At 37.0% G+C, this 60948-nt stretch overlaps 1 long non-coding RNA gene and 1 pseudogene across 2 annotated transcripts; both read right to left on the bottom strand.

Moving 5' to 3' along the window:
- Positions 1 to 4838: 4838 nt before the first annotated feature.
- On the bottom strand, positions 4839 to 22100 carry LOC127105695 (carotenoid 9,10(9',10')-cleavage dioxygenase 1-like; annotated as a pseudogene).
- A 10058-nt stretch (positions 22101 to 32158) lies between these two features.
- Positions 32159 to 35793, bottom strand: LOC127106708 (uncharacterized). Of its 2 annotated transcripts, XR_007795466.1 has the most exons (3): positions 34505 to 35741; positions 33991 to 34230; positions 32159 to 32495 (listed from the first exon to the last, which is right to left on the bottom strand). It is a non-coding gene; the product is annotated as an uncharacterized LOC127106708 (long non-coding RNA). The 2 variants fall into 2 exon arrangements; XR_007795465.1 differs by having other exon boundaries at positions 33991 to 35793.
- Between the last annotated feature and the right edge of the window lie 25155 nt (positions 35794 to 60948).

The raw sequence follows: 60948 nt of genomic DNA, 5'->3' as shown, positions 1-60948 counted from the left end.
AAAAACGTCCGTTGAATCACATTCTATGACAATATCAAATAAACATCAGTTAACACTCTAGGATAAGCCATGAAACTAAATGAAGAACTAGGCTAACCATGAAGTAAGGCTCTTGCCTAATATATGATTAGGGGTAAAGCCGTTTACTGAACAGAGCTCAATTTAGCATAGGAGATTCTTATAAAAATCACATACAGTAATACCTCCTTATGAAATCATGTCACAACAAGCTATCCAAAATCTTTCATCCTGAATAAACATAAATCCCATATATTCTGCTAATAGCATTGTAAGTAAGCACAAAGAGAAACCATGGTGAACAAACATGTGCATGATAACATTAGTTAACAAAGGCAGTTCCAAATTCTCCAAACCAAATGACAGGTCGCAGGAATAAAGTGATTTCACCAAGATATTCCAAATTACTACATCTACAGAAAATCATGCTCATTATGCTGAAAAAATAGAACAGTAGCCATTTGCATCATTATGAAATACAACAGTAGCCATTTGCGGATTATGTGTTATATGCAAGAAAGAAATCTCATGTTTTATCACAAAGCAGAATGCAAAGTATGTGAACCTATTATGCCTACCATGGGTTTCTAAGCTAACCTACATTTCTAGGCTATCACCGCTGTAACATCCAACAGCTGAAAACTCAAATGATCTGCCAAAAGTAGAGGCTAAGTATCAAATCAAACAAAGATGATGCACCACAACCTACAAAAAGATGATGATTCATTGGAACAAATTTCCCATCCAATTTGCAATGACATGTACTCATATGAAATGACACAGCTTCGGTCTCCTCTAAATATAAAGGAGTCCTTTGGCCGGCAAACTGTAACGAAGAGGATAACTTCTTATGAGGAGTATCATAATCATAAATAATAAATAAACACAACAGCAAAAAGAAAAATATAGAAAAACAGACACATCTTGTCAAGAAAGAGATGGACATGTCCTACATAACCACAAATACTGAAGCCCTCCATCTGCAAAACACAAAAATTAACATTTCTTCAATACACTTGCATAGGACGCCTATATTCCAAATCAAGTGTATATTTAACAAAAAAAATTGACCTGTTAAATGCAAAGGTTCAAATTCCACGAAATTCATAGCCTTTCTCCAATGAATCAAGCAAAATGTCCAAGACATTCATCTAAGCGGTTCCCACAGTACATATTCCATGTGACGCCTACCTGAAGCTCACCAAGAAATCGTGAAAACAAGATCTTAATATATACAAGTAAACATGAAGAATCGATAGTCATAGTAGAGATCACCAGATGAAAATCATGTTCTAGCTCCAGTTGCAGACTCTATGAGGGATACCCATTTGGGAGAGATGATTTTTAGTTTCATAGCTTCTCTCCCATGAAACATCCAGTAGAATGTCCGCGACAATCATCTAAGCAGTTTTCACAATACATATTCCATGTGACGCCTACAGGGAACTCACGAAGATAGCGAGAAAATAAGATCTTAATATATACAAAGAAACATGAAGAATTAATAGTCATAGTAGAGATCACTAAATAAAAGTACAACAACAACAAAAACCAATTGCAGCCTCTTGTGCTCAATTAGGCTCCACTTATGCCAGGTTCTTGCACCAATTGCAGATTCTGTGAGGGACACCTATATGGAAGAAAAATTCAGTTTTAGCCTTATATATCAGATATGCAAGAATAAAAATGAATAAGAAAAAAAGAAATTGTAACGAAGAAGGTGGAAAATCAACAAAACAAAAAGATGCAAAAAACCTGCAGAATTCCTTATCCTCGAGATAGAAATGTATTCTAGAATATGGTATGGTTTCTTGTATGCCTTCAACTAAAACAAGACACGCCATTAGAGGACCTCTCTGCCTGCAGCTAGAATGTAAACCTACGCCTGCCACAAGTGTCAACATCCAGATAAAAGACTAAGGATCTTACAAAAGGAGATGTTGAGTATCAAAGTTAAATTAAGATTGAAATGTGAATAGTATTAGTAGAGATGACCAAAATAGGGCATAGCAACAAAGGATGAACATTGCCAACAAAAGATGAGGATTCATTGGAACAAATTTCCATCCAACTCGAGAGACCATGTAATGATAATTTTGGTTTCATCCTAATACAAAAGAGTCTTTGGGCAACTGCAATGTATCATAATCATCATTAATCACAAATAAAAACATCATAATAGAAGAATGCAGCACAAAAGTTAATTTCTCCCCAACCAACCAATCACCATAACAAACTCGTATCTTGTAATGAAATCCTCAACTTGGGAAAAAAAAAAAGTAATTCCATAATCTTGTATTCTAATTCAGACTATAACCTAAGTTCCTTGTGTATAGACATGTACAAAAGCTTCATTACGTGAACAAATACAAAAATCAACATCATCTTGTAAGAAAAAAAAGATAACCCCAAAATGAATGAGAGAGTGTGAAAATCTAAGCACAAACTTGCATAATAGAAGAATTAGAAGGTATGGTGTAGAAATGTTCAAATCTATGTTTAGATCACCAAATTAAGGATAGCAGCCAAATATTCAGCCAGCCAAACATGATGCCTTGTTAATTAGTTCACACCGCAGGGGCACTCATCTCCATATTCAGACCGTAAACTAAACACATGCACTACTTTACTTGTACTCATACCAAATGATACATGTATAGATATATTTACTGTGACAAATACTAAAGATAAAGACTTAATGAAGAATTTTGATTTATCTATCCTGGAGTTGTTCTCTGTTCATGTCAATTGTATAAGACTCATGGAAGAAATTTGATTCGTCAATCGGGAGACTCTAATAATCAAGACCACTAAACTAACTGCAAAACGGATTGGATGTGTCGCAATCGTCAAAATAATTATGTAAAAATTCTCACAGATCTTTAAAGAAGATTAAAGAGAGGAGATTATTTGAAGTTCTTGATGTCTACACTTTGAGAAAAGCAGACACGTCTCAATTTAGCCAAGAAAGAGGTGCAGATGTACTACATAAGCATAAATACTAAAGCTCTCCTAATACCTGTATTTCTTCTGCAAAATACAAAAAAACAGCATTACCTCATTACTCTCTCCCATGAATCATAAAATGTACAAAATAAAATCATCTAATTAGTTTTCACAGTAAATATTCCATATGACGTCCAGAAGGAACTGGCATAGAAATGAGAAAACAAGACCTTGTGTGAAGCTCTTGATGTCTACACTTTGAGAAAAGCACACACGTCTTGATTTAGCCAAGAAAGAGGTGCAGATGTACTACAATAGCATAAATACTGAAGCTCTCCTAATACTTGTATTCCTTCTGCAAAATACAAAAAACAGCATTACCTCATTACTCTCTCCCATGAATCATCAAATGCACAAAATGCAAAATACAAAAGACAAGAGTCTTTGGGCCAATGAAACAGAGAGGATATCCTTTTAGGAGTATGAATCATAATCATAATCATCATAAATCACAAATAAAAACATCTTAACAAAAGATTATAGAAAACCTATCCAAACAAAGTTAAGTTCTCCCAACCAGCCAATCATCATAACAAGCAGCACATATCTTGTAAAAAACTCCTCAGCTTGGGAAGGGAAAAAAGTAATTCCATAATCTTGTATTGTATGCTACGTCAGACTATAACATCAGGTTCCTCGTGTAGACACACACAAAAGCTTGACGTATAGACACGCACAAAAGCTTCATTACCTGAAGAAACACTAGCATGCATAGAAGAATCAGAAGGAATGATGCAAAAATATTCAAATCTAAGTTTAGATCACCAAAGTAAGCACAGCAACAGAATATACAACCCAGCCACAGAAAATGCAACCCAGCCAGCCAAACGTGATAATTCAGGTCTCATACCAAATGAAACATGTACATTACATATATATTTTACCGTGACAAATACTAGAAAAATAAAACAAAGAAGAATGTCGGATCTATCCTGGAGTTGTTCTCTGTCCATAACCCACAAAGATGGAAGGAAGTAAGAAACTAATATCTATGATTCAAGTATGTATGTTTTGTTATCATTACAAAATTTGAACACTGAAATTAATGTCAAATAAAGATGGAAGAATGGATAACATCTCAATGTTACCACCAGAGTGGTTGCCAAAGCTCCCAAGAATATAAATGTACATCTTCTCTTTTCTTAAGAAATATTTCTTATAGCCAATGCTCTTCTCTTTTAGTACGTTTGTCTTCGTCATCTTCAACGAACATCTTGTTCACCCGTGCAAGAAAGTCTCTGATAGTTGGGATGCCTACTTCTTGATCTTGAATTTTAGCCTTAACTTTCCGGTGTACTTCAAAAAACTCTAGACGCAGCTTCAACTTCAAAGGCTCCATCTCTTTAAAAAAAATCAAAAACAAATCACAATGGTGTGTATAACCACATAATAGAAGACGAGAACTAGGAAAAACAGCAGTTTAATCGAATCTCACTTTTTACCGGCAATTAATACTCCACTAAAACATAAAAATAAATGAAATGATATAATATAGACCTTTTCCCTTACCAATGGCATTTTGAAGACAGGCGATTGCTGTTGAATCACATTATATGACATTACCAAATAAGTATCAGTTAACCCTCTAGGAACTAAATGAAGAACTAAGTCAACCATGACGAAAGGCTCGTCACGCCGTTTACTAAACAGAGCTCAATTTAGCAGATGAGATTCTTACAAAAATCACACACAGTAATAGCTCCTGGTGAAATCATGTCGCAGAGAGATATCCAAAAAATTTCATCTTGAATAGAGATTGCTTATATAAATCCCAAAGCTTCCAAAGACCATATATCCTGCTAATGGCACTGTAAGTAAGCACAAAGAGAAACCACAGTGAACAAACATGTGCACGATAACATGGGTTAACAAAGGCAATTTTAGCTACAGAGCAAGTACCAAGCTCGATGCATTGCATTTAGGAACGAAGATAGAAATCCCTCACTCAAAGAGAGATATTCTAAAACCTTGGTTGTTCTTATAGATACTGCATGACACTACATTTACAACTTCCAAGAGAGAAAAATACAAAGAATTAGCCGAAGCACAAAGGATAAATAACTAGGTAGAAATCACCGTCATGCCGGAGTTTGTCAAGCACTAAGAAATATGTGGTGTTCTATGCAACACTAAGAAATATAAAGCTTTTCCTTGACAGCCCCGCTGGCCATGTCCAAATTTATATTCTCCATGCGGCACGTGATCAAAACAATTTCATCATCCTCTTCCCAAGCATTGGCTAGGGGGAATATGAGTCAAATAAAAGATGAAAATGGACACATTCGTCAGAATTAAATAATTTACAGCATAAATTGAAGCTTTTTTTTACTAACTTTAAATTGTGATACATTGCTGCTATTCTATTTTGAAGTGATTTGCATGTTACTGAAAGGTGTTTTCAAATTTGACATTACTATGAATCGAAAATCAAATGAATGAGGAAATATATCGGCCTCGCTTTTTTTTTTTAAATCATCAGGAACTTCAATTTCACAATCATTGGATTTTACAAATGATCATTATAGAATATCAATCAACATATTATATTAAGGAGAAACAAAGCAAGCAAACATACCATTGTGGAAAATGAAGCAATTTGGTAGTTCAAACCATCTGATATTGCTTCTCATCCTTAGCATACCGAGGTAAGACACCAAAACGAGCTTTCTTGGTTGAATCAAATGAGAATATCAAGGTCTTATTCTTCACCATTTCCTGAAAAAATACATTTCAATCAACAATTCAAGATTCATTTAATTTCCATCAAGTGATATTACTAACAAACTAATCTTTAGCCAGATCATATGAACTACCTTTGGCCTAAAGTACAGAGGAAGGTCCGTAAATATTGAATAATTCTCTGATGGCAAAGTCATGCATCAAAACGGGGTCTGATATTGTTATTGGAACAGGATCTTGCATAAAACCATCCTTTGATATTACCCTGTATGCGACATATGGTGCTGTATGTGAATATCCAAGTGTAAACATCTCCCCTGCATATAGGAAAGTTATTTGTTGGAAATTGGAATTACTTTTCCATTAAATCTTTCAGCTTCATCGCTTATTTGAATATTGCTTCACCAGTAAATGGGTCAACTTTTGGATGGGCAGTGAAGTTATGGCCTAATCTCTTGTCATAATCTAGCATGCCAAGTGTCTGCAAATCACCGTCTTCTAAAATTTTAATAGCATCTGCAAAATTTAAAATGAGACTACTTCAGTGCCGTAGTAGAATAAGTAAATACAATTATCGCTAGTCAAAGACTGTGATACAACTATGAGAGTGCTAGAAGCAGAAAGGAAAAGTACTCACAAGGTTTGTCTCCTTCGGAGAGTGCTAGAAGCTTCTGATGGTGATATACAAGAGCTGTATTAGCTGGTAAACATGAGAGTATGAGCACAAGTTAGATTCATATCTTCACATCCATATACTAGACCTAACTTTTCCAATTTCCAAGTTAAAAACAAAGGTTTCGTAACACAGATTACCTGTTCCGTGTCCATAAGAAACGTCGAATATTTTCAATTTAGCTCTTAACATTTGCATGTTAACCATCAACAGTCCAAATAGACCTTTGAGATCTCCAATCTGAAAATAGCAAACAAGAAAAAACATTTATCTTGTGCAACTGTAAAACAAGCATTCAATCATTCACTAGTATACTCTTCGCCAAGCTTCTATACTTTTACTTTTTTTATATACCTTCATAAATTTAGAGCCATTAAAGTATTCTTCTTGTTTAAAACGAGAAGTTTTCACGAAGCGGGAAACATATGAAGCTTTTCCATCTTTGATACGCAAACCATGGATCATTCTGCAAGTAATTGATACATAGATTTGCGTTTTGTCGAGCATCGCTCCCTTATCAACGTTCACATATAAAAGCCTTTAACAACAATCTAACTTAGCATGTTGACATAACAGAGAATATTTTTCTAACCAATAACCAGCAATGTAATCTCAACTTACACATCTACCATAAACATTTTCATTCAAGCCAAAATAACGTACGCATATCAATGACGACATCAAGAAGCCCAACCTGCATCACATTAGGTAGAATAATTAGCATGGATAGCAAACATAACAGCAACCAATTCAATTCTTACTAACCACAAAGTATGTTCAGTCTACTATCATAGTTTCCATTTGTTTTCTACTAGCTAACACAGTGTGATAACAGTTCTAGCACTTCATTTTGATGACTAAGTTTAGAATTTTTTCTAACAACCAATTTTCCAAAAAATCACATACATTAAAGTTTACTCCAGTTTGGCCCGTCCAGCTTCTGTCCAGTTTACTGCAGTTCGGCATCAAACCAGCTGCTAGCTACTATTAATCGTCAATGCGGCATTCGACTCAGTCACCATAGTGCATCATAGAAGTAATTGTTGGTAGATATCCACCCTACAAGTTTTAACATAGGAATGGATTTCACTTTCACACATCAATACAAAGTTAACAAGGAAAATAATTCAACAGAATGCAACAGGGCTCATTTGGTTTTCTGAACATAACTAACTCCCCAACATTTTATTAACTTTTCACTAACAACTTACTTTTAAACCATAACAAAAGTCTCTAACTGAATCAACTAATCTTCTAACAGAAAATAACAGCCAACTAACTTAACAAACATAACACTTCCCTAACCACCAATACATGACAGTGACTAACATTGAAGTCCTAACCGCATTTTAACCGATTTCTAACAAACTCTAACAAACAAAAATTACTTCATGAAAGAAATTTCTAAACAGTTTTCAGGGAGTGAAGGTTATAAAAGCTCACCTTCTGTTAGCAGTAGGGGGGATTTTCATTTGTTTCAACCTTCAACCTTCTCATCCTTCACCTTCACTCTCTAATTCCATTCTTCATCACCTTCAATCGAGTCCTCAACCTTCAACCGACTCTCAACCGAAACCCTGCAATTCTTCCATCTTCTTCACCACAACCTACTTCTGCAAGAACTTCAACACCTCCATAACCAAACAAAATCTTCACCGCCCAAAGCTTCATCATCATCACTAACAGAAGTATGCAAGTCTTGTACGTACCAAATGCTAAGCAATGGATTCAAAATCCAACCTGCAAGAAGAATGGAAGGAACCAGAATCAAAAGGAGAACCAACTTTGGTAATTGAATCCTCAACCAATTCCCCATTCTGAAAACGAACAAAAGCACAAGAACACAACTGAATTGGCGGCAGAAGAAGAAGAAGCAGAGACTTAAATTAGAAGCAGAAAGAGAACGGAGGAAGGAAGTCATTACCTTTGTGCATCGGAGCTCCGACACCGGTTAGTTTTTCGGCTTCATTGTGAACCCGTTCCACACGCGCAGAGAACCGAAGTCCGATCGAAAGTGGAATATCGGATGCCGAATCCTTTACGTCTTTGTGGGTTCAGTCTTTCGGTTCATATCAACTACCGCAACGCACAAACTTCAACAAATGCTTCATCGCGCGGCTACGACTGAATCTGCGTCACGAATGAGGGTCTTCTGCGTAACCAAATTGATTATGTAAAACTCTCACGGATCCTTAAGAGAAGATTAAAGAGTGGTGTGATTGTGTGAAGTTCTTGAAGTCTACACTTTGAGAAAAGCAGACACGTCTCAATTTAGCCAAGAAAGAGGTGCAGATGTACTACATAAGCATAAAAACTGAAGCTCTCCTAGTACTTGTAATCCTTCTGCAAAATACGAAAAACAGCATTAAATGCAAAGTACTTGTAATCCCATGAATCATCAAATGTACAAAATGCAAAATTCAAACGTACATTCAAGGAAAAAATGACCATTTAAATGCAAAGGTTCCAATTCCACTATACATTCATAGCATCTCTCCCATGAATCATCTAGCAAAGTGTCCACAACAATCATCTAATCAATTTTCACAATAATATGACCTCTACAAGGAACTCACAAAGAAATGAGATAAAAAGACCTTAGAAGAGATCATCAGATTAAAGTACAACAACCAACTGCAGTCTCTTGTACTCAATTAGACTCCCCTTTTTGCCAAGTTCTTGCATCTGTTGCAGATTATAGTTTTATAGTCTCTCTTCTATGAAACATCAAGCAAAATGTCCTCCATAAATATCTAAGAAGTTTTCATTGTACATATTCCGTGTGACACGTTCAGGGAACTCGCAAAGAAATCAAGAAAAAAAGAGTGTAATATATACAAGGAAACACGAAGAATTAATAGTAGAGTAGAGATCACCATATGAAAGTACAACAACACAACCAATTGCAATCTCTTCTGCTCAATTAGGCTCCCCTGATAGTAGAGTAGAGATCACCAGTTGCAGATTCACCGAGGGATACCCATATAGGAGAGGATTTTTAGTTTTAGTACAAATGCAAATGCAAAGAATAAAAATGTAAAAAGATAAAATAAATTACAACAAAGAAAGTGGCAAATCAACAAAACAAAAAATATGGAGAAAAAAAAAACTGCAGAATTCCTTATCCTTGGGATAGAGATGTTCTCTAGAATTAGGTAAGATTTCTTGTATGTGCTTCCAACTAAAACATTACACACCATTAGAGGACAATTATTCCAAATACCAAAATAAATGTACATCTTCTCTACGTTACTTCTTTTCATCTAAAAGATGGTCATTGAATAAACCAAACAAATGTATTAGTCCTTATTTAACTTTTATAAACATTTTTTTATCTATTAACAGACAAGCAAATATGAAAATGTATATCACAAAATTAAACTTACCTCCAATTTGATGCACTAGTCTCAGACAGCTGGGATGGCGACTTCTTGATCTTGAATTTTAGCCTTATCTCCAATTTGATGCACTAGGCCTTCGACAACTCTTAAAACTTAAAATTTGATGCACAAGTATTAACTCTTAATATAACCTTAAAACCTACTTGTAAAATGAAAACTATCCAAATTTTATAAATTCTACTTAGGCTATAACTCTAAGCAATATGGTTGTATTTAATTAAGTGTTTATAGCATAAGTTGAAGTTATTTAATAGCATTATATCTAATGTTCTTTATTGGCTGTATTTAATTAATGAAAGCATATAGGAATTCATTGTTCATATCAACATCTATGGAAATGGAAAAAAAATAATACAAAAATTGAAAAGTACCGTAACAGCGCCAGCAGTGACACCAAACCATGAGTAGACAAGAGTAGCACCAGCTAACTCAACCTCACCGAAGTGACCAACAATCATTAAACAAACCATAGTGATTGAGTAGTATAATAATTTTGTAAGAATCATTGGTAGTGAAAACATGAGTTGATGTTTTGCCTCCTCGATGTCCAAGATTTTATTCCACCATTTATGTTGCATGCAAATTAGGTGTTGATGTGCCATCTGGAATGCTACTTGTTGCCATGTGAACTATCTTACTCTTATCATCTCTTCATTTGTTCTATATGATAATGTACTTATCTAATAACAGACAAACAAATATGAAAATGTATGCCACAAAATTTAACCTTACCTGTACAAATCTCAGATAGCTGGGATGCCTACTTCTTGATCTTGAATTTTAGCCTTATCTCCAATTTGATGCACAAGTATAGGCCTTCGACAACTCTTAAAACTTCCGCATACTTCACAAAACTCCAAACGCCTTGCTCCATCTCTTTAAAAAAAATTCAAAAACAAATCACAGTGGTGTGTATAACCACATCGAGAACTCAGTCAAAAAAGCAATTGAATAGATGACGGAGATCTAGTAAAAAACGCAGCTTAACCGAATCCCTTTTTTTACCAGCACTTAGTACTCCAAGACATAAAAATATATGAAATGAGATAATATAGAAATGAGATAATTTAACGCCGCTTTGGCCTTCCCTTACCAGTGGCATTTTAAAAACGTCCGTTGAATCACATTCTATGACAATATCAAATAAACATCAGTTAACACTCTAGGATAAGCCATGAAACTAAATGAAGAACTAGGCCAACCATGAAGTAAGGCTCTTGCCTAATATATGATTAGGGGTAAAGCCGTTTACTGAACAGAGCTCAATTTAGCATAGGAGATTCTTATAAAAATCACATACAGTAATACCTCCTTATGAAATCATGTCACAACAAGCTATCCAAAATCTTTCATCCTGAATAAACATAAATCCCATATATTCTGCTAATAGCATTGTAAGTAAGCACAAAGAGAAACCATGGTGAACAAACATGTGCATGATAACATTAGTTAACAAAGGCAGTTCCAAATTCTCCAAACCAAATGACAGGTCGCAGGAATAAAGTGATTTCACCAAGCTATTCCAAATTACTAAATCTACAGAAAATCATGCTCATTATGCTGAGAAAATAGAACAGTAGCCATTTGCATCATTATGAAATACAACAGTAGCCATTTGCGGATTATGTGTTATATGCAAGAAAGAAATCTCATGTTTTATCACAAAGCAGAATGCAAAGTATGTGAACCTATTATGCCTACCATGGGTTTCAAAGCTAACCTACATTTCTAGGCTATCACCGCTGTAACATCCACAGCTGAAAACTCAAATGATCTGCCAAAAGTAGAGGCTAAGTATCAAATCAAACAAAGATGATGCACCACAACCTACAAAAAGATGATGATTCATTGGAACAAATTTCCCATCCAATTTGCAATGACATGTACTCATATGAAATGACACAGCTTCGGTCTCCTCTAAATATAGAGGAGTCCTTTGGCCGGCCAACTGTAACGAAGAGGATAACTTCTTATGAGGAGTATCATAATCATAAATAATAAATAAACACAACAGAAAAAAGAAAAATATAGAAAAACAGACACATCTTAGTCAAGAAAGAGATGGACATGTACTACATAACCACAAATACTGAAGCCCTCCTTCTGCAAAACACAAAAATTAACATTTCTTCAATACACTTGCATAGGACGCCTATATTCCAAATCAAGTGTATATTTAACAAAAAAAATTGACCTGTTAAATGCAAAGGTTCAAATTCCACGAAATTCAAAGCCTTTCTCCAATGAATCAAGCAAAATGTCCAAGACATTCATCTAAGCGGTTCCCACAATACATATTCCATGTGACGCCTACCTGAAGCTCACCAAGAAATCGTGAAAACAAGATCTTAATATATACAAGTAAACATGAAGAATCGATAGTCATAGTAGAGATCACCAGATGAAAGTCATGTTCTTGCTCCAGTTGCAGACTCTATGAGGGATACCCATATGGGAGAGATGATTTTTAGTTTCATAGCTTCTCTCCCATGAAACATCCAGTAGAATGTCCGCGACAATCATCTAAGCAGTTTTCACAATACATATTCCATGTGACGCCTACAGGGAACTCACGAAGATAGCGAGAAAATAAGATCTTAATATATACAAAGAAACATGAAGAATTAATAGTCATAGTAGAGATCACTAAATAAAAGTACAACAACAACAACAAAAACCAATTGCAGCCTCTTGTGCTCAATTAGGCTCCACTTATGCCAGGTTCTTGCACCAATTGCAGATTCTGTGAGGGACACCCATATGGAAGAAAAATTCAGCTTTAGCCTTATATATCAGATATGCAAGAATAAATTTGAACACTGAAATTAATGTCAAATAAAGATGGAAGAATGGATAACATCTCAATGTTACCACCAGAGTGGTTGCCAAAGCTCCCAGGAATATAAATGTACATCTTCTCTTTTCTTAAGAAATATTTCTTATAGCCAATGCTCTTCTCTTTTAGTACGTTTGTCTTCGTCATCGTCAACGAACATCTTGTTCACCCGTGCAAGAAAGTCTCTGATAGTTGGGATGCCTACTTCTTGATCTTGAATTTTAGCCTTAAGTTTCCGGTGTACTTCAAAAAACTCTAGACGCAACTTCAACTTCAAAGGCTCCATCTCTTTAAAAAAAATCAAAGACAAATCACAATGGTGTGTATAACCACATAATAGAAGACGAGAACTAGGAAAAAAAGCAGTTTAATCGAATCTCACTTTTTACCGGCAATTAATACTCCACTAAAACATAAAAATATATGAAATGATATAATATAGACCTTTTCCCTTACCAATGGCATTTTGAAGACAGCCGATTGCTGTTGAATCACATTATATGACATTACCAAATAAGTATCAGTTAACCCTCTAGGAACTAAATGAAGAACTAAGTCAACCATGACGAAAGGCTCGTCACGCCGTTTACTAAACAGAGCTCAATTTAGCAGATGAGATTCTTACAAAAATCACACACAGTAATAGCTCCTGGTGAAATCATGTCGCAAAGAGATATCCAAAAAATTTCATCTTGAATAGAGATTGCTTATATAAATCCCAAAGCTTCCAAAGACCATATATCCTGCTAATGGCACTGTAAGTAAGCACAAAGAGAAACCACAGTGAACAAACATGTGCACGATAACATGGGTTAACAAAGGCAATTTTAGCTACAGAGCAAGTACCAAGCTCGATGCATTGCATTTAGGAACGAAGATAGAAATCCCTCACTCAAAGAGAGATATTCTAAAACCTTGGTTGTTCTTATAGATACTGCATGACACTACATTTACAACTTCCAAGAGAGAAAAATACAAAGAATTAGCCGAAGCACAAAGGATAAATAACCAGGTAGAAATCACCGTCATGCCGGAGTTTGTCAAGCACTAAGAAATATGTGGTGTTCTATGCAACACTAAGAAATATAAAGCTTTTCCTTGACAGCCCCGCTGGCCATGTCCAAATTTATATTCTCCATGCGGCACGTGATCAAAACAATTTCATCATCCTCTTCCCAAGCATTGGCCAGGGGGAATATGAGTCAAATAAAAGATGAAAATGGACACATTCGTCAGAATTAAATAATTTACAGCATAAATTGAAGCTTTTTTTTACTAACTTTAAATTGTGATACATTGCTGCTATTCTATTTTGAAGTGATTTGCATGTTACTGAAAGGTGTTTTCAAATTTGACATTACTATGAATCGAAAATCAAATGAATGAGGAAATATATCGGCCTCGCTTTTTTTTTTTAAATCATCAGGAACTTCAATTTCACAATCATTGGATTTTACAAATGATCATTATAGAATATCAATCAACATATTATATTAAGGAGAAACAAAGCAAGCAAACATACCATTGTGGAAAATGAAGCAATTTGGTAGTTCAAACCATCTGATATTGCTTCTCATCCTTAGCATACCAAGGTAAGACACCAAAACGAGCTTTCTTGGTTGAATCAAATGAGAATATCAAGGTCTTATTCTTCACCATTTCCTGAAAAAATACATTTCAATCAACAATTCAAGATTCATTTAATTTCCATCAAGTGATATTACTAACAAACTAATCTTTAGCCAGATCATATGAACTACCTTTGGCCTAAAGTACAGAGGAAGGTCCGTAAATATTGAATAATTCTCTGATGGCAAAGTCATGCATCAAAACGGGGTCTGATATTGTTATTGGAACAGGATCTTGCATAAAACCATCCTTTGATATTACCCTGTATGTGACATATGGTGCTGTATGTGAATATCCAAGTGTAAACATCTCCCCTGCATATAGGAAAGTTATTTGTTGGAAATTGGAATTACTTTTCCATTAAATCTTTCAGCTTCATCGCTTATTTCAATATTGCTTCACCAGTAAATGGGTCAACTTTTGGATGGGCAGTGAAGTTATGGCCTAATCTCTTGTCATAATCTAGCATGCCAAGTGTCTGCAAATCACCGTCTTCTAAAATTTTAATAGCATCTGCAAAATTTAAAATGAGACTACTTCAGTGCCGTAGTAGAATAAGTAAATACAATTATCGCTAGTCAAAGACTGTGATACAACTATGAGAGTGCTAGAAGCAGAAAGGAAAAGTACTCACAAGGTTTGTCTCCTTCGGAGAGTGCTAGAAGCTTCTGATGGTGATATACAAGAGCTGTATTAGCTGGTAAACATGAGAGTCTGAGCACAAGTTAGATTCATATCTTCACATCCATATACTAGACCTAACTTTTCCAATTTCCAAGTTAAAAACAAAGGTTTCGTAACACAGATTACCTGTTCCGTGTCCATAAGAAACGTCGAATATTTTCAATTTAGCTCTTAACATTTGCATGTTAACCATCAACAGTCCAAATAGACCTTTGAGATCTCCAATCTGAAAATAGCAAACAAGAAAAAACATTTATCTTGTGCAACTGCAAAACAAGCATTCAATCATTCACTAGTATACTCTTCGCCAAGCTTCTATACTTTTACTTTTTTTATATACCTTCATAAATTTAGAGCCATTAAAGTATTCTTCTTGTTTAAAACGAGAAGTTTTCACGAAGCGGGAAACATATGAAGCTTTTCCATCTTTGATACGCAAACCATGGATCATTCTGCAAGTAATTGATACATAGATTTGCGTTTTGTCGAGCATCGCTCCCTTATCAACGTTCACATATAAAAGCCTTTAACAACAATCTAACTTAGCATGTTGACATAACAGAGAATATTTTTCTAACCAATAACCAGCAATGTAATCTCAACTTACACATCTACCATAAACATTTTCATTCAAGCCAAAATAACGTACGCATATCAATGACGACATCAAGAAGCCCAACCTGCATCACATTAGGGAGAATAATTAGCATGGATAGCAAACATAACAGCAACCAATTCAATTCTTACTAACCACAAAGTATGTTCAGTCTACTATCATAGTTTCCATTTGTTTTCTACTAGCTAACACAGTGTGATAACAGTTCTAGCACTTCATTTTGATGACTAAGTTTAGAATTTTTTCTAACAACCAATTTTCCAAAAAATCACATACATTAAAGTTTACTCCAGTTTGGCCCGTCCAGCTTCTGTCCAGTTTACTGCAGTTCGGCATCAAACCAGCTGCTAGCTACTATTCATCGTCAATGCGGCATTCGACTCAGTCACCATAGTGCATCATAGAAGTAATTGTTGGTAGATATCCACCCTACAAGTTTTAACATAGGAATGGATTTCACTTTCACACATCAATACAAAGTTAACAAGGAAAATAATTCAACACAATGCAACAGGGCTCATTTGGTTTTCTAAACATAACTAACTCCCCAACATTTTATTAACTTTTCACTAACAACTTACTTTTAAACCATAACAAAAGTCTCTAACTGAATCAACTAATCTTCTAACAGAAAATAACAGCCAACTAACTTAACAAACATAACACTTCCCTAACCACCAATACATGACAGTGACTAACATTGAAGTCCTAACCGCATTTTAACCGATTTCTAACAAACTCTAACAAACAAAAATTACTTCATGAAAGAAATTTCTAAACCGTTTTCAGGGAGTGAAGGTTATAAAAGCTCAACTTCTGTTAGCAGTAGGGGGGATTTTCATTTGTTTCAACCTTCAACCTTCTCATCCTTCACCTTCACTCTCTAATTCCATTCTTTATCACCTTCAATCGAGTCCTCAACCTTCAACCGACTCTCAACCAAAACCCTGCAATTCTTCCATCTTCTTCACCATAACCTACTTCTGCAAGAACTTCAACACCTCCATAACCAAACAAAATCTTCACCGCCCAAAGCTTCATCATCATCACTAACAGAAGTCTGCAAGTCTTGTACGTACCAAATGCTAAGCAATGGATTCAAAATCCAACCTGCAAGAAGAATGGAAGGAACCAGAATCAAAAGGAGAACCAACTTTGGTAATTGAATCCTCAACCAATTCCCCATTCTGAAAACGAACAAAAGCACAAGAACACAACTGAATTGGCGGCAGAAGAAGAAGAAGCAGAGACTTAAATTAGAAGCAGAAAGAGAACGGAGGAAGGAAGTCATTACCTTTGTGCATCGGAGCTCCGACACCGGTTAGTTTTTCGGCTTCATTGTGAACCCGTTCCGACACCGGTTAGTTTTTCGGCTTCATTGTGAGTAGACAAGAGTAGCACCAGCTAACTCAACCTCACCGAAGTGACCAACAATCATGAAAGAAACCATAGTGATTGAGTAGTATAATAATTTTGTAAGAATCATTGGTAGTGAAAACATGAGTTGATGTTTTGCCTCCTCGATGTCCAAGATTTTATTCCACCATTTATGTTGCATGCAAATTAGGTGTTGATGTGCCATCTGGAATGCTACTTGTTGCCATGTGAACTATCTTACTCTTATCATCTCTTCATTTATTCTATATGATAATGTATTTATCTAATAACAGACAAACAAATATGAAAATGTATACCACAAAATTTAACCTTACCTGCACAAATCTCAGATAGCTGGGATGCCTACTTCTTGATCTTGAATTTTAGCCTTATCTCCAATTTGATGCACAAGTATAGGCCTTCGACAACTCTTAAAACTTCCGCATACTTCACAAAACTCCAAACGCCTTGCTCCATCTCTTTAAAAAAAATTCAAAAACAAATCACAGTGGTGTGTATAACCACATCGAGAACTCAGTCAAAAAAGCAATTGAATAGATGACGGAGATCTAGTAAAAAACGCAGCTTAACCGAATCCCTTTTTTTACCAGCACTTAGTACTCCAAGACATAAAAATATATGAAATGAGATAATATAGAAATGAGATAATTTAACGCCGCTTTGGCCTTCCCTTACCAGTGCCATTTTAAAAACGTCCGTTGAATCACATTCTATGACAATATCAAATAAACATCAGTTAACACTCTAGGATAAGCCATGAAACTAAATGAAGAACTAGGCCAACCATGAAGAAGGCTCTTGCCTAATATATGATTAGGGGTAAAGCCGTTTACTGAACAGAGCTCAATTTAGCATAGGAGATTCTTATAAAAATCACATACAGTAATACCTCCTTATGAAATCATGTCACAACAAGCTATCCAAAATCTTTCATCCTGAATAAACATAAATCCCATATATTCTGCTAATAGCATTGTAAGTAAGCACAAAGAGAAACCATGGTGAACAAACATGTGCATGATAACATTAGTTAACAAAGGCAGTTCCAAATTCTCCAAACCAAATGACAGGTCGCAGGAATAAAGTGATTTCACCAAGCTATTCCAAATTACTAAATCTACAGAAAATCATGCTCATTATGCTGAAAAAATAGAACAGTAGCCATTTGCATCATTATGAAATACAACAGTAGCCATTTGCGGATTATGTGTTCTATGCAAGAAAGAAATCTCATGTTTTATCACAAAGCAGAATGCAAAGTATGTGAACCTATTATGCCTACCATGGGTTTCAAAGCTAACCTACATTTCTAGGCTATCACCGCTGTAACATCCACAGCTGAAAACTCAAATGATCTGCCAAAAGTAGAGGCTAAGTATCAAATCAAACAAAGATGATGCACCACAACCTACAAAAAGATGATGATTCATTGGAACAAATTTCCCATCCAATTTGCAATGACATGTACTCATATGAAATGACACAGCTTCGGTCTCCTCTAAATATAGAGGAGTCCTTTGGCCGGCCAACTGTAACGAAGAGGATAACTTCTTATGAGGAGTATCATAATCATAAATAATAAATAAACACAACAGAAAAAAGAAAAATATAGAAAAACAGACACATCTTAGTCAAGAAAAAGATGGACATGTACTACATAACCACAAATACTGAAGCCCTCCTTCTGCAAAACACAAAAATTAACATTTCTTCAATACACTTGCATAGGACGCCTATATTCCAAATCAAGTGTATATTTAACAAAAAAAATTGACCTGTTAAATGCAAAGGTTCAAATTCCACGAAATTCAAAGCCTTTCTCCAATGAATCAAGCAAAATGTCCAAGACATTCATCTAAGCGGTTCCCACAGTACATATTCCATGTGACGCCTACCTGAAGCTCACCAAGAAATCGTGAAAACAAGATCTTAATATATACAAGTAAACATGAAGAATCGATAGTCATAGTAGAGATCACCAGATGAAAGTCATGTTCTTGCTCCAGTTGCAGACTCTATGAGGGATACCCATATGGGAGAGATGATTTTTAGTTTCATAGCTTCTCTCCCATGAAACATCCAGTAGAATGTCCGCGACAATCATCTAAGCAGTTTTCACAATACATATTCCATGTGACGCCTACAGGGAACTCACGAAGATAGCGAGAAAATAAGATCTTAATATATACAAAGAAACATGAAGAATTAATAGTCATAGTAGATATCACTAACTAAAAGTACAACAACAACAACAAAAACCAATTGCAGCCTCTTGTGCTCAATTAGGCTCCACTTATGCCAGGTTCTTGCACCAATTGCAGATTCTGTGAGGGACACCCATATGGAAGAAAAATTCAGCTTTAGCCTTATATATCAGATATGCAAGAATAAAAATGAATAAGAAAAAAAGAAATTGTAACGAAGAAAGTGGAAAATCAACAAAACAAAAAGATGCAAAAAACCTGCAGAATTCCTTATCCTCGAGATAGAAATGTATTCTAGAATATGGTATGGTTTCTTGTATGCCTTCAACTAAAACAAGACACGCCATTAGAGGACCTCTCTGCCTGCAGCTAGAATGTGAACCTACGCCTGCCACAAGTGTCAACATCCAGATAAAAGACTAAGGATCTTACAAAAGGAGATGTTGAGTATCAAAGTTAAATTAAGATTGAAATGTGAATAGTATTAGTAGAGATGACCAAAATAGGGCATAGCAACAAAGTATGAACATTGCCAACAAAAGATGAGGATTCATTGGAACAAATTTCCATCCAACTCGAGAGACCATGTAATGATAATTTTGGTTTCATCCTAATACAAAAGAGTCTTTGGGCAACTGCAATGTATCATAATCATCATTAATCACAAATAAAAACATCATAATAGAAGAATGCAGCACAAAAGTTAATTTCTCCCCAACCAACCAATCACCATAACAAACTCGTATCTTGTAATGAAATCCTCAACTTGGGAAAAGAAAAAAAGTAATTCCATAATCTTGTATTCTAATTCAGACTATAACCTAAGTTCCTTGTGTATAGACATGTACAAAAGCTTCATTACGTGAAGAAATACAAAAATCAACATCATCTTGTAAGAAAAAAAAGATAACCCCAGGATGAATGAGAGAGTGTGAAAATCTAAGCACAAACTTGCATAATAGAAGAATTAGAAGGTATGGTGTAGAAATGTTCAAATCTATGTTTAGATCACCAAATTAAGGATAGCAGCCAAATATTCAGCCAGCCAAACATGATGCCTTGTTAATTAGTTCACACCGCAGGGGCACTCATCTCCAAATTCAGACCGTAAACTAAACACATGCATTACTTTACTTGTACTAATACCAAATGATACATGTATAGATATATTTACTGTGACAAATACTAAAGATAAAGACTTAATGAAGAATTTTGATTTATCTATCCTGGAGTTGTTCTCTGTTCATGTCAATTGTATAAGACTCATGGAAGAAATTTGATTCGTCAATCGGGAGACTCTAATAATCAAGACCACTAAACTAACTGCAAAACGGATTGGATGTGTCGCAATCGTCAAAATAATTATGTAAAAATTCTCACAGATCTTTAAAGAAGATTAAAGAGAGGAGATTATTTGAAGTTCTTGATGTCTACACTTTGAGAAAAGCAGACACGTCTCAATTTAGCCAAGAAAGAGGTGCAGATGTACTACATAAGCATAAATACTAAAGCTCTCCTAATACCTGCATTTCTTCTGCAAAATACAAAAAAACAGCATTACCTCATTACTCTCTCCCATGAATCATAAAATGTACAAAATAAAATCATCTAATTAGTTTTCACAGTAAATATTCCATATGACGTCCAGAAGGAACTGGCATAGAAATGAGAAAACAAGACCTTGTGTGAAGCTCTTGATGTCTACACTTTGAGAAAAGCAGACACGTCTTGATTTAGCCAAGAAAGAGGTGCAGATGTACTACAATAGCATAAATACTGAAGCTCTCCTAATACTTGTATTCCTTCTGCAAAATACAAAAAACAGCATTACCTCATTACTCTCTCCCATGAATCATCAAATGCACAAAATGCAAATACAAAAGACAAGAGTCTTTGGGCCAATGAAACAGAGAGGATATCCTTTTAGGAGTATGAATCATAATCATAATCATCATAAATCACAAATAAAAACATCTTAACAAAAGATTATAGAAAACCTATCCAAACAAAGTTAAGTTCTCCCAACCAGCCAATCATCATAACAAGCAGCACATATCTTGTAAAAAACTCCTCAGCTTGGGAAGGGAAAAAAGTAATTCCATAATCTTGTACGTACCAAATGCTAAGCAATGGATTCAAAATCCAACCTGCAAGAAGAATGGAAGGAACCAGAATCAAAAGGAGAACCAACTTTGGTAATTGAATCCTCAACCAATTCCCCATTCTGAAAACGAACAAAAGCACAAGAACACAACTGAATTGGCGGCAGAAGAAGAAGAAGCAGAGACTTAAATTAGAAGCAGAAAGAGAACGGAGGAAGGAAGTCATTACCTTTGTGCATCGGAGCTCCGACACCGGTTAGTTTTTCGGCTTCATTGTGAACCCGTTCCACACGTGCAGAGAACCGAAGTCCGAATGAAAGTGGAATATCGGATGCCGAATCCTTTACGTCTTTGTGGGTTCAGTCTTTCGGTTCATATCAACTACCGCAACGCACAAACTTCAACAAATGCTTCATCGCGCGGCTACGACTGAATATGCGTCACGAATGAGGGTCTTCAGTGCAACGCCATCATCGAAGCAACGCCATCGTTAACCATCAAAGCAACGACCAAAGAACAATAGGAGAATAATGCATTAAATCTGGTAAGTTTTCTTCATCTTCGGTCTTCTGTTTATCCGACGCGAGATTATTTCGATCGGCGAATTCAATTCCGATGATGATTTGGACATGGGAGAAACGAAGAGGTTCTTGAAGCGTGAACTCGGAGGTTTGTTTTTCAAGATGATTCACGGTGGAGATGCATGTACGTCCGGTTTGGTAAAGGGTGCGATGTGATGTCGATCATGTCGATGATGCTTCCAAATGCAAGGTAATTCTTTGTTTTGTTTCAAGCTGAGAAGAAAGATTATGGAAGGCAAATAGTTAGAAACGCAGAGTGATTGAGGTATTGTGGCGTTTGGAGTGTCGGACCGGGTTCATTGATGTTTGTATTATTTCTGTTTTAGTTTTAATTACCTATTAGCGATTTGGATTAACAATTAGGATTATTGTAGTTAACATTTAATTAGGTTATTAGAATTTTTAGAAATATTTGTAATTAATTTTTTTGATCTCATTTGATCTTCAGAAATTAATTGATTTTTAGAGTTAATTGATTTTCAACATTAGGCTTTAGTTTCTAATTAGAAATTGAATTTAGTTTTAATTGAAAATTAATTAGGTTTGGCTAGAAATTATTTTATTTTTAGCACTTAGGGTAATTTGCAATATTATGGTAAAATAGTTTTAGGGTTTGATCACTATTTTAGGCCATGGTTAGATTTTGATGAAATTTTGATTTGTGTTTGTAATTAGATATGAATGGCCATTTTACCCTTTAGAGGCCATTTTGATTATTTTCATCATACTTTGACATGCTCCCTTAGGATTTCTAATCTAACTTAGAATATTCAATCAAATTCTAATGCATGATCCCTTAGGATAGTTTCTAACAAGTACTAACTTCAATTATATCCAAAATTAGTTCCCTTCAAAACTAAAACCAAACCCCCGATTAAATTGATCAAAAACAATTTTGATTAGTTAAATCCTTTGAACTTGTATAGTCCCCCAGTCTAATTGAGTGACCAAAAGACCTTGGGTCACTTAGTAGGACTTTTCTTTCAAGCTGTGGAGCTCAAGGCCTCAACTCAAGATCTTCAATCAAGGCATCCTCAATCACATCAAGCAGCGGATTATTCAAGCACATCAAAGGTGGTGTCTTCAACTTATTCAAGCACATCAAAAGTGGCATCTTCAACACTTGTTAAATCAAAGTTAGAAGAGTGTGACACGAGCCTTAAGCAATAAAGAAGGAGTAGGACTGAAGTATTCTTACCCCCATTCTGAGTATCTTTGGGTATGGGACGTATGACCCAGCGTTCATCGTATTCACCTTTATTCATAGACTTTGGCACAATTCTAATCATACAATTGACAAGTCTCTCTTTGCAACAAAAGCAAGGACAACGTCAACAACTTATCAATCATGAATCAAGTTGTACCATACAAGCCTTAAGCAATAGAGAAAGAGTGGGACTGGAGTATTCCTACCCCTATTCTGAGTATCTTTGGGTATGGGACGTATGACCCAGCGCTCATCGTATTCACCTTTATTCATAGATTTTAGTGCAATTTGAATCGAACCATTGATAAGGTCTTCCTCATCACGCTAGAACAATTATAAAGACTTTTCTTCCACCACTTGAAGTTTAAGACAAGGATTATATGCCACGAGCCTTAAGTGGTAAAGAAGGAATGAGACTGGAGCTTTCCTACACTCATTATGGATATCTTTAGGTGCGAGACGTTTGACTCGTTGCTTATCATATCCACCTTTACCCATAGACTTTAGTGTGATTCTCATCTAGTAACTATCAAGTTTATTCATCCTTCCTTCTCAGTTATTCCATTCTAATCACTTCAATCTCAATCATTCATTTCTTTTGCCTCCAATCAATTTCTTTTCAGCCCTAGCAGGCTGAACTACGAAAGCTCTGATTTCCTCATTGCACAATGAGGGTACATAGGCAGGAGAACCCGATTTCTTCGCGAGCTATCTTATTTATCAATTTACTTTCTCTATCCAATTCTCCATTCACTCAACCAATACCATTTTTTTGAGATCAATCATATTTCTCCTTGGACTCTTTGTCCATCCTTTTAGGACGTCCTGATGACAGTCAATCTCTCCAATCGAGAGTTGTTTGGCTCTCATCCCAAACATCTCACTTCATCCTTGTTTGGCTCTCATCCCCAACACTAACTTCATCCCTGTTTGTCTCTCATCCCAAACACTAACTTCATCCTTGTTTGGCTCTCATCCCAAACACCAACTTCATCCTTGTTTGACTTTCATACCAAACACCAACTTCATCCTTGTTTGGCTCTCATCCCAAACACTAACTTCAGTACGTATGTGCAAGTCCAAAGGTCTTGTCAAACACACACAAAATATAATTAGTGAATTCTTTTCTCATCCCCCTATTCTATTTGTTTGTAAACATCATTTTGTACAAAATACATATGCACACAAAAAAGGGCTCCCTAGGAGTACCTATGACACTTTGGATGCTAACACCTTCTCTCTGTGTAACCAACCCCCTTACCTGTAATCTCTGGCATTTTATTAGTTTTTATTTCAAAACTTCTTATTTTTTGGGTTTTGTTCGTACTTTTCCCTTTTCCCTTGGAAACAATAAAAGTGTGGTGACGATTCTGGTTTTATTGACGTCTAGCTTATCCATAGCTTGATGGTAATGAATTTATCGCTACAAAAATTAAGTGGCGACTCTACTGGGGAGTAGTCTCCAGTGGGTTTAGCCTACTTTTTTTTGTATATAATTATATATAATTGATGTATCTATATTTGTTTGTATGATATAATCTACTTGTTGTGCTTTGTGATCTCTGAGTGGTGAGATAAGTTCTAACCCGAACTTGAGTGCAATTAAGATAGGAGGATGGTATAGTCATGTTAGACTTGTGTGGAGTAGTCCTTAACAAGTTGACTTGAGATCCATCCATTCAGTGGAGACCCTTTTGGATTTGGAAATGTCACACAAGTATTTGTGGTTAGGCATTACTATCTCTAATTCGGGGTCCGAGAAGCTGAAGACCGTAGAACATTTAACCCCTCTTGGCATATTTAGGACGTAATGAGGAGACTGTCCAAGTGTAGACTTGATCACAATTATTACACGATACTACACTCAGACGAGTTTCTCTTGAGAATATTATGGGTTGATGAGTCAGTCATCCTAGCATGTAATATTCAATAGATGGAATTAAGATTTTGGGAACTTCTTAGAACATGATCTACAGGTTTTTATCCTTAGTTCACTCCTTTGGGATGGTTCTTACCCAGACTCCATGCTCATGACTTACAACAAACCCTTGATTCTCGGTTGATCCAATCAAGTCTTGTCAATATCAATGGAACTTGGGTGTTGATAAGGTGAAAACCATAATTCACCAAAATAGATGATTGATCTTGACAACGACTTGATTCTTCCCTTGACCTTTGTGTTGTTTGCCTTATGTATGATCCCTTATTTGTGATTGTTGCATTCATGCATTCATGCGCATCATAACATTCATCACACGGAAAATTTCAAGGAACTGAGGTCTTATTTGCAAATATTTTCAGACCATGGATTATGAAAGAAGGAACATTAAGAAGTATAGTTTCAAATGTCCCGATTTGAAAGAGTTAAGGAAGCTAGCATCTTTTGTACTAGATCCCTTGGACTTCAAACAACGTCATGGGAAGCTTCTATCCATCTTGTCTGCTGATGTAGTGGAAGGACTTTTAAGTGTCTTAGTATAGTTTTATGATCCTCTCTACGATTACTTCACTTTTCCGGATTATCAGCTTGCACCTACGTTGGAGGAGTGTGCCCATCTTTTGGGAATACCTATTTCTAACAAAGTGCCTTTTAGTGGATTGGAAGAGATTCCTAGATCCCATCTTATTGCTGAAGCTCTTCACTTGAAGAAGTCTGAGATAGAGGCTCATTGGGTGAGGAAAGAAGAATTGTTTGGGTTAACCTCTTAATTCCTCATCAAGGAAACTATTGCCTTTACTCAAGCCGGTAGTGTGGATGCTTTTGAAGCTATCTTTGTGTTGTTCATCTATGGATTAGCTTTGTTCCCTAACATTGATGGTTTTGTTGATGTTAACGCCATTAGAATCTTCTTGATTGGGAATCATGTGCCTACTTTGTTGGGTGATATGTACTTCTCTTTGCATTTAAGAAATTCTAAGGGTGGTGGAACGATTGTGTGTTGCATTCCTCTTCTGTACAAGTGGTTTATTTCGCACTTGCCTTAAACATCTGCCGTTGTGGAGAACAAATAATGTCTACGATGGTCTCAAAGACTTATGTCTCTCGTTAATGATGATATAGTTTGATACGATCTTTCGTGAGCAGTTTGGAGATTATTAATAGTTGTGATGAATTCTCTAATGTACCCCTTATTGGTACACAAGGAGGAATTAACTACAACCCTGCTTTGGCTCGTCGTCAACTTGGGTTCCCCTTGAGAGACAAACCTAATAACACTTTGTTAGAAGGTCTTTTCTATCAAGAGGGTAAAGATCCCCAACATTTGAAGTAGAAGATTGTGCATGCTTGGCATAATGTGCATAAGAAAGGAAGATCCGAGCTTGGTCCGTGCAATTGTGTATTTTAGGAAGCCTACACTCTTTGGATGAAGAAGAGAGTTTTGGAGTTGAAGATGCCTTATTCTTGTGAAAGACATGTGTCTATGGTTGTGGTTGAGCCATTAACTCTCCCTAACCAAGATGTAGAGGAGTTGGAAGACGCGTTCGCCAAGATGAAGCAAGCGAAAGATATGTGGGAAAAGCGTTTCCATGCTTTGAGCAAAAAGCATGAGGAGTTGCAACTTGAGTCTAAGGACAAAGATGCACTTATTGAGCTACTTGAAGACCGAGTGACAAAGATACAGAGAGAGTCGGAGATCTCATCTTCCTCTAGCATGCCTTAGCCTTCCGTTGCTTGGAAGAAGATTGTTGATCAGCTTGTCCTCGAGAAGACTCAGATGAAGGCTTCTTTTGAGACTGAGATTCGACGCATTCGAAGGAAGTACGCGCCTGCGGCCAGATCTTCTGACATTGTTGTTAGGGATCCTTAGGATGACTACTCTCCTTTTATCTTGTATTTTTCATTTGGTTTTTGAAATTGTACACAGTGTAATCCTTCCAACTATATAAATGAAAAGAGATTTTACGGTCATATCAAATTGTTGCAATTGTCGTTAAATATAAATATATTTGCAAATAATATAGTAAGTTCCTTGAAAATAAAAATAAAAATAAACAAGCATTGCATTTCATGCATCATTTTCATAAGCAGGTTTCTCTTTTGCCAGATATCTCATTGGTGTTTCTTTTGTGCTTCAGCCAAGCTGACTCATCAGTATAATACTCACGCCAATCACTCCAGAATCATGGAACATCTTGAGCAAGAGAACAACAATTTGAAAGAGGAGATCGCCCGCCTGACTGCCATGATTGAGTCAGTTCTAGCTGCACATGGCCAGTCTTCTCCAACACCCACAACTCCTCCTCCTCCTCAGAGGACTGTCATTTCAGAAGTGGCTACCTCTATCATGTCTGCTGTTGCTGTTCATTTTGCACCTAACATACCTATTGGATTCCTATGGGGAATGCTTCCGAACTTCATGCCTGAAGGCTTTACGCCTACTTTTGCTTCCATGTCAGCATCTAGCCCAGTCATGTATGTGCCACCGCCTGTAGTGAATACCTTGCCTCGTGTGAAAGACACCATTTATCATTCTGATCCATCTGAGGGCCCGGTCGTTTATGAGAAAATGGATGAAATGAAAGATCAATTTCTTGAGCTGCACAAGGAGTTGAAAACTTTGAGAGGTAAAGACCTTTCTGGGAAGAGTGTTGTTGGATTGTGTTTAGTGCCGAATGTGAAGATTCCAGTAAAGTTCAAAGTGCCTGACTTTGAAAAATACAAAGGGAACACGTGTCCACTCAGTCACCTGGTGATGTATGCTCGCAGGATGTCTACCCAAACAGACAACGATCAGTTGTTGATCCATTACTTTCAAGACAGTCTGACCGGTGTTGCGCTAAGATGGTATATGAGGTTGGACAGTGCGAGCATCCGCACTTTCAATGATTTGGGTGAAGCATTTGTTAAGCAGTACAAGTACAACGTTGATATGGCTCCAGATCGAGATTAGTTGAGATCATTGTCTCAGAAGGACAAGGAAACGTTTAAGGAGTATGCGTAGAGGTGGAGAGAACTCGCTGCTCAGATCAACCATCCTTTAGAGGAAAAGGAGATGACCAAGATATTTTTGAAGACCCTGAGCTCATTTTACTATAAGTGTATGATTGCCAGTGCCCCCAGTGACTTTGCCGAAATGGTAAACATGGGGATGAGGCTAGAAGAAGGTGTCCGAGAAGGACGGTTGTCAAAGGAGGAAGTGTCGTCTAGCAAGATATATGACAGCAGCTTCGGTAAAAAGAAAGATAGTGAAGCCTACGCAATTACCAGTGGGAGGCAAAGGAGGCCTCAAATCAGAAAGAGTTAACCATCCCGTCAACATCATCATCAAGTATCATCAATAATTCCTGTATTTTCAGAAAATCAATCAACACTAATTCAACAACAACAGCGTCAACAAAAACTGAAGGAGACGAGCGATCCAAAATGCAACGGAATTAAAAATTTCTCCTTTAATGATCCTCACGAATGGGCATGATCAGTGATAAAATTGTTACCTCTTGTGGCGATTGTAACCTTTGATGCAGATCTACGGAGCGATCACGAACGTTGAACGATGACAACGCCTCTACTCAGTCCACACGAATGGATTCCTTCAATCTTAGTGTTAGCTGCTACGAATGAAGGCTTTGAGTGTGTGTGTGTGTGTGTGTGTGTGTGTGTGTGTGTGTGTGTGTGTGTGTGTGTGTGAGAGAGAGAGAGAGAGAGAAACGAAATTGCAACTACACAAATGCTTATGCACAAGGGTTTTATTTATAGAACCACTTGTGTGGGCTGCAAGCTAAAAAGCCCACTTAAGTGTATGTGGCCCATATCTTAGAATATGCCAAAATCACTTAAGCGCGTGGTACCTTAGCATATTTTGTATTCTACTTAAGTACACTGTATCTTACGATGTTCTACGATTCACTTAAGTACATTGTACCTTACGGTGTTCCTTAGTTACTCTATCTCTCATCAATCCGTCCTTTTCTGTGTGATCCTGTAGGTTTTCGCGACATTGACAATTATATTAAATCACGTATTTAACATAATAAATAGTGAGCGGTATCTAGCAACACATCACTGTTACCCAAGACACAAAAATGTCATGCGATTTGACAAATCCTTTTGTGATAATACTTATGTGTATAATTACCCTTTTGCCCTTATGTCTATAGTGAACACAAGGCATAAACCGTGTCATCCTTGTCCAGCTCAATATTCCGGATAAATTCAGATCAAGATGGCACCTAAAGATATAGAGAAGGCCACATTCATTACACCTTGGGGAACATTCTGTTATAGAGTGATGCCTTTTGGTTTAAAGAATGCTGGTGCAACTTACCAAAGAGCAATGACTACTCTTTTTCATGATATGATACATAAGGAGATTGAAGTCTACGTCGATGACATGATTGCTAAATCAATTGATGAAGAACAACACGTTGAGCATTTGTTGAAGTTATTCCAGCGTTTGAGGAAGTATAAACTCCACCTGAATCCCAATAAATGTACCTTCAGTGTTCGCTCTGGTAAGCTTTTGGGCTTCATTGTCAGCGAGAAAGGTATTGAAGTTGATCCTACCAAGTTCAAAGCAATACAAGGGATGCCTACGCCCAAAACCGAGAAGCAAGTCAGAGGTTTTCTTGGTCGCTTGAATTATATCTCAAGATTCATTTCACACATGACTGCCACATGTGCGCCTATATTCAAGCTTCTTCGGAAAGATCAGTCTTGTGATTGGACCAAAGATTGTTAGAAAGCTTTTGACAATATCAAAGAATATTTGCTTGAGCCTCTAATTTTGTCTTCGCCTGTTGAAGGAAGACCGTTGATCATGTATTTGACTGTGCTTGAAGATAGTATGAGTTGTGTTCTAGGTCAGCAAGACGATACTGGAAAGAAAGAATTTGCAATTTACTACCTCAGTAAGAAGTTCACCGACTGTGAGACTCGATATTCTATGCTTGGGAAGACTTGTTGCACATTGGCTTGGGCTGCTAAGCGTCTGCATCAATATATATTCAATCATACCACTTGGTTGATATCCAAAATGGATCCAATCAAGTACATATTTGAGAAGCCTGCTTTAACTGGGAGGATTTCCCGTTGGCAGATGTTATTATCAGAGTATGATATTGAATACCGATCTCAGAAAGCAATCAAAGGTAGTATCTTGGCTGACCATTTGGCTCACCAACCAATTGAAGATTATCAGTCAATGCATTTTGATTTTCTTGAAGAAGAGATCTTGTACTTGAAAATGAAACATTGTGATGAACCATTGCTTGAAGAAGGGCCAGAACCTGGTTCCCGTTGGGGCATGGTATTTGATGGAGTTGTTAATCAGTATGGCAATGGCATTGGGGCAGTAACCATTACTCCTCAAGGCACGCATTTCCCATTTACAGCTAGATTTACTTTCAAGTGTACAAACAATATGGCAGAATATGAAGCTTGCATTATGGGACTAGAAGAGGCCATTGATCTCAGAATCAAGCATTTAGATGTCTTCAGAGATTCAACTTTGATTGTGAATCAAATCAAGGGTGAATGGGAGACAAATCAACCCGGTTTAATACCATATAGAGATTATGCGAGGAGGATTTCAACTTTCTTTACAAAGGTTAAGTTTCATCACATCCCTCGAGATGAAAACCGGATGGCATATGCTCTTGCAACATTGGCGTCAATGATAGTAGTAAAGTATTGGAATGAAGTTCCCAACTTGACTGTGACGCGTCTTGATAAGCCAACTCATGTGTTTGTTGTCGAAGAGGTCAAAGACGATAAGCCATGGTATTATGACATCAAGTGTTTTCTCCAAAGTCAGATCTATTCGTCTGGGGCATCTTTGAAAGATAAGAAGATTTTGAGAAGATTAGCCGGTAATTTCTACCTGAATGGTGATGTGTTGTATAAGAGAAATTTTGATATGGTTTTGCTCAGATGTGTGAATAGACACGAAGCAGACATATTGATGACTGAAGTCCATGAAGGTTCCTTTAGTACTCATTCCAATGGACATGCAATGGCGAAGAAGATGTTGCGAGCAGGTTACTATTGACTGACAATGGAATCTGACTATTGCAAGTTTGTGAAGAAATGCCACAAGTGTCAAATCTATGCAGATAAAGTTCATGTTCCTCTGACACTGTTGAACGTTATCTCTTCCCCATGGGCCTTCTCCATGTGGGGAATCGATATGATTGGCATGATTGAGCCCAAGACGTCGAATGGACATCGTTTCATTTTAGTGGCTATTGACTACTTCATAAAATGGGTTGAAGCGACATCGTATGCAAATGTAACCAAGCAAGTTGTTGTAAGGTTTATCAAGAATCATATCATATACCGTTATGGTGTGCCAAGTAAGATCATTACTGATAATGGATCTGTAGTACCCCAAAATTTGCCCCCCATTTTTGCTTTTTTATCTAACCCGAGATCCATCTAACCTCGTGTCTCATGCATATTCATCATCATTCATACCTCACAGATTCAAGGTTTCTGATTAACAAAGCGGGTTTGGATTGGAGATTTCGGTACTGGAGTTGGTAATCCTTGTGGTTTATTTTGAAGGGTTGGAAACCCTAAATTGGTTTACGACATTAACAAATTGTTGGATTTGAGACCTCTGGTCATTGCTTGACACTGGGATCTTTGACCTAGCTAAACCCTAATACATGGCTTGTTTGCATTCATATTCTACTACATCTCATTGGACCCAAGTCACTATCATCCATTCACAAAAGACTTTGATCCTAGTTAGATCATAGTACCATTTTGAACATACATTTTAATCAGGGAAGTCCATTTCATCATCTTTTGCATCAGTCAACTTTTGGTCAACTATTGTCTTTTTGGTCAACCCGTTGACCAAAGTCAACTTGCCATACTTGATCATTGCATTTAACATAAGTGTCCATGATCATTTAATCATTAATTCAAGTTAATTTGAAAATTCAAGTAAATTTTGATAAAAGTCAAGTTTATTTTGGAATTCAAGATTTAATTTTGAAGTTGGTATTGGGAATTCAATTTGATTTCCGGAATCGTCTTTTCTATGGGCCATGAAGGCTGTCCTAGAGTGAGCCCATTTTTGGTCTTTCATGTCCATTACTCATTCCGAACCAAAAAAGCAAAACTCATTTGCAAGCCCAATCCCATTAATCCATAACCAATTAACCCTTTACAAAGTCATTAACCACATTCAATTTCCAAGCATCTAATACAATGCCATTCAAACTTCATTCATAAGTCAATTCACATACACAATTCTAAACCATTCCAATTCAAATGTTAAAATCATAAATGATATTACAAGTCTGAATTCTAAAGTTGTTAGTAGCAACTATTATAAATTGTAACACTTTCCATTTCATTCAAAAGCAAAGTACAAGTGTAAATCCAAGCACAAGTACAAAATAACATGTGATTCTAGCATTAACAATCCATCTTCTTTCATCATCTTTATGGTTATACATTCCTTGCTTCATCATCCTTCAAGACCAAGCCATGTCCTTTTTCATGGGAGTACCTACAAAAACCAAGAAAATCATGTTTCAAGATCCACATTCATTTCAAGTCATGGTATATGCATCATTCAAGTTTCAACTACAATTCAATCGAACCATAAAATCAACTCAAGCTCATCACAATAACAATGCCATACTCCATAGCAATCTAACTTGGTTTATCACCTATGTTCATGACATGATCACAATAAAACAAGCCAAGCCATAACTTTACAACCAAAAACAGCATGCTAATAATTCCTATTCTTGATCAACAATGGCATGATAGTTTCCCTACATTTCAGTTCCACCGGCATTTCATTTTAAAGCAATTTCCAACAGCAATTTCAGCAATTTCTAACAGCATTACAACAATTTCAGCAATTTCTAACATCATTACAGCAATTTCAGCAATTTCTAACAGCATTACAGCTTTTTATAACAGCATTTCAGCACTACAGCATTACAGCATTTCAGCATTACAACATTGTTCTAACAGCATTTAAGCTTTTCCAACAACACTTCATTGTTCCAACAGCACTTCATTTTACATACAGCATTTCATTCTACAATTTCAATTTTACAATTTCTAACATCATGATTTCACTTCATTGCAATGACATTCCAAATTTTTAGTATAAGAGTATTCATTGAAATTTTTTATTGAAACTCCAAACAGAATTTCACATCTAACACATAACATATAGAACCAACAAATTCATTTTTACTTACATTCCAATGCGGAATTTTACTAACCATCATAACTAACAAATTGCATTTCAAACTAACGGGGCATTTCATATTTCATTCCATTTGAATTTAACCATAACAGAATGTTCACTAACATGTCCAATCATTGCTAACAGCATTCCAATATCGAGCAACGGGTTTGGCTTTAACTTCTTTTTTTTTTAAAAGAATTTTCACTTAACAGGGTGCAGAACCCAAAACTAAACAACTTCACAACTAACTAACTAACAAGTTAATTTCATTACAATTTGGATTTCAACTAACTTACAAGTTTCTAGACTAACTGAATTTACAATGGAATTTCATTGGAATTTCATTTAAAAATAGAATTCCAATTGTAACTAACTAACACAAACTAACAAACTAACTTCTAACTACTTTGGGCAATTGCCCAAAGTGCCCAAAACAGTCCCAATTAATCTCTAATCAATGTGCACCCCTCACCTAGTCTATATAAGCTTTCATCATTCACTCATAAAGGTCTTCTTCACTTTTTGATTTCACTCATTCTTCACTTTCTCTCAAGTTTTTCACTCTCCATTCTCCATTTTTCAACCTTCCCTCACTAGAGCTCAAATTCATGATTGTTGAAGCTTCACATTGAAGCTTCAATAAACTTGAGCATAACCTTCACTACACTTGACACCATAGTTTTCATGTTCCAAGCATTGAAAAGTGGCAAAAAAGAAATCAACAATAACAAGAAAACCAACGGAAGAAATGAAAGGGGTTGAAGAAGAGAGGAAGAGGAATTGAATAGTTTCTTACCGTATTGGGTTTGTGTCGCCATTGAAGAACCATCGGAGGGTCTCCGATCGGTAAACCTTAAACCTTATCATTTCACGAATTCTTGTTTGCTTGTGCTTTCTCGCTTGTTTGCTTGATATATCTTTGTATGCTTGATTTTGCCTTGCTTTTCTTTTATGTGGACGTTTACCGTGGGCTTCAAGCTTCGCCATGAACACCAACCATAGAAAATTCAATATTTCACCAATACCGGAACTCGACCTTAAAATCACAACAAGAAAATTCATTCACACTTAGACTTGAATTCATTACAAAACCATATTTATAAATCAATTTCCCGAGCAAATTCACCATAAAATCCACATAACCACTACCGCGACCCTTGCCAAAACCCGATTGAGGAATCATGATCGTTATAAGAATCGGTCAAAGATCCAAAACAGTGAAACCGTAAACAAGCACCGTAAAGGAAATCAAATCCATTGGGATAGGTCAAAATTAAAACAGAATTTGGGTGAAGTATTTAATCATACACCTGGCACGCGTTTGGTGAATGACAATCCTGTTCCAGGATCATGCTTATTCGTCCAACAAAGAGACCCAAGTAGAATTGCTATGATAGGAGGTTTTGACCTCACTGTATTAACTCCCATTGTCGATCATGTGACTGATGGCGAACCCAATCCGGCTCTGTTGGCCTCACAAATGGATTTGGCACAGACTGTTATTTACAAACACACGCTCCTTTCCAAAACCTCACAGTGAGCGGCGCAACATCATCGTCTTCTCATCTGTGGTGATTCTTCAATTTTCTTACGGCGTAGGTATCTAGCTCTTTGTGATCTTTAACAATACGGTCAAAGGGCGTTGGTTTGTCTCCTTGTTATTCACACCGCCGCCGCGTCGGTGTCGTTATCAAAGCTTTATGAAACTCTTCCGATTGCCCGAAGCTCTAACTATCGATTATGATCTTTACTGAGTTAAAGGTCAATCTGTGTTTCGGGTTACCATTTCGGTTCAATTAGCATCGTTCATAACGGTGAAGGCATTGACCTTTACGAAGCAAGCTTGAAGAAGCTGGTTTTGATGATGCTTCTGGTACTAAATTTATTCATCATCTCATGGCAGTTTGGAATCAAAAGGTTGCGTTAGAATGCAAAAAAAAGTTGAGGGAAGGAAACCTGCAGAATTGCTCTTCGTTTACATTAGGATTACGGCGTCGTTTGGCTAAGGATGTTGGAGCTTCATTCAAACGAGTTACTGTTATTTTGTCTACAACTTGCTTTCCTGCTATGATTTACCTCATGCGGTGGTGACAGGAAGATCACCAAAGTGGAGTTGGCGGACAAATCCACAACGGCCATGAACCCATGTCAAGCATCAATTTTGACCCGCCCAAGGGCACGCTGTCGCTGAACGACGCCGACATTATGTAGCAAGGAAGAATTAAATCCTTTTTCTTCAAAGCACTGTTTGTTTTGTCAATGTAAAGTGCAGATTGCGGAAATCTCGGGGAAGTGTTCTGCGAAGCAATTTGAGGAAGAAAAGTAATTGCAGGAAGCACCGTCGACTTCAATACGCATGGCATAGTTTGCTGTCATGGAAAAGTTTACCGGTTTACTGTGTGTTGGGGCATCCTATTTTGTCCTTGGGCTTTTGGAAGATTGCTAGCATTAATGGTAATTTAGGGTGCTTAATAAAAGTTCCTGACCAATCCTGCTCTGCTACGTGATTGATGAGGTCGCTAATTCCGACCGTGTACAGATGCATCCATTAATTTGGTTAAGGGCCTTTAACAACTATTGGGTTCGGTAATGTATTGGATACCTTTGGGCTTGGAAAATTTTACCTTGTACCCCTACAATTAACCTCATACCCCTACAAAAATTTAAAAATTCTCATTTTATCCTTAATTGGTTTTAATCAATTTACCATTTCATTTTTACCATTAAGTTGAAAATTGCAAAAATTACGCTTTCACACCCCTCGCACCGGAACTCCTGCAAAAAGATTTCCGGTATATATTTTTCCAAACCGGAAGACTTTAGGAATGACTTCCGGAACACACAAAAAAGCAAACCGGAACACTTAAGGAAAGAGTTCCGGTTCAAATAAAAAAATTTCAAAACCGGAAGACTTCTTAAAAGAGTTCCGGTGAACAAATTTTGCATACCGGAACTCTTTGTAGAAGTGTTCCGGTATGTATTATGTGTGTTCCGGAAGTCTTTCTTTAAGTCTTCCGGTACGTTTTTTTTTTCTTTTTTAATTTTTAATTTTTTTTTTCAGAAATGGAAAATCTTCCCAAAATATGTGTAGATACTACTGATGCGTTTATGACGACGGAAAGATTTGGTACACGAGAAGAGGTTATCAGATGGATTAAAGAGGTTGAAATCGACAATAAAGTAACTGTTATTATCAGTCGTTCAGATACTGAAACGGGGAAGAGAGGGAGAAGTAACAAAATAATATTTGGTTGTGATAAAGGTGGGAAACACAAGATTAGTGATAGTGGTACCCAAAGTGCGTCCAAGAAATGTGGATGTCCATTTAAAATCAGGTCGACTCCGGCGAAAGATGGATCTGGTTGGAAGATTGATGTAAAATGTGGGTTACATAATCATGGTTTACCTGATAGATTAGAAGGTCATTCGTTTATTGGTAGGTTGACCACAGATGAGAAGCAACATGTCGCTGATTTGGCAAAGAGACATGTAGCACCTAGAAATATTTTGCTTTCCTTGCAAGACAAGTTTCCTGAGAATGTCACTCGGATTACGCAAGTATACAAGCATAAGAGTGTGATAGAAAAAGATATAAGAGGTCCAAGGAGTGAGATACAACATTTGTTTAAGCTTATTGAGGATGCAGGATATGTGTATTGGAGTAGAAAAAAGGATGACTCGGAAGTGGTGAGAGAGATATTTTGGGCACATCCTGATTCAGTTAAGTTGTTGAATATATTTCCGATTGTGTTAGTTATGGATATCACCTACAAGACAAACAAATATAGATAGCCTTTGTTTGAAATTGTTGGCATGACATCGACTGAGTTGACTTTTGCTGTTGGATTTGCGTATATGGAGTCTGAGCAAACAGAGAATTTTTGCTGGGTATTGGAGAAATTAAAAGAGTTGTTTGTGAAGAAAGACATGTGTCCACAAGTGATTTTGACAGATAGAGATCTTGCTTTGATGAAAGCAATTGAAGTTGTGTTTCCCAACTCGATTAATTTGCTATGTAGATTTCACATTAACAAAAACGTTGGTGCCAAATGCAAACAACATGTGGTGAATGACCTGCAAAAGACGATAGACACATTATGGATGGAAGTTGTCTGGGCTAGTGATGAGGTTGAGTATGGTCAGCGGTTGCATCAACTTGAGCAAGCATGTGTTGATTATAGTGGATTTATTAATTATGTGAAAGACACATGGTTGACTCCACATAGGCATAGATTTGTTGGAGCATGGATTAATCGAGTCCCACATTTGGGTAACACAACGACTAATCGGTACGTCTTATAATTTTGTATGTGTTATTTTTATATCTGATATTATTTTTATGTTTTTTTATGTGTTATTTTCAATATCTGATATTTTTAATATTTGATATTTTCAATATTTGATATTTTCAATATCTAATGGTATTTTTTATATCTGATATTTTTAGGGTTGAATCTGCTCATTGGAAGTTAAAGCAGATGTTAGGAAACAGTATAGGTGACATGGTCAAATGTTGGGAAGCCATGAATAACAACTTGAGGTTACAACTGGGAAACATTAGAGCTTCATTTCAAAAGAGTTTTTACGAAGTTGAGCACGCGCACGTAAATCCCTTTTATGGTTATTTGCGTGGTTCCGTATCTCGAGCTGCTTTGAGACGTATTGCTGAAGAGTTATTGAGAGTTGATTATGTTGGAACTAACAGGCAAATATGTGGTTGTACTCTTAGAACATCTTATGGGTTATCTTGTGCTTGTGAGTTAGGAAGATACAGAGTAGGTGGTATACCGTTACCCATTGATGTTGTTCATGTTCATTGGAGGAAACTAACTATGGAAGTTAAGTTAGAGATAGGTGAAGATGATGGATCAGAGGTGGATATGACGGCTGCAATGGATGAGTTGTGGAGACGATTTAGGTCATTAGATGTTATTGGGAAAAGGGCATTAAGGAGTAGGGTATGTGAACTAGCATACCCAACAATGACAACATTGTGTCCACCACCTGAGAAAATAAAAACCAAAGGAGGAGTGAAGAAGAAAGGGAAAAAACCAGCAGATTATGATGTTTATAGGGACCCTTCGTATCATGAGTCTGTTGATAAGGCATCTCAATCTTCACAAAGGCAATCTCAACCATCACAGACTTCGAAGAAGATCAAATTATCAAAGAAGCAACCATAATTCATTGTTCAATTTCCTAATCATATTAGGTCATACATTGAAGATGTAGTTAATGTTGAATCAGATGGTAATTATGGATTTAGAGTCATTGCATCATTGCATGGATATGGTGAGGATGGTTGGTCAATGGTTCGCAGAGAGTTGGGGTTGGAAATAATAGACAAGGATAGGTAAACTTTGTATGACAAGTTATTTTCTAATCGGTTGTCAGCTGTGAGAGAATCTTTGATGATAGAATCGTTTAGTTCACAGCCACCTGAAAAATGGATGAGTCTACCAGATATGGGTTACATGATAGCGAATCGCTATAATGTTGTACTTGTCTGTTTAGGCAATCCGTGCATCACTTTCTTTCAGATAGCGACGAATCAATATAGATACACGAGCCCAATCAGGATCAGATGGCCCGACGTCATATACAGGAACGGGTACCTCTCTAGGAGCGTCACGATGGGGAGGGACCAACCGTGGATGGGAAACACGATAATACCACTCCAGATAACCGTCTTCTACCTCAGATGGAGTGGTGGCCACGGTAGATGAACCGATCACAACGACAACACTCTAATGGTAACTGATCCAATCAACATCAATATCCGTCGCCATCATACAATCCAGAGGTGGGGATGGAACATACTGCCTATACCCGAACTGACGTAAACATCTATCAGGCAAGTATGGAACAACTGTTTCACCCCACTAAACAGCCCCTGTAAAGACATATCTCATCAAATACACGCCATGCTCTATGATCCTCAAAAGGTCGCCAGATGACGTCGGTAGGTGTCAGCTCGTCCAAAATAGGTCGTAAATCATCGACCTTCAGGACTCCCTGTCTATACGACCATCTCATCGCTCGGGGAAGACCACAGTTTTCAGCAGGATTCCAATTCTCCCCTCTTTTTCCAACAGTTGAAAAATACTCGTGAATCCAACACTGTTACAAAATAAAAACATAATAAATAAAACAAATTAAGTTACAATATTTTATAAAATGAATCCAACACTTAATTAACAAAATTAAATTATATACCTGTAGGAGAGTAGGATATCCACCGAGCTGTTTGCAACTGTACATAGACGCATCTCCAAGATATCGGTAGAGGGTAACTAGTGCAGCTGCTCCCCAACTATATCCTGAACATCCATCCAAGTCCCTAAATAGGAGGAGGTATCGTGCCTCTACAAGTGTAAAGGTCTTATCAGCAAATATGGTGGAACCCACCAACATCAATAGATATGCTCTAGTCGCATATGCCCAGCTGGAAGCAGCCCTATGATGTACGAATAAATCATATAACCACTCCAACTTGTAATACGACCCCCTGCAACTCCGAACATGTGACTGTGCCTGACCCTGTGACACTCCTAGGTAGTCAACAGCAAGTTCAACAGCTAGCTCTTCAGTCACATCCTGAGGACTCCAAAAGATACCCCTAATGGGCAAGTGAAGTAGACATGCGACATCATCTAAAGTAATGCTCATTTCACCAAACGGCATGTGAAATGAAGATGTCTCTAGATGCCATCTTTCCACAAATGCAAAGACAAGATTTGTGTCTATCTTGTTCAGACTGGTTCTCTGCAGTGAAGCTAAACCGGATCTAGATACCCAACTCTCCATCTGTGGTGGAAGAGCCAATGGAACCCTAGAAGTCAACTTCAGTCCATGTCCGGCAACCTTCAACTCTTTCTTTGGTCCTCTTTCCTAAAAACAATTAAAACACATATTAGAAAACAAATTATAAAATATTCAACTATTATTCATTTTCAAATATAGCCTGTTTACTTACCTCACCGAACCATATATGTCGAGCAACATGATGCTCGTACTTCACCAAAAGAGACGTATCGTACGGCCCTTCTGGATATCCAGTCGGCTCAGCTGCAGCTGCAGATGAAGATGCACCCCGGTCTAACGTGCGGACTGGAATCCGGCCATCTGCACCTCTTCTTCGAACCACTGCAAAAATAATGTTTAAAAAAATAATTAAAATTAAAAAAAAAAATTACGTACCGGAACACTTCAAAGAAGAGTTCCGGTTAGTAAAAAACACAAAAAGCCTTCCGGAACACTTTCTTAAAGAGTTCCGGTATACATCATCCAAACCGGAAGTCTTTAAGAAAGTGTTCTGGTATACAAGTATACAAACCAGAAGACTTTCTAAAAGACTTCCGGTTCAGTGTCCCTTAAAGACAACAAACCGGAACTCTTTAGAGAAGTGTTCCGGTATACAATTATCCAAACCGAAAGACTTACTCTTAAGTGTTCCGGTATACAATGCAAAAACGCCAAATATTTGTCTTCTCCGGAAGTCTTCAACGAAAATGGTAAAAAAAAATTGAAAGGGAAAATATACCCTATTTATATGAGGGTATTTTGGTCCAAAAAAATTTAATGTAGGGGTATGGGTACAATTGTAGGGGTATATGGTAAAATTTTCTCGGGCTTGCTGCATCATTGTATGGACAAATAAAACAATCCTGGCCCACTTCACCTTACTCCAACATAACCCCACTTGCAAGTCTAAACCGCTACTTAGGATAGTTTGTAACAATTCTAACCATTAGATTAGATTCAAACATACCCCCAAAACTAATACCAAACCCCCGATTAAATTGATCAAAAGCGATTTTGATTAATTAAATCCTTTGAATAATCCCCCAGTCTAATTTGAGTGACCAAAAGACCCTTGGTCACTTAATAAGACTTTTCTTCCAAGCTGTGGAGCTCAAGGCCTCAAGACAAGATCTTCAATCACGACATCCTCAGTCATACCAAGCAGCGGATTATTCAAGCACATCAAAGGTGGCATTTTCAGCACCTGTTAAATCAAAGTTAGAAGAGTGTGACACGAGCCTTAAGCAATAGAGAAGGAGTGGGACTGGAGTATTCCTACCCCCATTTTGAGTATCTTTGGGTATGGGACATATGACCTAGTGCTCATCATATTCACCTCTATTCATAGACTTTAGCACAATTCTAATCATACGATTAACAAGTCTATCTTCACAAAAGCAAAATACAACAAAACCAAGGACTACATCAACAACTTATCAACCATGAATCAAGTTGTACAATACGAGCCTTAAGTAATGGAGAAGGAGTGGGACTGGAGTATTCCTACCCCCATTCTGAGTATCTTTGGGTATGGGACGTATGGCCCAACCCTCATCATACTCACCTCTATTCATAGACTTTAGTACGATTTGAATCGAACGATTGATAAGGTCTTTATCATTGCAAGAAACAACTACAAAGACTCTCCTCTCTTCCCTTGAAGTTTAAGACGAGAGTCACATGCCACGAGCCTTAAGTGGTAAAGAAGGAATGAGACTGAAGCTTTCCTACACTCATTCTGGATACCTTTTGGTGCGAGACGTTTGGCTCGTTGCTTATCGTATCCACCTTTACCCATAGACTTTAGTGTGATTCTCATCCAATAACTATCAAGTCTATCCATTATTCATTCTATTTAATTCTCAATCATTCCATTCAAAGCATTTCAATATCAATCATTCATTTCCTCTTGCCTCCAATCAATTTCTTTTCAGCCCTAGTGGGTTGAACTACGAAAGCTCTGATTTCCTCATTGCACAATGAGGGTACGTAGGCAGGAGAACCCAGTTTCTTCGCCAGCTATCTTATTTATTAATCCACTTTCTCTATCCCATGGATCACCCATGCACACAACCCATACCATCTTTTCAAGATCAATCATAATTCTCTTTGGACTCCTTGTCCATCCTTTTAGGACGTCCTGATGACAATCCATCTCTTCAATCGAGAGTTGTTTGGCTCTCATCCCAAACATCTAATCCATCTTGTTTGACTCTCATCCCAAACATTCAATTCATTCTTGTTTGGATCTCATCCCAAACATTCAATTCATTCTTGTTTGACTCTCATCCTAAACATTCAATTCATTCTTCTTCGGCTAACACGCCACTTTGCTCTTCGATTGAGTGTTTATCCTTCTCTTGGATCCAAGATACTATCCTAATTTGATCTCGAATTGTCGATTCCCCAACAAGTGATATAATACTCCTTGCATTCTAGTACTGCAATCCTTGAAGGTGAGAAAAACAAGAAAGGGGGGTTTGAATTGTTTTGGAAAATAAGCGCTTTTGCAGAATAAGAACACACAAGATTTTATACTGGTTCGCTTATAATACAAAGCTACTCCAGTCCACCCGGCCAAGGTGATTTCGCCTTCAAAAAGGACTTAATCCATTAATCTTGAAAGATTTTTACAACCAACGTCTAAGAGAAAGATCTCTTAGTCCTCCCAAGTATACAGACTACGCAAAGTCACTTGAGGAACAAAATCAATTTAACAAAAGGAATTTGTAATCTAAAGTGCTTCTAAGATTAAGCAAATATTACAGCAAGTGGAGCAAGTAAGTGTTTTCACGTATGAGCAACAACTCGTGAAAAACTAAGAGAGAGGATAGAGAATATTTTGTGCGTTCAGGTGTGTCTCTCAATGAAGTATGTCGTCCTTTATATAGTGGTGAAAGGACCGTTGTAGTGATGGCAGAATATTTGTCTTTGATGAGAGTTTGATGCCATTACTTCTGTGTTTCTTGCCATAACCAATTTTGTCTCCCTGAATAACTTCTTTCCAAATATACTTTCTTTCCATTTGAAGTTGTTGTTTCTGTTACTCTTTCTAGATTAGGAGATCCTTCGTCAGAATCTACGTTATCTCTGACAATCTAAGATTGTGTTGAAATTACATCAGAGCTTCTAATAGTCCTAGTCTTTTTAGCTCATCAGAGTTGATTTCAGTGGAGGTTTAGAGCTTCTGGTATTCTGCTGTCCTGTTTCACTCAGGGTCAGAACTTCTAGAGCGGGCTTCTTCTTCAAATGCTTCTGGTCTTCTGGTACTTTGTATCTGATTTGATTCTGTATCTGATAAAGCGATCAGATTCCTTTGTTCTTGTTCAGAGTCCTGCACACTTAGAGAAATTTCGTTAGGGTGCCATTTTTGGTTTCATCCCTTGTTATCATCAAAATCCTGGAATCTATTGTAGAACTAATTTTGTTCTTACAATCATCCCTTGTGTGTTTGTCTCGTGAGTCCCCGTTGCTTAGACAAACATCTCTCTCTCTATTCTCGTAGTTCCGAACTATGATTGCTCTGACTTTCTCATTTTACAATGAGAATACGTAGGCACGAGGATGCGAATCCTTGGCGAGCATACTTCTAATTATCCCTCTTCCTCCTTAGGGCACCACTCATGTCTTTCACTATCCATTTTCTACCTTCGATCATAAATCGTTCACCCAGTGACATACTGTCTATTTGACATCGAAATACACTTTCCTTGGAATTCCATACATACCCTTTTAGGACGCCTAATGAATAATCCACATTTCATACCTATAGTTGTTTGGCTCTCATCCCAAACACTTAATTCCTTCTTTTTTAGCCAAAACTCTACAGTGGCAGCCTGCTAGTCCACGTATCGGTTAACGCTGTTTCCCTCTATGGTAGAAACCCCATTTCTCTTATGGATTCCAATACACTTTCACCTTTCGATTTCAAACAATACTTATTCGATCACTTGTTACCAAGTTCTTCTAATTCTGTGACTTCGATCACTTCATTCTGTTAATCCCATGATACAGTCGTAATCTACCTTCCTTCACTCCATGTGATATACCAGTTATCTTTGAGCCAAATACACTATACATTTGTGCTCTATATTATACCTCATTTTGAACCAAAAGTTGTTCCAGTACAGTGATATAAGTGCTTTACGCCCTCACTTGTCGGTTCAAACAACTTGTTTACTCTTGGGTTCACATTTTCACCCTTGTTGGAGTTCAAATCATATTATCCTTTGGTTCAGACCATACCTCTATCACACTTCTTTTCACCTCCTGCCTCTAGTTCCTTGAACTACGATTACTCTGACTTTCTCATTGCACTATGAGGATACGTAGGCATGAGGGCCCTAATTGTAACACCCCGATAATAATATGTATTTATTTGAATTAAATTAATAATATGTTTATTAATTTAATTAGAATATTTGAATTATTATTATTTTGGAAAAATAATTATTGGAATAATTATTTATTGGGATATATAAGTTGGAATAATAAAAAGTCCCAATTTTTGGAAAAAGGGTTTCACGTGAAAAGGAAAAGAGAAGCGGCTGAAAGAGAGAAAGGGCAAAAGGCAGAGCAAGAGAAGAGGAAGAGCTTGAAGCTGCAGAATTTGCCGGATTAACTCAGGTAAGGGGGGTTTATCGTTGATTAACGGGTATTATATGATAATATGTCATGGGTAGTGATAGACCTTTAATTTACCTTTGAATTGGATGAGTATGGTGAATTTGTGAAAATGATTGATGAATGGAATTGGATGATAAATCGAAGCAAATCCGTAGAAATTAGATGGAATAGTGTTAGGATTTTGTGAGATTGAACAGGATATGAAGTGTATAAGACGATAGGAGTGATTTTGTGTAAGAATTGAACCGTGGGAGGTTAGATCGAATAGAACTCGTAGCAGAAAAGCCATTGCAGATCTGAGAGTTCTGGTTTCTGGTCATACGCGTATGGCACTAGGCAATACGCGTATGAGATGTTGGTACGCGTATGGGGGGAAGCCTTACGCGTATGGGAGAAAAAGATGACATTTTGAACGTGAATTGGTCTCTGTTGGTACGCGTAATGGGAAGTTGTTACGCGTAGCGTACGCGTATGGAATAGGCGGTACGCGTATGAGTTGGGCGAGGAAATGCGCAATACGCGTATGAGAGTGGGCAATACGCGTATGGAGTTGGCCAGGTTTGGGCAATACGCGTATGGCATGGGCAGTACGCGTATGGGCAGAGTTGGGATTTCCCTGAACTGTTGTTGGGCAGTTTTTGGTTGTTTAGGCTGAGTGATGTACTTAGCTGAGGTATGATGTTGCAAGGATCATTTCCCGTTGTTTTGAGTGGTATAGGTATTAGTAGAGCGGGCTAATACTGTGGTTGGTTATGTGGCATGATATGATGTGCTTTTGTGATTAATTATGTTGATAATGTGTGATGGTATACATGATGATGTGAATGTATCCGTTTGTGAATAGACTGTATTATGGCTTAGAGTGTGAGCATGTGTCTATTCTTGATTATTGTTGATGTTGCATTGCTAGGTGATTAGCGTGCATGATTGTGGCCCATTTGGGGTGGTAGCTAATTCCCATGGTGAGGAATTAGTGAGTATATCATTTTGATTATTGTTGTTGATGTTTGCATGCTAGGTGATTAGCGTGCATTTCATGGCCCATTTGAGGTGGTAGCTAATTCCCATGGTGAGGAATTAGTGAGTGAGTCACTATGTCTCAAATGAGTGGGACTAGTGAGCTTGGTAGCCGTGCCTGGATTTGGACGGTGAGGTTGAACTATATGTTCAAAAATAGTCGGTACCGCATGCATAGAGTCTCATTGCATAATAAATGTATGGCATATAATATGAATGGATGTATTCCAGTATTATATGTGTGTTGTGTGTTGTGTTGTTGATGTTGAGTATGGTTGAGATTATATATATGCTCTATGTTATTGTTGAATATGATGTTTGAACGGATACTGCCGTTGCTGAGTGTGTAGTCTGGTTAGGGTGAATTAATGTGTTAATTACTTAACATTACATGTTGTTCTATAATGCTTGTTATATTGATTGAGGAACTCACCCTTACACCTATTTTTCAGGTAACGAGAAATGAGTTGAGTAGAAGCTAATGCTTGGAGTCTAGAGTAGTTCTTATGGGTCATGCTCTGATAGATGTAACATCGGGAGGGGATGTCTTAATTGATTTGATATTGGTTGTTGATGATTTACATGTATTGTGTTACATGTTTTACATTGGGTTGAATTTTATTCCGCTGCGAATTATGCAAAGAACCTTATTTTGATTAAACAAATGAGCATGACAGGATATTTTAATGATTTTTGTGAAATGATTGTGTGACACCCTTCGGGGCATAATTACTCTGATGATTATATTGTTATTTTAATTATAATAATTTGGGGTATTTAGAAGGGTGTTACACTAATCCTCACCGATCACTTTATCTATTTCTTTTCCTTTTCCCATTCTTTTGTGAGTAATCTTATATATCACACTTATTCGAGCGAGAACAATCAAAACGGTTCCCATGGAGCACCATGGATGTTTGGGGTGCTAATATCTTCCCCTTGCATAACCGACTTCCTTACCCAACATATCTTTTCCCCCCGGGTTTTATCGATGTTTTCCCTTCCCTTTAGGGATAAATAAATTTCGATGGCGACTCTGTTGTATGTTCGAGTGTGCGATACGTTCAGGTATATTTCTGCTAGCTTCAGGATCGAACTTGAATAACAATATGGTAGAAGCTCTTTGCAAAGACTTCAAGATTGCACACCATAATTCTTCTCCCTACAGACCTAAGATGAATGAGGTTGTTGAAGTTGCAAACAAGAACATCAAGAAGATTATTCAAAAGATGGTTGTAACAATCAAGGATTGGCATGAGATGCTCCCATTTGCTTTGCACGGGTATCGTACATCCATCCACACTTCAACAGGGGCAACCCCTTTCTCTCTTGTATATGGCATGGAAGTAGTACTCCCTGTAGAGGTTGAGATCCCTTTATTGCATGTGCTCATGGAAGCCAAGTTGACTGAGGTTGAATGGTGTCAGACCAAGTTTGATCAGCTGAATTTGATTGAAGAGAAGAGATTGACTGCCATGTGTCATGGTCAGTTATATCAACAAAGAATGAAGAAATCTTTTGATAACAAGGTCAAACCTCGCGTATTCAGAGAAGGTGACCTTGTGCTCAAGAAGATTTTATCTTTGAAACCAGATTCTAGGGGCAAATGGACTCCTAATAAAGAAAAGAACAGCTCGCTAAGTTGAAAACCCGAAAGGGCGGCTTAGGCAAAAATAAGCGTCTCGGTGGATTGAAAACCCGAAAGGGCGATCCAGGCAAAAATTAGAGACATAAAAAACAGAAAAGAATTATCCCGATAAATTGAACACCTCGCCTTGGGGAAATTTATGCAAAAGTTAGGGATTATGGCAAGTAACTGCATCCTTCTCACCTTCAGTTTTGAAGATGTTTTGAGCATAACAGTCAGTTTGTTTCTGATCCCGAGTAGTAGCTAAGAGCATAATGGATATCAAGAGTTGGTAGAAGGATTAGTGATTATTGTATTCAATGTAACCCTTTTCCATGTAAATTACCATTTTCAACTTTGTAAAGATTTGAGGAGTCTTATCATTTACAGACTACCATTCTATTAAATAAAGTTGAACTTTTATCCAATTGTTTCTGCTCTTATTTATTTCAGCCAAATAGTTTTGAATTTTATTATGATCATTTTCGAAATTAAAATTTTTAGAAATCAAAATCATTTTTCTTAAACATATAAAAGCATGAGTTTTAAAGCAATTAAAGAGAATGTCAACAACAGTTCGAAAGCAGTAAGCCCTAAGTGTAGAGCACTATTGGTCCTCCCCAAGCAGTAGGCGCAATTCCTCTTCCATCCTTGACGGCATTCTTCAGCACTCGGTTATTGTTCGCCATTTCCCGGTATAATAGTCAGCTAAGTTGGTTGATTCAGTTCTCCTGCAGAGTGTTTATTCCCCAACGTAGTTGTTGATTATTACCCAGCCAATTTTTATCTCCAGCAGAGTAAGGATGGTGTCCTCAGTAGTTTACGTGGTTGCGGTAGAACTTTGGTTTCCCCATCAATCGCCATCCGATTTGCTCCCAGTTAGAGTTTCTTCCTGGTTTTTGAGCAGCTATTCGTGTTTATCCTCTACGTGGTTGTCTCCCATTTGATATGGTGTTGACCTAAAATTCCCCGCAGACTCGATAAAAGTTTCTCTCGGCAGATCTCCTCTTTCCCCAGCTAGGGTTGAGCCTTTGGGATGTTGATCTCTCTTTTCTCCAGCAATTTGTCTCCCTATTTTGTGGATTGACCGAGGATTGTATCGATGATTCAAATTTACGACACCTTTATATCCTTTGCGATAGTTTTGTCAGCATAATCATCACATATACATATACATTTACATATACATGCACTCATATAATTCCATTATTGCAACATCACATTGATTGATTCATTCCTATGATCTTAAATTATATGTCGTTGTGGTACTTTATCCCTATACAAGTTTGGTGTTTGTCCTCCCTCAATGGTAGAGTGTTAGCCCCTTAAGCATAAAGACTTTAACCTTTCTCCTTTCCCCACTGAGTTATTCCCTCGTGGATGACTATTATTTTAGTTTCCTCCCCATGTAACTATCTGGATGGAAACACGCCCCTTGAGTTATATCCTTATCGGGTTGAGTATTTGTTGACCGTTTCTTTATAGACCTTACCTAGATAGATGCTTTGGGTCCCCTAAGAGTTTATTACCCAGTAACTGGTAACATTCTTCTTAGTTCGCAATTTGTTACTTCTTGCCCAATACCCGACAAAAGTATCCCTATTTTCTCCCTAGTGGAGTCCCCAACGGATTCATTTTTATGTTTCCCTAGGAAGTATATCCTTGATATGTTCATCCTAACTGATGACAGATATTATCCTTAATGGTATTCTACCTAGTAAAAAGGTAGTTGTAATCCCTATTCTTTTCCCCAGAGATTTAATCCTTGATATATTTATCCTAACCAATGACGAGTTTCCTTCTCTTTTTGGTCTTCTGCCCAGTAACCGGTAGTTGTAAATCCTGTTTTTCCTCCCCCTTGCAGAGTTTATCCTTGATATGTTCATCCTAACCGATGGCAGATATTCTCTTTGGTGGTATTATATCCAGTAACTGATAGATGTAATTCATATTTCTTCCTTGCAGAGTCAATCTTTGATATGTTCGCCCTAGCCGATGACGAATTTTCTCTTTGATGGTATTCTATCAAGCTTTCGATAGATGTAATCCATACCTTTTGTTCAGTTGGTTTATCCTTGATATGTTCATCCTAACCGATGACGGATATCCTCCTTAACATCCCCAGGCAAAGTTATCCTTGATATGTTCATCTTAACCGATGACGAGTTTCCTTCTCTTTTCGGTCTTCTGCCCAGTAACTGGTAGTTGTAAATCCTATTCCCGCAGTTCTCCCCAGCAAGGCTATTCTTACCCAGTAACCGGTAATGAATACTCCCTCTTGGCGGTTCCCAGCGAGTCATCATTGATATGTTCATCCTAACCGATGGCAGGTGTCCTCTCTGTCAGATCTTTATTATCTCCTTACCCAGTAACAGGTAATAGATAATAGATTTCTGCTCCTCCTGTGTTGAAGTTTACTTCTTCCCCAGTTGAGTTGAGTGCGTGTTTCCTTAGAGAAATCGCTTTTCCCGCATGATTCAAGTATTTCAATTTTATTCTGATCTACTCGTTTCCTCTGCCGATGTTCCTTTGTTTCCCCGACTGAGTTCTTTCCATGTTTATGGAATTCCTCTAGTCTCCCAGCAGTTTCTAAGTCGTAGCCTGGCCTAAGCACAACCTCTTTTATCCCCTCATAGCTTTTGTCTCCCTAGTGAGTATTCCTTATGGAATGCATTATGCTCCTGCGGACTTTCGGTCTCTCTGATTTTTTTTCCTTTGTGGCAATATTTCCCCACAGAGAATTGGCTTTTACATCCATATCATATGCATCATGAGATCTCTTAGGGACCAAAAGTTGTTTCTACATGTTGTTATTTAAGCCCATTCTACTGAGTCGATACGAAGATTTTAACCTTCACCTCCTCAGTTAGAATGTCCTTAAATAGGGGCAGCTGTAATCCCTCATGCAATTTCATCATATGCACTAGCATTGGGATCACACCTTGGCATTCTCCTTACCCCTCTTTCATTGGGTTTATTTTAGGAGAGATCACCAAGCACCATTTGATTATATCATACTTGTATATTATCATTTTACTAACCAAAATACCACAAACATGTCTTTGCATTTGTCTAACCCCTTTTGTAGGTAGGGCATGACCCCATTGATCTATCAAGTTCACATCTAGGGTTTAAGACCCTTATGGCTAAGAGAACAATAAAGGATTGATCCACAAAGTCTCTAAGCATCATATATGAGTCTCAATGATCTTTACATGTTATGTTAATCAAGATTTCTTCAAGAATTTGGAGTTGGTTTGCCTTGAAAACCCTAGTTTGACTGGGTATCTTGTGTAACTTCTTCACCAAGTTTCTTCACCAATTGATCAAATTTATTAAGGGATATATCAAAATTCATCATCTTATGCATATATTATATACCATGAGCCTAAAAAGTCAAGAGAATTGCAAGTTATCAAGTTGGTTGATGGTGGTTGGCCAGATGAATTCATCTTATCAAAAGTGGGTCCCCCTAGACCCTATCTCCTACAATTTTCACCATATGAAAATGATTCCAAGAGAAAAGTTACTCTAAATGATATTCCAAACAACTTTTATGTTTAGGTATAGATCTAATTTTACTTGGAAAATCATTTTCTATGTTGAAACATTATAGGTCATTTTGTCTAAACCCTAATTTGAAAGTCAACTTCCCAAGGCCATAACTTGCTAAATTTTTATGATATGAAAGATTTCTAAGTTGCACAATCAAATTTAATATTTTTACTTTAACTTTTATGTTTGGAGTGAGATCTAAATCAACTTTTATGAGCATGTTATTTGAGGATACATTATAGGTCATTTTTTACCTATACCATTGAGCAAGTGATTTTCCTCAACTTCAAAAATGCATAACTCTATCATTCTAAATCCAAATTACATGAAATTGGTGACCATTTTTAAGGTATTATAAAGAGGTACAACTTTGATGAAGACACGTTTCTCATTTGGAGCTCACATAAAAAGTTTAGTAAGATGGAACATTGAGGTATATGACTTGACACTTAGAAAAAATTTCAACATGTTGAAATTTTCAAACTTCCACCTCAAAATTCACCATGATCCAAGTTCCAAATGGAAAAGTATCCAACATAAGAGTTGTTCCCCTTGATCTAGGATTTCTAAAGAGTCCTATTTCATCCATTTTGGACAAGGTTTGTTAGGGTTGCGCATGGTCTTAACAGGTCTACATCAAGTGGAAAGATCAAATGTTCAAAACATCACATAGCATCGCCTTGCCATTCAAGCTTCATTCGGACTTCAACACGGTTGATTTTGGACCTTAATGCATTGCTTCATGGGCTTGTACATGCCCATGCACTTGTGCCATTCACATTGCTAAATTTGGACAAAATCGCAAGTGTGCAAATTTCACTCCCTAATGCTATAAATACATGCCCCCTGAGCTCATTTGAGAAGACCTTTGCGCGCCAGCTTTGCTCCCTATTAACTGGAGATTTCGAAAAATAGTTGAAGTTCTTTGGATGTGTTACGTTTTGGAGAATAAATAAAAAATGGCTATGTCGAAGCTGTTTGTTGAAATCCTTTCTTGGGTAAACAAATCTTTCTTGTTGAAGCCTGAGACTTAGAAGATTTTTTGGATCTCCACAAAGCTCTCTTCGACGTAGGCGTTTGACAGAGTCGAAGCTTCAAGCGGGAAAGATTTGAAATTTAAACGAAGCAGTTTCGTCAGACCAACACGTGGAAACATCTGAGACATGCAACGCTTGAAAATGTCGAACGTGGCAGTCATCTATGTAGAGGTCGTTAGGGTCGAATTGTTATAAATAGGGGTCTTAATTTTAGATTTCAAGGGGTGTTCAAACAGATATACAAAAATTCACAAAAATACTCAAAGTACCAGAGCGAGAGAAAAGAGTTTTATGCTGAAAATGCATGTATGAAGAACACCATAATTTCATTCATGTTATCTATTTCATGCAAGTTTTTTAAATTAAAATTATTCACTGTCTTTTCTTCTGTCGAATTGCCCTTGATTTCGGTATTTTTATCATCATTTTTACCTTCGCATTTACATTTCGCCAAGTTTTCATTTCGAGTATTTTCTCAAAACTTAAAACATTTACTTCAAGTCACTTATCTTCATCTTTTCCAAGTACTTTCATTATCTTTAAAAACCTTTTCCTACAAAATTATCGTCATTTACTCTTTATTCATAAAGTCATAAATTTCGTTTAAAATTGTTGTCAAAACACTTTTCGCCGTTCATAAATCAGAAATAAACTTAACCATGAGTAAATCACCGTAACAATAGTTCTTGAGACACATGTCCTATGATCAATCTAGTCGATCCCGTAAGTTACCAAAAATATATAATATTGGAAGACTAGCGGTTGTTTATCAGAAATCACTGGTAAACACCCCCTATCTTCAAACCCTCACAATTCAAAGGACAACCTGATAATTTTCACTTGCAAATTGAGTTTGAATCTCATTGTTTGGAGATTCAAAAACTCCAGGATCCAAAGCTTTGCTCCATTCCCAAACCACTTCTGCAAGCTCCCTGAATGTGATCAAGCAAGGACTAAAGCAAGCAAGATCAAGTTCTGCACAACATTGAAGGTATTTTCTAGAAATTTTCTTCTATTTGATTCTCACTCAATTCTCATCAATTCTCTTGGATCTTTGGTTGCCCGAAGTCCTACCAATGTAGGCAAGAAGATTGAGTTGCTTTGAGGTCAAATCGAAGCAACTCAATTGACATACCTCAAAATTCAACTCCTCATATCTTTCTATATAGTTGGAGTTAGTTGAAATTGAGGTCAGATTCGTGCTCTACGCTATTTTTTCGTTCAGATCATGTCCACCTTTTTCATTTATGTGATGGTGATGACTGAACTTGTCCGGTGAGGCTCGCCTGAGAAGGTGACCGGAGTTTCAGCGTCAGTGATGTGCTGGATAGGTTCAAAGCGACTGATTTTGTTTAAAATGTTTTAATCTCACGTGTTGCTTGTAATTACCACTTATATCACATGTTGACTAGTGACTATGGTGGAAAGCACGATGATAACCACTTGATCTGCCACCTCAATTAATGAGGGAGATCAAATGGTCCACGTTTTTTTGAATTTCTGATTTTTATTTTTATTCCTTTGATTTTCATTAATTCATATTAATTTTAATATTTATCCCAAAAGTATGAGAGTTTCACAATTTTTAAAAATAAAATCCTCTTTCATATTTTGAATTAAAATTATTTTTTGGATCATTATTAATGTTTTTCATGATTTAATTGATCTTGTGATTGCTTTTAATTGTTTAAAAATACTTTTAAGTTTCCAAAAATTCTGAAATTTTTTCTCCAATGTCCTTTGACCTTGTTTGACATATGATAAATCTCATGGCCATTTCTTTGGTGTTTTGATGAGGTTTTAGGAATTTGACAAACCATATTTAATTTAATGCACTATTTTTAGTATTTTTAAATTGAATAAATGCCAAATAATTGTGTTGAGTCATTTGAATAGTCTTTGTAAGTTTGACTTGTGTTGTTGGGCCTTGGTCAAGGTTGATTTGACTTTATTAGGTTAAGATCATTGGACTTAGGGGATTGATGGAATGTGCATTCCATCTCCCAAAATGAATGAATGATCTTAACTTGGTAAAAGTCCTCCTTTGACCAATTTGATTTTGATTCATTCCCTTCTCCCTCTTCATCTAATTCCCTTTCTTTATGCATCCATTCCATTTGACCTATGATATCTCTATATCCTAAGGCTAGTTGATTACAAAATCAAAATAAGCATGGATGAGATTAGGCCACCTCTTTTGCATATTCTTTTTGTGTATGGTATGTTTCATGAGCATAGTCTATTATAATATGTCTCTAACATGCATTAACACCTAAATTCTATTGCCCGACCTCAAATAGTTGTGACTTCTACATAAGTCCATTACGATTGCTTAACATAGCGCTAAATTTTTGACACATAAAAGGCATGATTCTAGTTAGTGAGATTGTAAGTCTTCCCCCTTTCATGGTATTGTGTGGAAACTTGGCCTTTTTTCCTTCCTTTGGAAGATGTCTTGGTTCAAGGATCCATGCTTGTGATAAGTGAGTTGAGTGTTCTCCAAAGAATGACTCAAAATAAAAAGCAAAAGCAAAAGCAATACTAACTTCTAACTCATTAACAACTAACATTTAATTTCAAGTCATTTACTTTTAATGCACTTTATTTTTAAGCCTTATTCATTTGCCATTATTCATACCATTTTAATTGTTAATGTTAATTTCATTTTTTGTTTGTCCACTTGGACCATATTTTGTATTACATTTTGTTTGTGTTTGTTTGCGTGGTCTTTGACCATTAATGTACATAATAAGAACAAAAACCCTAAAAAACTTCTTGTGTGGACTGTTGGTTTGATCTGAGACAATTGGACTTAGAATTTAGGCAACATTCCCCATGCAAAGGACTTGGCCAATGCCAACTTTTATGAAACCAAATGCTTGCAATTTGAAACTTCATCTGATACATCATTGAAGATCCCTTTGAGTTCATCTGCAACATGATCATTGTGAAGCTGTTATTTTGAACCCGTGACTTGTGGAATTCATCTATTGCATAGGCAAATTTGAAGAGGATCATGGAGTTGCTAAGCTTGGATGTGGCTATATTTATTTGATGCTTTGCTCTTCAAGTTGATATATATTGTGCATTGTTTGTTGCTTGATTCTAATGTCCAAGGGATTTTGGGTTTCTATATGACATTCTTGTCTATTGGATTGCAGCCCATTGGTCAGATCTTTTCAACTCTTAACTTTTAAATTTATGCTTAAGATTAGTCTCTTCATCTCCTCCTCATTTATTTAATTTCAAAATCTCTCCCCCTTTTAAAAAAAATCTTTGATTGTAATCATTTTTCTAAACTTAGACCATATTGCAAACTAGAAACTTTGGCCTTATGTCATTGCATTTTTTAACTTCTTTTCTTAATCAAACTTGTAAATATACTTAACCATACTTGACTTAAAATTTTCAAAAGACAAAAAGAACTAACTCATTCAAACCTTTTTAGGCCTTTGTGCCTTTCAAACTTAAATTTTGTTAAAAGCAATGCATCAACTTTGAAATTGATACCATGAATTACGGGGGTTTGATCCCTCATTTTTATGGTGGTACGTAAGCACAAGTCCGAAGGTCTTGTCAAACACAAAAAAAAAATAATTAATGAATTCTTTTCTCACCCCCTCCCCCATTCTATTTGTTTATAAACATCATTTTATACAAAATACATATGCACACAAAAAAGGGCTCCCTAGGAGTACCTAGGACACTTTAGGTGGTAATACCTTCCCTTTGTGTAACCAACCCCCTTACCTGTAATCTCTGGCATTTTATCAGTTTTGATTTGAAAACTTCTTATTTTTTGGGTTTTTTTCGTGCTTTTCCCTTTTCCCTCGGAAACAATAAAAGCGCAGTGGCGACTCTGGTTTTATTGACGTCTAGCTTATCCATAGCTTGATGGTCATGAATTTACCGCTATAGATATTAAGTGGCGACTCTACTGGGGAGTAATCTCTAGTGGGTTTAGCCTACTTTTTGTGTGTATATAATTGTATATAATTGATGTATGTATATTTGCTTGTATGATATAATCTGCTTGTTGTGCTTGGTGATCTCTGAGTGGTGAGATAAGTTCTAACCCGAATAATCAATTTTCATCAATGCAGGCTTGGGAAGCACATTCAGGGATGACCCTGTATCAACCAAAACTCAATATAGAGTAGTCCCTTTGCACTCAATCGAGATGTGCAAGGCTTTGTTGTGGCTTCGCCCCTCAACAGGCAGATCACTATCAGTAAACCCGAGACCGTTTTGCGCAAAAATTCCAGCCATGACTCCTTCCGACTGCTTTACTGTTATATCTTGAGGCATAAACTCCGAGCTCAGCAGCTTAACCAAGCTATTACGGTGACATTCTGAACATAGCAGCAATAATAAGATTGAAATTTTGGATGGAGTCTGGGTTAGGTGATCTACCAGCTTGTAGTCACTTAAGGAGAAGAGCAATCCAAAACGCAACGAAATTTAAAATTTCTCCTTTAGTGATCCTTACGAATGGGCATGATCAGTGATAGAATTGTTACCTCTTATGGCGATTGTAACCTTTGATGCAGATCTACGGAGCGATCACGAACGTTGAATGATGACAACGCCTCTACTCAGTCCACACGAACGAATTCCTTCAATCTCAGTGTTAGCTACTACGAATGAAGGCTTTGAGTGAGAGAGAAAGAGAAATGAAATTGCAACTGCATAAATGCTTCTACACAAGGGTTCTATTTATAGAACTACTTGTGTGGGCTGCAAGCTAAAAAGCCCACTCAAGTGTATGTGACCCATATCTTATAATATGCCAACATCACTTAAACGCGTGGTACCTTACCATATTTCGTATTCTACTTAAGTACACCATACCTTATGATGTTCTACAATTCACTTAAGTGCATCGTACATTATGGTATTCCTTAGTTACTCTATCTCTCATCAATCCGTCCTTTTGTGTGTGACCCTGTAGGTTTTCGCGGCATTGGCAATTATATTAAATCACGTATTTAACATAATAAACAGTGAGCGGTATCTAGCAACACATCACTGCTACCCAAGACACGAAAATGTCATGTGATCTGACAAATCCTTCTGTGATAATACTTATGTGTACAATTTCCCTTTTACCCTTATGTCTATATTGAACACAAGGCATAAACCATGTCATCCTTGTCCAGTTCAATATTGGGCCCATAGACATTTATCCTATTACGCAGGATGGGCAAATTCCATCTAGGTCACTCATGTCCCTTAGCATGCTTCGTGGAGTACCCATTAACTGTCTTCATGGTCATCCAATTATGGACAATGTTTGATCAGCAATAAGGCACCCGACTCTACATCTAGGGTCCATAATGGTTTCAGGTCGAAGGGTGGTATGCACCATTATCACCATGAGAATAACTTAGGACACTTTTCATAACATTCTATATAGTATTCTCATAGAGGGTCAATCCAATATAAATATTACTCTTAATATTCATACATATGTTTAAGACTTGATAACTCCTTATCCATGATCCATGAGATGTGATCATCAGTATATATACATAATAGTCTTAATGCTTTAATGTTATCCCACTTCACAATAAAGCTTGACTACAGATACTTTAAGTTGAGTGTCCTTATGTTTAATGTTATCTCATGATTAAGTCACACTTGATACATTAAACGAACTATCTATTCTAGGGAATTTATTAAACAAACATAATAAAGAAAAAGCCTTTTATTATTAATAAATAATTCGATACAAGTACAAAAAGTATTGGCCTCTAGGGCTTACACCAATAGTCACTCTTCCTGATGATTTTCAACAACTCCTCAACATCTTGGGATGTGGACGAACCAGCATCATCCTTCGGTAAGTTGACCTAAAAAGGTATAAGGCCATTGACCACCTGCTTCCCTTTAGCTTTCGCTAAGGCATCTGCAACATCTTGGGGATTAAGTGGACCAAACACTTTCCCACTACGAGTGATTCGGCCAGCGCTGGAGAAGTCCCTCACATTCACGTCTTCTTTCTCAACTTCCTCCTTCTTGGCAGGAACAAGAATAAACACTTGCTTAACACCATGATAATAGACGTCGGATTCGTAATGCCAAGGCACCGCCTTTTCACACGAGTACGGAACCGGACCCATCAGGATAACAATCAAAGGGATATGCCTAGGAGGCGCATGAATCCTCTTTGGGGTATAAAGGATAGAAATCACAACTATTTCTTCTTCAACCTTCTCAACTTTCTATTTTTACAACTCTTTAATTGTCTGTCACACTGGAGAAAACCCATATCAAGCAAATATTGAACCTACTTTCAACTTACCACAACCCTCATCACTTTTCTGATAGTCCTCACAGAAAATAGAGCAACCAGGATACACATCGTATTCAACCAAATATTCCTTGATATCCAACAAGGGAGTAGCTAACTCACCAACCTCTGTTATTAGATTCAAATACTCACCAGTATATACAACCTCAACCATATTAGCAGTCGCAGCATGCACAAGAATAAGATTCTGAATGAAATTAGGAGCATTAACCGGCGTGAACTTCACAACCTTTGAATCCAGCAACTCATGTACTTTGTATTTCAGAGCCCAACAGTTCTACACATCGTGCCCCACACCACTAGAGTGGTAATCACAACGAGCGTTGGCATTAAAATTTGCAGGCTCTTTATTGGTCAAGGGAGGCATTTCTTTTAGGGTAACCAACTTCAACTACAACAGATGCTGTAAAGCCTCATAATAAGACATAGGAATTGGGTCGAAAGTCTTCCTAGGTTGCCTTTGCTGATATTCGTAGTGCAGTGTGTTTTGTTATGGAGCAGGCGCAGGCTAGGCCTGAGAAATGGGGTTTGTGACAACATTAACCTGAGGTTGATCGTGTTGACGACGTCTACCTCTTCCACTTATATGTCTGTAAACTGCGCTGGCTTCTTCTTTCTTTTTAGGATACCTCGAGAATGACTTTTTACCAGCTCCGCCCGGAGCATTGTCGATATTACCCATTTGAAGTTTTCCTAACTTCAATTTGATCTCAATTCTTTCTCCTGCCATCACAAGCTCAGAGAACCCTACTGATGTACTACCAACCATATGATCATAATAAATACCTTGCAGCGTACCCATAAACAGGTCAACCATTTCTCTCTCCGACATGGGAGGATGAACACGAGCTGCAAGTTCCCGCCATTTCTGGGAGTACTCCTTAAACGATTTTTTCTGCCCCTGTGAGAGGCTCTTCAACTGAGTGCGATTAGGAGTCATGTCAACATTGTATTGGTAATGCTTAATAAAAGCCTCTACCAAATCTCTCCAAATCTGAATATACATTCTTTCAAGCTTCATGTACCACTCCAAAGATGCCCCAGATAGGTTGTCTTGGAAGAAGTGCATGAGAAACTTCTCATCGTCTGAATATGCAGACATCTTCCTGTAGCGATAAATTCATGCCCATTAAGCTATGGGTAAGCTAGACGTCAATAAAACCAGAGTCGCCACCGCATTTTTATTATTTCTAAGGGAAAAGGGAAAAGTACGAACAAAACCCAAAGATAAGAAGTTTTCAAATCAAAACTAATAAAATGCCAGAGATTACAGGTAATGGGGTTGGTTACACAGGGGGAAGGTGTTAGCACCCAAAGTGTCCTAGGTACTTTTAGGGAGCCATTTCTTGTGTGCATATGTGTTTTGGTATAAAATGATGTTTGCAATAAATAGAGTGGAGGGATGAGAAAATAATTCATTGATTATAATTTTGTGTTTGACAAGTCCTTCGGACTTGTGCCTACGTACCAACATAAAAATGAGGGATCAAAACCCCGTAGTTCATGGTATCAATTTCAAAGTGAGTGCATTGCTTTTAAAGAAAATTTTAAGTTTAACAAAGGTACAAGAGACCTAAAATGGTTTGAATGAGTGTTAGTTCTTTTTGTCTTTTGAAAGTTTTAAGTCAAATATATAGTATAGTTTATTTACAAATTTGTTTAAGAAAATGAGTTTGAAAATTCAATCGCATAAGACCAAAGTTTCTAATTTGCAATATGGTCAAAGTTTAGAAAACAAACACAAGCAAAGAAGATTTTAGAAGAGGGAAGAAATTTGAAATTTAATAAATGGGGAAGAGATTAAGAGACTAACCCTAAGCATGAATTTAAAAGTTGAAAGTTGAAAAGATTTGACCAGTGGGATGCAATCCAATAGACAAGAGTGTCATATATAAACCCACTTTTCCCTTGGACTTTAGGATCAAGCAAAATTAATACATAAATATCAAGATGAATGGCAATGCATCAAATAAAGATAACCACATTCAAGCTAAACAATTCCATGATCTTCTTCATAATTTCTGTATATCAGATGACTTCAAAGATGGCATTATACACAGGTTCAAAATAACAGATTCACAATGATCATGTTGCAGATGAAATCAAATGGCTTCAATATTGTATCAGATGAATGTTCATTTCTTAAGCACTTGGTTTCATGGAAGTTGGCATTGGCCAAGTCCTTTGCATATGGAGGGTTGCCTAAACTCTAAGTTCAATAGTCTCAGATCAAACCAACAGTCCACACAAGATGTCTTTTAGGGTTTTTGTTGTTATTATATTCATTAAGCTCAAAAGGCCACAAACACAATCAAGTATATACAAACACAATATATTCACAAGATAAGGCTTAAATGAGCAAAGTAAAAATGACATTAAGTAAACAAGTTGAATGGTATGAATAATGGAAAATGGCATAAAAGCTTAAAAATTAAAGTGCATAAAAGTAAATAACTTGAAATTAAATGTTAGTTGTTAGTTGATTAGAAGTTAGTATTGCTTTTGCTTTTGTTTTGTTTAAGTCATTCTTTGGAGAACACTTAACCCACTTATCACAAGCATGTATCCTTGAACCAAGACATCTTCCAAAGGAAGGAAAAAAGGCCAAGTTTCCACATAATACCATGAAAGGGGGGATACTTACAATCTCACTAACTAGAATGATATGCCTTTTATGTTAAAATTTAGCGCTATGTTAAGCAATCGCAATTGCTCTTATGTAGAAGTCACAACTATTTGAGGAGACAATAGAAATTTTAGTGTTAATGCATGTCA

The sequence above is a fragment of the Lathyrus oleraceus genome, chromosome 7 (genome assembly GCF_024323335.1).
Source record: "Lathyrus oleraceus cultivar Zhongwan6 chromosome 7, CAAS_Psat_ZW6_1.0, whole genome shotgun sequence".
Taxonomy (NCBI): domain Eukaryota; kingdom Viridiplantae; phylum Streptophyta; class Magnoliopsida; order Fabales; family Fabaceae; genus Lathyrus; species Lathyrus oleraceus.
This window is presented reverse-complemented; position numbering and strand designations above follow the sequence as displayed.